Consider the following 66,604-nt stretch of genomic DNA (forward strand, 5'->3'; position numbering starts at 1 on the left):
ACATAATGACCTGTGTGACATCCATGTTAGTTTTACAGTTTCCAAATTGCCTTGCCTTGAGAAGAGATAGTGCTTTAGAGGTGAACCTCTGTTAGTTTGTAGTCTGTGTGTGTAATAAACACATTGGGAAATAAAGGCAAATGGAGTTTCTGGCTTGGCTTAAAGAGAACTTCTGGTCAATGTTGTCTCTGGTGGAATTACATTACCAACAACAATGAAGAGTTGCCAAAAATACATAAATATACCTATCTCAGGAGGGGAAACTATTAATGAGATTGTCCTTCCATGAGTAATCCTGTACCCAGACCACCTCCTATGAGATTACCCTTTGAAGAAACAAGCCCACTGAGAAGCCGTGCTGTGTTGGAGAGAGAGTTGTGCGGAGCAATTAACCACAGGAACTCACTGCTGATTGCAAGTGGCTGCTGATCTGCCAAGGAAAACCCTCGTGCCAAACCCAAGTGAAGGAGCAGGGCACTAGAGGGGTGTGCAGCACCATACCCTGCAACAAGCACATTGTGCCCTGAGTGGGCAGCACAGTGAGTTTCCAAAACCAGCTGGGTTCTAGTTTTGTTAAAAGATACTTTAGGTTTTTTAAACAGGTTGGATCTAGTTTTGCTAACTCATGCCTGAGTTAAGACAGAAATGAGGCAGAAATAAGTAAGCAAACTTGTTAGATTTCACACTGGTGTACTACAGGATATAAGGATAAATATAAAAATATAAAAATAAATAAGGGCAAGGCAATGTGTCTTTCAGCACAGCAGGCAGTTTCACCTCTGACAGCACAGGGGTGCTGTTGTGACTGTCCTGTGCTGTACATTTTATCCAGTACAAAACTTTTCTAACACATAACACTTTCTCATTATGGAGCTGGCACAAGATCCATGTGAAGCAAGCTGGCACACCTGTCTCTGTGTGTGCTAGGAATTGCAATTTTTTTCAAAGTTTTCATTCTGCTAATGGATTCCCATTCCAGCCAATTTCAAATTGTGATGGTTTAGCAGGAAGCAAAGCCAGTGTGGATCTCCCTTTGGCTGGCTGGAGGGAGAGGTAAGTATACAAGTAGACACATAAATGGGCAGGTAAATGTGAATTGTAAATGGAAATTTTAAGAATTCAAGAATTCTTAAGAATTCTTACAAAAAAGAATCATGAGCAAACAGCTTATTGTCCATCATGGGCTCACTGGAGAGCAAATGAATGAGTGAGAAGCAGCTGCACTCCAGGGCTGCAGATTGGTGACAAAGTGACACCAGAAACCAGCAGCAGTAAGGCAATAGCTCAGTACAAGAAAAGCTCCTGGGGCAGGGGTGGGACAGCCAAGTCACAAATAAATATTGGAGAATTTGGGAGCTGCTAAAATCCCAATAAATTAGAATCTTGCTGTTTCAAGCACACACCTCATTGTGTGAAGCATTAAAAAAAAAAAAAAAAACCAAAAGAAAGAAAAATAATAAATAATAAATAATAAATTTGAAACTAGGCAAAGGCTTTTGGGAACAACATAAGTACTTGAAACATACTGTAGTATCTTAGTGTCTATCCAGGCACGTTTAATTTATCCTGTTCACTGCAATGGTATTCGCAGTCAGATTTGATGTGGGTTTCTCTCTAAAGTGGAGGGAAGGTCTGCTTGTCCTCACTATAATTTTTAATTGAATTTATGTTCAGTCAGCATAACATGATTGCTCTAAAGATGGCTTCTGTCTGCCCATAATAAGATTAAGACTCAATTAGTAGTTGCAGCATCTGACAATGTTTCACCACTTGCCAGAAGGCTCAAGCAGCATCTGGCCAGCGTCAGGTACGAGTTCAGCACCCATTTCCCTCTGCAGGGGTGCTGGGCCACCCTTCCCGGGAGCAGGGAGCAGGGATGGGCTGTCCCGGGGGCTCCCTGTGCTGCTCCATCTGCTCCCTGCACTGAACACTGTAGCACAAACCCGGGCACGCATCATTCACATCCTCGCTCTGCAGTCCCCTGAAGGTGCACAGCTGCCAGGAAAACTGCTGAGATGATAATAAGGTTTTTGATGTATTTGTGTGAGGATTAAGGGTTTTTTCATCTTGAAGAAATTAATTTTACTCTAATCAACAATTGTATCCACCAGTAAGTCTCAAGAAAATCTGAGTGACCATTAGGTGACAAGACCCCAGATGAAGCCTGTGTTGTTCCTTCCTAAGGTTTTCCCTTTCTATTTCTCCCCACCTGACCCTGGTAAACTCATTTTTGCACTATATCCTTATCACAAAACAAATTATAGCTCTTTCTCTCTTCCTCCCTTTTAAGGTTTTCCCATCAATCTTCTCTTATTACTCATCCAGAAGGTTACCAAATGTTGGAATGCGTGTGGTGCCAATAGTTATCTGAAATACCAATTTTACCATATGTGTATAGGCATTTGATCTTAGTTGTAACTTGATTAAGAGCAGGTGAATAAAAAATGTCATTTCTGATTAATGAGAGAAAACGGACAGACGTGTAATTTGAAGGCAACCAGGAGAAAAGAAAACATGAAAGATGTAAATGAGAATTCCACCAGCAAAGGAACACTTGACATTGTAAGGTCTTGCATTTTGTACTTGGTCATATAAGTCAGATACTATAATTTCGTCAAGTTCTACTACATTCAGTCTACTTTATGCATAAAATTTGGAGAGCAAACGTGTGTGTCCTTGGGACACTTTGTACCTCCCTTGTCAAACTTCCCATCTTCTTCCCGTCCAACGTGTCCCGCCCAGGAGCGGTGCGAGCAGCTGCTCCATGGTTTCCTCAGGCTCGCTGTCCCTTGGCGGTGCTCTCGCCTCTACTGACCCGTTCGGTGAGAGCTGAGGGGCGGGAGCACCGCGCCGCGTCCCGCGGCACCGACCCGCAGCGGGGCCGCCACGGGGGCGTGGGGCGGGACGGGGCGTGTCCCGTGTCCCGGGGCGTGTTCCGTGTCCCGGGGCGTGTCCCGTGTCCCGGGGTGTGTTCCGTGTCCCCGGGTGTGTCCCGTGTCCCGGGGCGTGTCCCGTGTCCCGGGGCGTGTCCTGGGGCGTGCCCCATATCCCGCAGTATGTCCCATATCCCATGGTGTGTTCCGTGTCCCGGGGCGTCTCCTGGCGTGTGTCCTGGGCCGTGTCCCATATCCCGGGGTGTGTCCCGTGTCTATCCCGGGGTGTGTCCTGTATCCCGGGGTGTGTCCCGTGTCTATCCCGTGTCCCGTGTTTATCCCGGGGTGTGTCCCGTATCCCAGGCTGTGTCCAGTGTCTGTCCCGTGTCCCGTATCCCGTGGCCCATATCCCGGGTGTGTCCCGTATCCCTGGGTGTGTCCCGTATCCCGGGGTGTGTCCCGTGTCTCGGGCTGTGTTCCGCGTCTATCCCATATCCCTGGGTGTATTCCGTGTCCCATATCCCGGGGTGTGTCCCGTATCCCGGGGTGTGTCCCGTGTCCCGGGGTGTGTCCCGTGTCCCGGGGTGTGTCCCGTGTTCCGGGGTGTGTCCCGTATCCCGGGGTGTGTCCCGTGTCCCGGGGTGTATCCCGTATCCCGGGGTGTGTCCCGTGTCCCGGGGTGTATCCCGTATCCCGTATCCCGGGGTGTGTCCCGTGTCCCGTATCCCGGGGCGGTGGTGCCGGTGCAGCGCCCGCGGCCCCGCCCCGCCGTGACCTCAGCGCGCGCGCCTCCCGTGACGCAGGTGCGGCCCCCGCCCCGCCGCTCCCTCCCTGCCGTCCCTGCCGTCCCTCCGCGCTCCGCCGATGCGCTGGAGCCCCCGCGCCCCCGCAGGTCTGTGCGCGCCGGTGCGGGGCGGGGGGCGGCGGAGCCGGGCCGGGCCGGGCCGGGCCGCGCGGCAGGGCCCGTGCCCCGCGCAGGCCCCCGGCGCGGCGGGGCCTCTCCCCTGCGGCTGAGGGGCCGCGCCGCAGGCCGGGCCGGGCCCCGGGCGTGGGCCAGCGGAGCGGCTCGGCCCGGCTCGGTCCGGTGATGCCTCAGCCCTGCCGCAGCCCGGAGCGCCGTGCCAGCCGGGCAGCTCCGGCCCCGCTGCGCAGGGTGACCAGGACACCGCGTCCTGGCCTGCGGGGAGGGGCCGCAGCACAGACCCGACCCTCCCCGGGCTGCTGGTAGCCTGGAGTCTGTCATTCCTTTGGTGCCGTAGTGGTGCCGTCCCTCCGGTACCCGCTGAAGCGTTCTTTCAGGGTAGGGTAATAAATCCGTTAAGTTTCATTGCACCGAGACGCCTCCATTGCCCAGGACTCGTGCCGTGCACCTTGCTGGAAAACCTCCTTTCTGTGTGGAGAATTAGGGTTCTCTATACAGCACGGCATTTCTGTGCTGGGGGAAAAGAAACTTTTAGTGCATGGAGGTGTCCCTGAAGTAGCCTTATTTAATAAGATTATTCGCTGCATCTCTTATTTAAATTATCTATGATAATCTTTTGGAGAAACTTTATCATGTTCATCCATTTTTTTTCACTGTCAGCCTTGTTTTACCTGAATTACTCAGTCTTAAAAAGAACTTTAAGAGTGAGCTGTATAGAGAATATTGGGGGACATTACCATGATAGTGAATGAAGAACTATTTTTATCAATTATGGACCAGACTTTTTAACCACCACTTCTGCAGAGCGTAAAGAACATTGGTTAACATTGACAGCAGGACTTCATATATGTTAAGAAACTCAATAAAGGGTACTGGTAATACCAGGAGATTATTGATTCATATGTGCAGTGTATTTATACTGAAAGTGATCTTGAAAAGAGCTGGATAAAAACTTTGTTATCAGAAGTGTCTGCTGTCTGTTCTCCACATGCTTCTGTGACTCTCCAGAAACCTGGGTAGAATAATTCCCAGGACTATCCATGACATTAGGGCACTTATAGAGGTGGAAGTGCCAAGGTGAAAGCCAGGTTGTCGCTTGAGACAGAACAGCTGCAGGAATTTTGAGCTGCTTAGGGCTTTCATCTACTTCTACCATTTTGAGAGTGCTGTGGTGCATTAAATATCAGGTTATTCTTGTGGTTCACTGCTTCTTTCTTATTTTTGACCTCCGGTAGAGATTTAATTAATACCATTCTGTAGGTTGCTCTTAGCTCAGCTTGATCCCTTTCCAATCACTGTTTTCATTTCAGGGGTGGTTTAGGAAACACAGTGAAGTGGAACAGTTCTAGCTCTTCCCAACTCCTGTGTGCTGTCCTGGGTGCCGATTTCTGACTGACAGTCTCAAGGCTGAGTGGGCTGGGATGCTCCATGATCACTCTGGTGGTCTCTGGTTTGTTTAGCTGCTGGCAGCTGACATCTGTGCTGAAGAGTGATGTGTGCAGACGGAAAAACTAGGAAGGAGTCAGGGGTTTTGAGTCAGATTAATCTGTAACTGGATCTGGCTGGAATGACATAGCTCCTGTATGCTTTTATGGATTGCATATTCAGTAGTTACTGCTTGAAGTATGGCTCTGACCCCATTTTGAAATTTAAATGGAACCGGAGGGAAGTGACTGGTACCACTTACAAGCTCTTTGTTTCTGTTATATATTGTGTCATTTGCACTCATTTTCCAATCTCCCTGACAAATTTATCTTATTCTGTGTTCTTTACTAACTTCTAGAAGAAAGAGCTACACATTCTTCAGGCAGACATATTATAAAGACAAAATGTAAAATTACCCATGCTTAAGAAGCTTGCTGCAGCAGTATGATAAACTGAGAAGAGCATTCCTCTCTTTCCCTTCTCTCTCAAGTCTTTACAAAGCACTTTAAGTGAGAGTAGGTAATCCCTTAGAAACGACTGTATGTGTGCAAAGGTTTTGTGGCAGAGGGTGAGATTTGCATGCAGTAAGGTAGGTGCAACAGTGATTTCTATGAGAATGGGCACAGACATAAAGTTGTAAGTGCCATGGTGACCTCTGTTCTTACTATTATAACATGTTGAAGTCTCATCCAGTTTTGCAAAATGACATCATGCACACTTGCTGTTAAATCTTACAGAAAATTATGTATGCAGACAGTATATGAGCTCTGTCAGTGCTCTTACAGTCACTGAGCTCTTACAGGACTTAATCTGCTTCCAAAATGGTGTTTGTGTTTCTGATGGTGTTTGTGTTCCTCCAGTTACCTGGGAGCCCTGGTCAGAGATGGGTGTTGACACAGGTGTTGTAATAAGCTTTGAATCTGTGAAGTGGGAAGTGACAAGGGAATATAAGCTGGTAGGAAAGAACACTGATGAGAGGGGATTCAGCATACCAGTAGCCCAGCTGTTGTCAGTTTGCTGCACATGCCAGGTGGAGAGAGAAGAGTGTGTGGTTTTGAGGAGCTCAGAAGTTTAAATGAGGACTGGGTGCTGGTTTCAGTGACTCTGCCTTGGAAGAGTGATTTCCATATGTCTGGGCACGTGGAAAATATGGCCAAGTGCTTTTTAGCACATCCAGTAGGTGGATGATGGCTGCTGCTCTTAGGAGCTCCAGCTCAGGTCTGCTGGTGGGTGAGAGTGAAAAGGCTGCAGAATCTGTCTTGATAGAATAAACAATGGAATCTGGTATGATCAAAGACAGTTCACTGCTGGGATGATACAGTTAAAGGTAGTGACTAAGAAAAGGATCTAGTCATCAGCTTTTAAAATATATATGGAGCTAAAAATGTGATGCCAAAGAAGAACAAGATCTAATACTGTTTTATATAATAGGAGCCCTTTTTCTTTTTCTTTTTTTTTTTTTTTAAAGGATCAATATTAACTTTTAAATTTGATGATGAAAAATATAGTATTCCTATCCCTCAGAAAATTAGGCATTTTGTAACCATGTATTTTAGTTTTTGAAAGGAGGCTGTAAGAGGAGAAACAGTGAAAAAATAATTTATGGGATTTATATACAGAACATGTTTATGAAATTTTTATGGTATCTGTTTTTGAATTAGAGATAAAGAAATCTTAACATGTAATAGGCAACATTAAAATTTTTTTTCTATAACTCAAAATAACAGTATTGTTTTTAAAAAAAAACTTAAGAGTTCATTTGGCAGCTCAGTACTTTGGTTTTTAGCAATTATTCAGTCACACCAAGCAACAAAAGATCTTGGGTATTACCTTGGACCACATAAATTATTTCTCCAGATGAACAGCTAAACAAATGCGAGGCACTTTGGAGTTAAAGCTGAATTTTACTTCTTCAAAATTAATACCTTATACCTCATGTTATTGTAGCTTTCCAAATACTTTTTAAATGAAAACAAAATGAACAATTTATTTTCACATTATTGCTCTTTCTTTGCAGTTTTAGCAACTTCACCATTAAGATTATATTATTTCAGGACTAATTTTAAGATGCATTTGTTCTTTTTTATTTTCGAGGTAAGCTCTGATTCCCTTTGCTAGCACTGGAGCTGATGGTGTTCAGCATTCAGAAGATTCAGCCCTTATTGTAGGAAATTGAATTGGAAAATTGAATTTCTTAATTCAAAATTGCATGGAATCTACTATCCTTGTTACAAACCTCATAAGAGATCATTGGAAGCACAAGATAAATGTTGCCAGTTAGGAAAACAAATTAAAGTGAGCCTTTTCTCAGTGTTTCACTGTTTGGTTGAAGGCTAATGTCAATATAAACACTTGACTGACACTTCTAATTACTTAGTCAGCTCCATTAGTCGTGGCAGAAATTTGGGCTTTTTGTTTTCTGCAGGACCTATGTCTCAGTGTTTGCTGACCCCACCCCAGTGTGACTGGGCAAAAGGCCACAGCTTTCCACACAGAGAGGGTTGCCAGGAGCTCCAGAGTGGTCAATGATTAGCAGCCCCGTTTGTTCCAGGGGACTGGGCCCGGGGGCAGGAGGTGCAAGTGGTGATTGCCTCAGGGAGCAGGGTGCCTGCTGTGGGGATGGGCAGCAGCAGCCTCTCCACTTCTGTGGCTGTGACTGCAGGGAGCTTCCTGCCTAGGCCTGAGCTTTGTGCTAGAGCACTTGTAGCCAGAAACCTCGGTTTTTGCTGTGAGGCTGAAATGTGTCTGCAATTCATTGGCACTTTTTCTGATTAAGTTTGGTTTTATTTTATTAATAGACTTGGATCGTCTGGCTAATAAACAAACATGAGTCATCTGAAGTTGTTTGCAGCTGTACTGAAGAGTCATGGCTTTAAACTTCTGGAAAAACAGGATATAGCCAGAAGGGCATTTTTACATGGCCAACGGTATTTTTCATCAGGAACCTCAGAGCCGTTCCTGAGTGGGAGTAATTCCAATTATGTGGAGGAAATGTACTATGCATGGCTTGAAAACCCTAAAAGTGTACATAAGGTAAGTCTAAAACTTGACTGTAATGCTGGGTTAGGAGTGGAAAAGGTTTCTTTTGCTTTTTTGCTTGCTTTTTTAATAAAAAGTTCAGAAAAAGGTCTTGTGTGAAATGAAAAACGTGAAATTAATTTCCCACCTATTGACTGGTGTAAGATGTGATATTGCAGCTATAGAAGTACAGAGGAGGCACAGGCATGGTGAGTAGAGCAGAAAGAATGAGAAGTTCGGACCAGAAATAAAAAGCTGCTCTGAAACTTTATTCCTCCATTGAAATGCTGGTCTAGCGGTCAATTAAGTAATTAGTTACATTCAGAAGACCCAAGAATAAAATAATTTTTTGGTTCATGGTAAGGCTGTATCAGAGAATATGCTGTATTTAAATAATATGTGTTGATGTTGGTACTTCTAAACTGTGTAAAGAAGATGAATGTTCAGTTGCCTTTGGATTAAACTGTGGCAGTTGCAACCTTAAAACCAAATCTGAAATTGTTAGAATATTTTTCTGAAGCATCTTGAAAAGTATTTTGTTTTTTGTCTCTCCTTCTCTCTTCAGGCAGTAGACATTTGTTTGCTTTTCTAAAAACCCTATTACCCAAATCCTTTCTTGTGGGCAAAATACATAGACTTATTTTTTAACAAGCTTTCTGCTGACAAAGAGGGCTCTGTTATGGTGATACATGTATAGTAACTTAAGAAGTCAGTGAGAAGTCTGATCAATTCTAAGTCAGACAAGTCATTTTCCAGGAAGTAATGTGAATTGTGCCCCAAACCCAAATGTTTACCAAATTGGTTGTCTGTTCCCTTATTCTCGAGGCACGTTTATCAAAATGTCACTTAGAAGTTGTTGTTCTAAGTCTGATGATCTGTCTGGAGTGTGAGGAAGTGACGAATGCCGAGGGCAGAAACAAATAAGGAAACCAAAAAGGGTGGATTTGTAGCTGTTTTTTTTTTTCCTTTGGATATTGTGTATGAACTAAGCCTTTTTGACAGGTGACATTCACTGCCAACCCTGAGGACTGACTTATTCACATAGTAGGTTAATGCTAGGTCTTTTATGTTACACCTGAACTTGGGATAGAGAAATCTTCTCCAGGAGTGGCTCTTTCTCATCTGACTTTGAGCCCTTGTCCTGTAGCTGCCAGCTGAGCTCCACCAGTGTGGGGTGGGGTAGCACATTGTGTGGGTGCACTGAATTTCTGCAAAGCCCAAAGTGATGTGTCAAGGCTGTAGATCGATACCAGCCCTTTTACACCGAGAATACTGAAGGGATGAACTCATGCATAAGGAGTGTGTGCTGACATCAAGGTGACATCTTGTTTTTCATCGTATTCACATTATGTTGGCTTCTGGCTGACTTCTTTCCCTGCAGATGAATGAAGTTCCTGGTTCAGCCCCTGTCCAGTGGAATGCATTTTGCTGCTGGGAAGCCCTGCAGGCATCTCTGCGGATGGGAAGATCCGCTCGGTGCGGGCCGGGGAGCGCAGAGCCCGGCGCGGCCGGGAGCTGGCCAGGGTGCTGAACCGGGCGGCCAGGAGGCGCACACCTGCGCCTTAGGATTGCTGCTCGGGGCAGGCGGAAACGCTGAAAGTCCTGCCCAAAGCCCTCCAATTCATCTGGCAGTTCAGGCGCAGCCTGATAATGGATCCTTTTGAGGTGATACAGGTTGTGGGTTGAACAGCAAGCAGTAGATCAGCACCAGTGAGTTGACAGAGGAATGTAGGGTGTGGCCTAGGGAGTGGGTCCCTGGTGATCCAAGAAGCATTTTTGTCGTGATTTAATCCCATCTGGCAACCATGCAGCCACTTGTGCTTTCTCACATGCGTGAATGGGGGAAAGAATCAGCAGAATAGAAGTGGAAAAACTTGTGGATGGAGATAAAGACAGTTTAACAAGGAATGCAAAAGCTTCATGCACAAGCAAACCAAAACAAAACAAGGAATTAATTCACCAATTCCCCTGGGCAGGCAGGTGCTCAGCCATCCCCAGGACAGCAGGGCTCCAACACATGTAATGGTGACTTGGGAAGAGAAACACTGTCACTCCGAATGTCTCCCCTTCCTTCTTCTTTCCCCATGCTGAACACGATGTGGTTTGGAATATCCCTTAGGTCAGCTGGGGCCAGTTGTCCTGGCTGTGTCCCTCCCAACTCCATGTGTACCCCCAGCCTCCTCATTGGTGGGGTGAGGAGCAGAAAGGCCTTGACACTGTGTAAGCTCTGCTCAGCAATAGCAAAAAGTGTCTATGTTGCCAGCCCCAAACTAGTTACTGTGCAATTATATACCCTAGCCCAAAACAGCACAATTATAAAACTCTGTGAATTCTTTTCTAGGTTAACTGTGTTTAATAAACTTGCGACAGTAACAAACTGAAGTAAATTCACTGTGTCCCTGATTTATGAGGCTTGAAAGAATAACATGGATGAAAATAACAGATTACAGCTAGTCTTGACTAAATTATTAATTTTTCAGAGCCTGTGTAAAAAGGGGAGGAGGAGAAGAATGCCAATTAATTTTACTTTTTCATCAACAAAATTAATTTTTGGTTTCTTGAAAACCAACTCATTTCATTGGCCGAAAGCTGCAAATACCTTCCCAAGACGTTTGTTGCCAGAAATTGTTCTGTTTGAGTTTTCATATAACAAGTTTAAAATGTTAAGGGTTGAAATCACCCTGTTTTCTTAAAAATACAGAAAAATTTGTGCTGTGATTTTGACTGTAGAGTTGTGTGTTTGTCATTTGAGTATGGAAAGGAGAGGAAGTGTTGGAAAATTAACGTCAAGAGATGTTACCAAGTGGTGTTGACTATGATTTTGTTAATGATTTGGCTCTCTGCAGGCCACTCGTTTTTGCTGTTTTATTCAGTATGTCCAGCATGGTCTAGAGAACAAGGTTATGCATTTAGACATTGCATTCTCTTTCCTCATTTTCCTTTTTACACTCTTTTTCTCTTCATTGATAACTTCTCTTCATTTCTTCTTAGATAACCCTTTTTCATAGGGGATATGCCTCCTCATTGATTAGGTGGAAAAGCTTGATTATTCCTGGGCTTTAAAAGTCATACTCTATTCATTTGTACTTAAAAAGTCCAACTAATCAGGGCTCCTGAACTGATTTCCCTCTCAGAAGATTTGACTGGACATGCTTATTTACAGCTGTTTGAAATATGGCTGTCACATTCCAATGACCATATGCAGTGTTTCTAAGTATTTCTTCTTTCTGTGTATATCATGGTTGCATATCAGGGAATATGCATGTGTGTGTATATATATAAAAGAGTTTTTATTCTTTGTACAAATCCATTTTCCTTGCCTTTTGAATTTCCTATTGTCAGAGTAGCCGAAACAACAATCAGAATAAAATGACGTGGGCTCTGAAAAAGGCATCATTATTTCTCCTTGAAGCTTGGTGTCAGGGCCATAGATCATAAGAGAGAAGCTTGACAAGGCTCAGTTATTACTATCACAAGATTAATTACAAAACTGCATGGTTGGCTATGGAGTACATAATGCCTGCCATGTTATCCTGTGTGCAGCCGCTCTGCCGTGAGTGTGTTACCACCTCCTTGTTTATGGACTAGGAAAAGAATGTGAAGGTTTGTTTTACTTTGACTTTATTTTATTAATTTGCTTTTAAAAATAGTGTAGTGGTGCTCAGTGTATGTCTTCTAAGGTGTTAGTGTCATCACTGCAGTTGATGAATATTGTGATGGCACTAGGAAAAAAATCCCAAACCATCAAGATAAAGCATATGCTACTTGTTGTTCTAATTACAACACTGTTTATTATTTAACAGTGAAGTGTTGCCACTGAATCACTTGAGTTGCATTATATTACTTGAGAAATAATGGTTAACTACAATATAGATACACTGGCAGAAGGAAATAAAATGTATAATTTATGGCTATAGTAATTTTGTCTTTTTTTTTTGTGAATGTATTTTTGTCTTATAAATGTCCTCTGCCATTTTTTTTAAGAACTTTACTAATTTAGTTGAGAAACTGCAGGTTTTCTGTGAGAGGAAGTTGGTCTTCTATCTGTTTGGTCACATGGCAAATGCTGTTGCCAAAGACTGACATTGATACACAGAACTTGAAGACTATAATCTGGTATCAATCTTGAAAGACACTATAGAAATTTGTAAAGGCTTTGATGGATGTGTATCTAGTAAAAACTAATTTTCTGTAGCCAAATGATGTATTTTCCCTCCCCTCTGATTAAATGTCAAGCCTGTCCAACAAATCAATAAGTTCAAAAATGTGATAGGAAAAAATAGTCTGGGTCCATTCTGTCTCAGCTGGCTGCATCTTCAGATGGAAACATTTTCTTGATATTTGTGAGTTTGCATGAAGAAAGAGCCCTATACTGATTCTCCTTAAACAGATCACTTCTTGGGCAAGTCTGTTTGGAGTTTAACAACTCTCTCAGCAGAGCACTTGTCTAAAAACCCATTCAGTTGTTTGTGGGGCTCTGCTGTGATAATTTTTACATTTAAATGAAAGTTTTTACAATGGAATAGTTATCGTCATTGTATGTGTATCATGCAATTACAAAAAGGAAGAAACCTTAACATAAGCAAAGCAAATTCTTTATTAAAACTTCGAATGTGAGAGATGTCATGGATCCAAATGTGTGTTTGTAATTTCCTAATTTAATGTTCAATGAAAATTTATAACTCTGTATTACCCAAATAATTCCTCCAGTCTAAGTAACTTTAGTAGTTTTTAAAAGGGGTTATGATTGTTTTTCACTGTCAGGGGTCTCCAGACTCTCAGATTGGGTGCTGTGTAGGCATGGAATAACAATACTGTTCTTAAAACAGACCAAGAAGGTTTATAGAGAGAATCCCAGCTGAAATACAGTCACACTAATAGGCTCTTGTAGACCATTATAGGATGTAAATTCAGACTTCTAATTTCAGTTTGGCTGCCACGATGTCAAGGTAAGAAGAATATAGGAAACAGGCATAAATAAGAGAAGGAAGGAGGAATGAATTCTTCATCAATGTGTCTGGAACTGGCCACCACACATGATCTGTCTGTCTTAATTTGTCAGGGCAAATAAAAGTCAGGCTATGTTTAGATAAGCCTGTGTAAGAGCAGGATGATAAATTAAGTGTACTGTATTTGTACTGATGAAGCTTTGTATGAATAAAGAAGTAAGAGGGGTGCATTAATTAAAGCAATGTTTCTTGGCCTCATGCTAATGACGAGATTCTCACACACAGGTTCAGTGAATCCCCCCACTTCCACAACTTGAACTTGGAAGGTTGGGTGATGTTTAGCTCCTTTATGCTGCTCCTCTTGTGATGTTTCTGAACAGCTTAGAGCTTTTAGAAATTTCATATAACCAGAATAACCAGTATGAAGGCGTTTTGTTAATGAAAACAGAAAGGATTTTGTAAATTTTTCTTGTCATGCTATGCTTGTATTACTTTGATTGATATTATTTTGATTCTTTTGTGGGTTCTGTAATGCATTTATTAAGTAATCTTTTAAAAATAATTGCTTTAGACTACTTTTTCTTTTTTTCTAACCCTTGGTTCTTTGAAATGTAATGGAAATTTGTGAGGCTTGCAGCCTTGCAGAAATTTCTATTGCAGTTCTTCTATTCTGGTCACAAAGACACACAAGTTTTTAAATAGCTTCCTTTTTGTTTTCTTAGGTTAGCTGGCTGAAGGAAGTGTTTTACACAGACTTCCTTCTTTGCTGAGTAGAGGTGTCATGTGTTTTGTCACATTCTACTGCTCTCTGTTAGCATTCATGTATCTGATACTATTCTAACCTGGCACAGTGACCACACTATCAGAATGAAAACAGTTCAGGAAAATAAGATTCAGGCATGTGTGAGTGAAGTAGCTTGTGTAAAAGCACAGGAGGAAATAAAAGGATCGTTTGGTAGTTGTTATTCAGTTTCTGAGATAAGTACTTTTCTAAAATTATAACTTGCACCTGAAACCAGGCCCATAATTTCTTTCATGGTGAGGTAACCTAAGCTGGTGAGGAAGGCATCTTCGAACAAAGTCTCACTCAAAAAAGCTTTAATTGCTTTTAAAGTTTCTTCAAGGAAAGCTATTAAGGACTGATTCTGATTTAGCATCATCAGTGAGTGTCTTGAAGTACCATCAGTTCTATAAGTGTCATTAAAGGAAAGGATTAATTTAGTTTATTAAGGTTCTTTGTTTTATAGGCTTGGTAGCTTTTTACCAGCAGCATTTTACTGTACCCATTCTTGGCTGCCTGAATAAACAGCACAATTAAAAAAAGCTGCGTGAATGGAAAATATGTGAAGATGCTTTAGAGATCTGTGTGCTGGAGAGTTTTCTGCTGAGCAAGCTCAGTGTAAGAAATGAGAGGGAAAATATTCTGTGTAAATATAACACACAGTTGCTACTGAGACTGGGATTTAACAGTGCTCTCTTTTTTTGCTGTCTGTTAGTGATGTTTAACATTGTAATGCAGTGAGGTTCCATTTGCAGCTTGAAAGAGCTGCTTTGGATTAGACTTTTGTTTGAGGTAGTAAACATTTCTCATTCTTCTCTGTACATGTGTCCAGTCGTGGGATGTGTTTTTCCGAAGTGCTGGCCCAGCAGCCCATCTGCCAGCTCAGCAGGAAGGAAAGGCATCATTTCTGCAGAGCCATGGCCTGGCCCCCACACCAGGGAAGGCTGAAAAGCTTGTTGAAGACCACCTTGCTGTGCAGTCCTTGATAAGAGCATACCAAGTAAGTGTATTCTGGGGTAGGTGTGGGAAGGCCTCTTTTTTGCAAACAGCCTTCTTCCTTTTAATGTTCTTGTTTGTATTCCGGTCTTAACTGTTGTCTTGCTTCTGATCCAGAATGCCTTGAATAGACAGCTTTTCTTTCCAACACAGTGTCTAAACATGGAAGTGTTGGATTCAGGCTGGGGTGATCTTCTAATCTTTAACAAACTCATAATTCAGATTACCCACAGACCTGATGTTGGTCATCTGACTTAACCCGGAAGGACCTTATGGAGATGGTAGTTTGTGAAAGTCTGCCTTCATCTCTGGAAATGTTTGTACTGCAGTTCTAAATGTTACTGCCATTCTTTAAGAGAGAATGGAATATACTTAGCTTCTCATACATCTAAGCTGAATCTTGAGATTCCTGATTTGAGTGGGATTATAGGTAAAAAGAGAGAGGAGAAATGATGATTTAACCAGAAACTGCATTTTGGGAAGCTGACAGTACTGAATTTGGGTTAACTCTGATGGATTCTTTTAGAGAGCTGTTCATCAAAATTGATTTTGTTTCACACTCTGATTTTTAACCCTTTTATTAAATTAAGAAATTAAGTCTAATTTCATTATTTTTCCTCTAAAAGAAGGAATTAGGAAACAGGACAGTGGGTTTTGATAGATGTTTTCCAAATGAAAAACAAGTTTAAATATTTTTGCTTAGGCTTGTATTTGATATCTTAGTTTCAATAAAAGGCTTAAAAATGGTGTTAAACACCTCCCCCTCCTCCCCCCCCCCCCCCAAAATAACCAACCCATACAATTAGATCTGTGTTTAACAAAATATTTCACAGGTATTTTTTAAATTAGTAACTTTCCAAGAAGTTTCCTACAGTTTGATTTGAGCAGATCTGTTCCTACCTGCCCTAAATATTTTAAATCCTGTTTGGTGTTACAAGAGGAATAGAAGAGGACCTTCTTAAAAGACCTTTTTTTGCACACATTGCATTGTCACCATTGAGTTGGAAGGTTGTTGTAGAAGAGTAAAAATGTTTGTGAATATAAAGAATGGGTGAAATTTACTTAGAAATAGATAAATAGAAAATAACCAATTTTGCAGTAAAATTTTGGTGAAGAATTAGAGAAAAATGGAGAATGTTAGGCTGCTTTGACACCATTTACTTGAAAATAGTTCAGGGATTGCCATTTTGCTCCCTGTATTTTTCAAATGATGGAACAGAAATGTCTGTAGAAATGGCAGGCACCCATGTGTCTGCAACAAACAGCCACAGAGGATTGCCTAAGGCAACTGTCTGCTTTTAAAAGGTATTTAGTACCCTCTAAATTCAGTGTTGAAGGGGTATGATAATTTGTGACCTTCCTTTCCCTGATAATGAAATGAAATGGAGAAGGATACAGCATTTTCATTTCTCAAATCTGTCAGTGTTTTATGGTTTTTGTGGTAAACTGCTTTGTAGTGTGTTGAGCTGGACTTTGAGAAGGCAGTTAATCTATTGCTTGCTCTAACAGAGAGCACTGGGCACACTGAAAGAAGGATTTTCAGTGGAATGTGTGTGCTTAACAAAAGCGAGGCCAGAGAAATCAAGGTCTAGTTTCTGGTAGCCTGTACTTGCATTTTGTCATCTGGCAATCAGTGAAAATTTTCTGTATGTGTATTTTTACAAGGTTGATCTCAGATTTTTGCAGATGTTGCTATTTTCTGTTTTCAGTGAAAGTAGTAGAACTTATTTAAAAATGTCTTGATATTGTGGAAAACTGTCTTTTAAAGACTAAACTTTTCCTGGAATATTATGGCATAGCATATACTGATCTGATACTTTCTGGATTTTGGCATTCCTGCTGATCTTCTTCCTCTTCCTGGTAATACTGAAGAGCAGATGTAGCTTAGGGAGGTGAATTCTTTGCTGTTGATGATGTTTGAAATAGAATTGTTTGCTTTGTTCCAGTCAGATAAACTTAGTGCTGCTGTAAACTGTCAGATGGCACAGATGTTGCTGTGGGCATCATTTGGCCTGTCAGAGTTTCATTACTGGTGATTCATGAGATGCAAAAATCACAGAAGTCAGGCTGAATTTACAGGGCTGGTAGTTCCAAAGAAGATGCTGTATTTCTGCTTTGTTATGACTGGAAACCATTTTATTATAAACTCTCCAGCATAGAATAATTGAACTGTGTTTTTACAGGTCTCTTCTTGGTGAACCACACTGTAATTCTATTCTATTACTGTGTGATACACTTTACTGTTAATATTGCACTTTATAATTTTAGGTTTTTTTCCTAAAAAAAAAAAAAAAAAAAAAAGTATATTAGGATAATAGTAGTGTGAGTGAAATTCTACTGAAGGGATGCAAATTTGTTGTTAAAAAGAAAAATTATAAGGAGAAATCATTAATATACTAATCTATACAAAGCTTTTAATGAGTTAATTTGGTATATGAGAATCACACATAAGAGGCATATTAAAAATTGTTCTATATTTGTGGCTCTCTGGGATCAATTAGCTATTTCTTCTGTAGTGATGCTATATGATAATTTACTAGTTTATAGCAACTTGTAGTGTGCATTAACACCAGTCACAGTGATCATTGAAAGCTGGCTGAATTCCTCATTCAGTTTGTGTTCTTCAGTGTCTTGAATATCAATTCTATCAGATCAAATTTCTGAAATTTCATGAATGAAAACAGATGCTGTCAGATGCTATCTGATGTGGAGCAGAGCTCAGGAGGAGTGACCCCTTCACTGCCAGTATAAACTACTTCAGTACCAATCTGTTTTAAGTCACCAATTCTGTTTTTAATATTTTAGTATTTTAATATACTGCATGTGCAGAAAGGAGGATTCAGGCAAAAATACAAAATGGCTGAATTGACAAATTGTAAGATCTATAGGTTCATCATAGTTTCTTACTTTAAGCCAGAGACTGAGTGTACTCTTTAGTAGCCTTCTTCACTAAAACTTCAGTGAAATCTCAGTTTAATTGTGTGTCAGGCATGATAAAGATTATGTTGTAATGTATAATTTTTGATAGAGGTATATGTGTAATCAGTGATGTAATGCTTATTTTTGTTCTTATGGGAAAACTTGGGGAATATGTGACACTGTTATCACATTAGTGGTGTTTGCTTGTTCAGCTTAATGGCTAATATACAAACTATGGAGAGATATTGCTGACTTTTTCCCTTTATCTGACTTCTAGTGTAATTTCATTTTGCTCTTACTTTCTTCCTTTTTCAGATCCGTGGCCATCATGTGGCTCAGCTCGATCCTCTTGGAATTCTGGATGCAGATTTGGATTCATTTATTCCATCTGACCTTATTACCACAATTGACAAACTTGGTATGTAAGCTGTGTGCCTTCCTGTTTGCAATGCTTATTTTGTCACTGGACTGAGATGATTTAATAAGACATTGCACAGATTCATAGAAAGACTTGGGTTGGAAGAGACCTTAAAGATCACCTAGTTCCAACTCCCCTCTATGGACAGGGAGGCCACATTTCAGGGATGCTTCTACCTTTTCTGCTTGCTGATATCATGACATAGCATTTGAGCTAAAACTTCAGGATGATGGAATTTCTACTGTGAGATCACAGGTGAGGTTCCTGTGAATTCATCTTCTGAGGAATGATTGTCATAAATATTCTATAAACCCCCAAAATATTTTATTTTTGACCCACACCTGAAATTAATACTAGTTAATACATTCTGATAATCTAAATTTCTCTTACAGCATTTTAGTTCATACTTGTTTGAATCTGAAGGGCTAGTCAATAGAGAAACCAACCAGTAAAGAAAGCACTGGACAGAGAAACTTAGGGTAAATTTCCTACCAAATTTGGAATTTAATGTCTGATGCTTATTCCTTACGTATATCTTGAAGAAGTCTCTTTGAAGTTATCAGAAGAAAATGTGGAAAGCACAGAATTCTTTAGCTGTGGATATAATCCAGTGGTGGTTATATCTTCTATTATAAACTTCACTTTACTGCTGAAAGAGTGTAGTGCACTGGGGTCTGCTTTTGCAAAGGTTCTTCTCATTGTTAGGAGGGCTCGTCTCTGAGAGATTGGCACTGATCAATTTCTTTGCTTCTTTCTACTTCAATAAAAATACACCTGATTTATTTTTTTTTTTTCTTCTCTTCAATCTACCTGGTTTGTTTAAAATCTGGTTTTCTACTTGATGGAGACCCTGAATCAATTTTTCTTTGATGTGTAGGGAAGCTTTTTCGATCAGATGTAAAACATAGTGCAGGAAGTAAATAACACACTCTCTGCTTAATTTTACTGTAAGCATATCTACTGCCTCTTTGCTGCTCTCTTATCTATTTCTGCTGTAGGGAAAGAAGCAGTTCTGATCATATAAAGGTAGTGGGTGCCTTAGACTACATAGAGAGGTGCTTACACAAATTGGGTCATCTCTCTGAAGTTTTTCAGCTTTAATTAAAAGAGTACCTACTAGAAAACACATGAGACATATACTGAATAAGTAAATTAATTTGGGGCACGACTACTAGCATGTGAGTACACATTCCTTTAAACTCTACAGATAATTTAGTCCAGGGTGTTGTGACTGGTCAGAAGGCATCCACTGAAGCCCTCATGCCCAGGTGAAAAATATGCCAGACCTCTGAATGAAATGAGGGGATGTTTGAGAGTGTAATTGAGGAGATTTCAGTTTGTGAGGGTAAACAAAATTTCTAACCCAGTCTTGGCACTGCTAAAATAGAGGAAGATCTCAAATGCCTATCCTTGAATGTTCCAAGGAGGAAACTTACAAAAGGTCTTTGGCAGGACAGAAAGTATTTTAATGTTAGATTTTTTCTGTGCATTTTCTTTGTCCCATCTTCTGGTTTCTTTTTGAGAAACCTTGTGGTGGGAAATTTCTGAAGGTTGCTTTCAAAAAATGCAGGTAGTTACAGATGTAATTACCTTACTGTGACCTACTGCATGAGTCACAGTATAGAATTGCTTTCAGGATTTCAGTAGGGTTGTATCTCTTTAAACACAAGATGATGCTTCAGTAAATATGTGGTGCTGTGGTACAAAGCACAGATGTTCTGTGTGTGCCCAAATCACTCCTGTATGTGTTCTGGTTTATGCATGAGAGGATATCAAGAGCCTTTGAAGTCTGAGGGAAAGTCAGCAAAAGCGAAGAAATAAATGCACTGCTTTGTTTCAAGTAACTAAATGCCCTGTCATCCCTCGTGTCACTATCCCCTCCTGCTGGGAAAAAAACTGTTTTACCAAAAAGGAGAAGTAGTGGTACCTATGGTTTTTTTTTGGCCAGTCCAGGTTTGAAATTTTAATATATTATTAAAATTTTTAATAAAAGCAAAATTAGCATTTTAAAATGTATTATTTTTAAAGCAAAAAATGTGTTATTTACTGACAGTGCTGTATAGTAAAAGTGGTAGCAATGCAGTCCTATGGCCTGTCTTAAATGCTGTTACTATTTCATCCTTAATTTCCTGCTTTGCTTTTATCTTCAGAAAAGTCACTCAACATTTAAGCACCTTATTGATATAAGAGTTATGTGCATGCTGTTGTGTTAAAGTGGATGTCTGCAGCTTATCTGGAACCAAGATAAAGAGTTCAAAATCTAAAATGGGGAAACTATTTTTAATTTTCAAACATTTTTACATGAAGTTTTAGTGTATATATAAGGTTCTGTAACTGTGGGTAATGTGTATTATAGGTGTTATACCTTTGCTGTTTACAATTATAAGAAACTGTTTTTCCTTCCTTCATTTAACCAGTCTAAATATCTTGTATCATACAAGGCCTTTAACTTGCATTGATATCAGTCTTGCAGTGTTGTCTGTTATGTATTTGGCTTTTGAAACTGCATAATAGTTAACTTCAATATTTTTAAAAATAATATTCTCGGCCAGAACAAGTTTAGATATGTCCAAATCAAGATTTAGATGGTAGGGGTGTGGAAATCTGTGTATTTTGTAAGGAGTCACTGCCTGGGAACTAGAAATGTACAGGTCATTACATGGCTATTTTAAACTAATTTCCCTAAAAAGAGGAAGAGTGTGAATAGAAATACCTTGAAAATTCTTCAGAGTGCTTTTATAGCATTTTACTGAACCTGTTGTACATTCTCTTGGTCTATCTGTTAATGTAAAATTCTTCCAACCAACTGGTTCTGTCGGTGAGAAGGGATTCTTATTGTGTTTGTTGCTCATGATAGAGTCAGTTATTTTATTAAATAGTGAGCTGCAAGAAGAAGTGTGGAAAATGGATGACATATATCTTAATATGGTAAAATATAAAAAAGGCTTGATGATTCCAATTTCACTTATTTCATCTGAGCATTTAAAAAAGAATCAAATAATGACTATTTAATTCAAGCACTCTTTTTAAAATTCAGGTTAAAGTCCATTTTACTAATGGATACCTTCAAAATATTCACACTTTCAATTTCTAATCTGATACCTTCTTTCTTAATGGTGCTTTATTAAATATGATTGCCATGGCTTCAAAAACAATGCTGGTTTCCTTTTTGTTTCCTGTTCTACTTTGCAAATCAATAACATACCTTTTGTAGGGTTTTATGGTTTGCATGAATCAGATTTGGACAAAGTCTTTCAGCTGCCAACAACCACCTTCATAGGAGGAAATGAGAACAGTCTGTCTTTGCGAGAGATCATCAAACGCCTGGAGGTCAGTGGGACGTGTTTTCATTTGTGATTGTTTTCATTCACACCAAAGTGAACATTTCCAGGTGTCAGTCACAAAACCCCCTTATCTGCCACTTATTAACAGAGCATGTAAAGGATCCCAGCAGCACTGAAAATAACCTTTGTACTGTTTCTAGAGGTAGCAGCACCACTGGTGCAATTAGCTGGATGTTGGAAATATGTAGATTAAGGATGAGTATAAAAGAGGTGAAGATGGTAGAATATTAATGCCAGCTCTCATTGTGGAAGGAGCTAATATTGTTTAAAAGGAGTGTAAAGCCTTTGGAAATTGTCTTTTAAATGTTGTACCGCAGATAAAATACTGGTGCACACAGTGCTGAGGACATTCAGGGGTTGCTTTCAGGTTTCCAGCTGTAGTGAGACCTTTACTTGAAAGAAAATACGAAGGCTGGGTACCAAATTCATGAAAGATCAGCTGTAGCTTATAAACAGAAATGGTCCTTGTTTTCCATCCCCAGTCTTTTCTAGAGTTTCATTATCTGACAGGTGGCATAGTTTATGCCATAGGAAGTCATCAAAGGTAAAATAATTCAAAGAAAAACTAATTTGAAGGAATAAATATCATTAGAGGAGTACTCCAAATAGCAAAGCAAGTAGGAATGGTAATGAATTTGTAGACTGCCTAGTGAGTCATTGTTGGATATTCCCAGCTGCTTGACGTTTGTTGGATTAGCTGAGGCATAGTAAATTGTTAAACCCCATTATCTTTGTTGTGCATTTGAACTCTATATTTGGTTGGGTTTTTTTGGTTTGTTTTTGCACTTCTAGCTTATAGCAATAATCCTTAAAATTGTAATGTGAAAATAAAAGGACAAAATCGCAAAATCTGAAAGCCTTAAGGAACAGATTTATATTAACGATCGATAACCCTCTGCTTTCCTCTTCTCTAGAGCTTTGGATTTTTATTTATTTTTTTAATAGAAGTTACCATTCAAATCCTTAAAGGCAGTAGAGAGCACACACTATGTTGAGAATAGTTTGTCTCAAACTCACAGTAGGTCTTACTTCTGCTGACTTGTGTTTTGGACACATTTTTTCTAATGAAATACTCTTCTTAATGTAAGAAAAGGAAAACCTAAAAAATTAACAAGGAGATAAAATTTCTGCTGTGTGTTTGTATTTCTCCCTGTCCTTTTTCTGCTCTCAGCTGCTTGGATTTTTTTTTCATGTTTTCATGTTTCTGAAACTTCACAGTTATCAGATAATATGTATTAGACTTCATAGCTGTCTTCTCACTGTCTTTATTTCTTGGTTTAAGGTGACATTTAAAGATGTGATAAAAGATACAAATTTTGATAAATTACTTGAGATCTTTGCTGGTGCATCTAAAGAAGAGTGTACTATGCTTGTAAGAACAGCACTGAGTTAGGTGAAATGTGCCAGTCAGTGTGAGGCAGGTTTGTTGGCCTACTTTGAGTGTAGCACCAGGTGAGAATCTTACTGCTTAAAAATGTTGAAATTTTACTTTGTACAAAACTAGATACAGTAAAACAATTTACTCATTTATAGAATTGCTTTGTGGGAGATATTGTGGAAAAGGAAGACAAGGTAGCTTTCAGGAGAGTAACAGAGAATATAATTTAAAAAATATATTAGTTTCTTTGTGGCCCACTAGCTCCAAAAGCTTCTCTGTTGGTGTTTTCACTTGCTAGCATACATACTGCCAACACATTGGCCTGGAGTTCATGTTCATCAATGATGTGGAGCAGTGCCAGTGGATCCGCCAGAAGTTTGAGACGCCGGGAGTTATGAAGTTCTCGAACGAGGATAAAAGGACTTTGCTGGCAAGGCTGGTGCGCTCCATGAGGTGAGGTGGGCTGGGCTGGGACACTGCTCTGTGGCTGCTGCCTGGACTCTGGGGTCTGGGAGCTGCTGACATGGGGGGGACAGTCTCACTGAAATCTGGAGTACAGGTGGTGTGGTTAACCTGCTGCCATGGCAAAGGAAAGCTGTGCTGTGGGGAATCTGTCAGAGTCCCAAAAGGCCTTTAGTGGCATGCCTGGCAATGTTTTCATTGACTTGAGGAGGTAACCTAGGAAAAAGTTGTTTCAACACACTAGTAATATATATATTTCTGTTAAAAATGTGTAGCCTGTTTCAGACAATAAATGTCAGAACAATGTTGGTGTGTGATTTCATGTCCTGTTTCTGCCCTTTTCATTTTGAGATGGGCCAAGATGTGTTGTGCTGTTGCATGACCTGGCAGCAGTAGTTTTACTATGTACAATAAAAGACAGCACATTTGGAAACAGCTTATTGACTGCTCCCATTGTGGCTGTGTGGAAATACTGTAATCCCAGAGATCACATTATCCTTTTACCCCTGGAACAAGCTTCTCAGACACAAGTTTTATTTCAGTCCCTACAATCTGAAACAGTGTATACGTCCTTTGTTAAACACAAAGTCAGAGATTTGTAAAGGCACGCTTTTTGGTTAAGATTCTGTATTCAAAGACCTAAAAATTATGTGCTCATGGAGGTGTTAAAAGGTATTTTTGCCAGATGTTTTGTTTGCCAGTGTTATAATGTCTCATAAAAAGTTTCATTTAAACAGAAGCTAAAATTACACTTAATGGTCAAGGGACTATTGCACTTGAGTAAGTTTAACAGGCCCTCAGTACAAACCATCTCCATTTATCCTAAGACAAGAATTTGTTCTTTTATTCCTGCCTAAGCTTTGGAAAGATCTGGGGTTTCTAGTGGCATGAAGGAGCCTAATCTTCATCTTCTGCCAAATTAATTGTCTGCTGAAGGGGGAATAAAAGAAGTTTTACAAAATTTTCTATCCAGCTATTTTTTAAGTGCTTTTTATTTTATTGTTTGAAAATGACCTAGGAAAAAAGTCTAGTTGTGTGGAAAACTGATTGTCCTTTTGAGATTTGTGGCTTTGTAAAGCAGATTTTCATTGCTTTGCTCAAGACCATTTTAAAATACACTCATTTCAAGAACTACAGAGTTCAGGTACTTGAAACTGAATTTTAAAGGTGAATTTCTTATCCCTTGTGGTTTTCACTGATAGGTTATTGAACAGAGAGTAATTTTAAACTCCTCCTTATGTAAAATACTCACTGTATGTTTCTGAGCTACTTGGTAGTGCATTAGTAAACATGTTAGACCATGATGTGGAACCTGATCTGGTTAGGGTCCCTTCTGAGAGCAACCAGCTTCCACCAGATGTTTTCCTCACTGGTACTGAATGCATGCAGTGGCACAGGCTGGGGCTCTGTGACTCCCAGTGCCATGTGGGGGACTGGCAAGGTGGGGCTGAAATACTGCAGCTCTGCACACTTAATGGCAGCTTGCCTCAAGTAATGAGCTTGTCCAGCACTTGCTTGACTTGCTGCTGCAAAGAGGAAGAAATCAGCATGTGCTCTGCTTTCCTTCAGCCTGTGGAACCTGCTATTCACCTGGCACAGTGCTTTCCCTTTATGTAAAAACTGGCATAGCCCCACAGACTTCCCTGAGGAATTCTGGCACAATAGATCAGTTGAAGGTCTGACTTAGATGACTGGATTGTATGGTATTGATAGGTGAGCTAGGAGAGACTTTTGGCAACAATTCATATCAATGCCTTTAGAACTTCAGTCTAAAGAGGCAAATGTCAGGATTCTAAGTGAGGAATAAGCTGAGTATTAATGGATTATGGCAGTGTTATGAGGCAAGGCACTGCACAGATGATGTAACCAATATAGTTACTTTCATGAAGATTTATTTTCTTTGCCTTTCCTCTCTCCAAGCTTTACAATGTATAGTCCTTTCAATGTTTGTTAAAAGGTACTTTTTAACCACTCTCATTGCCTCTGGCCCAAATGCATTAAAGAATGAAAGAGCTTAGAGCTGTCAGGGATTGACATCATTCTGCTGCTGAAGCTGAGGCAAGGATACCGGTGTCCTGCTTCTTGGCCCGTTCTTAAGTGTTATATCACACAGTCTAAAGTGTCTTGTTGTTGAGACCTGTAGAATAGGTGTGTTTTCTACTCTGGGTTTTTTCACAAGTATTAGAAAATACAAGTTGCCTGTTGCATTTTCTTCAGTTCATAGAAGATTCTTTGCTGTCACTCTGCCTTCCCAGTGGTCAGATTTGTGTATGTGAGAACAGAGTTTAACTTGGGAAGTGAATTTTGCCTGAGGTGGGGACACTTTATTGTTTCCAAGTCCTTGTAAATAGTTTTCCGATAGGGGAGAAAGAAGACTGAATTCTCTCCTGTGTTTCCCTCCTCATGTGTGACTTACTTTCAGAGGCTTGAAACTTGTATTTACAGATGTTTTAAAAACGTTTAATGTAACTTCATTAGCTATAAGATGATAAAAAATAAGTATTTGCTACATTACCTTAGTAGAAATAATTTCTCTTGATTTTTTTGTTTGTTTGTTTTTGGCAAAGATTTGAAGACTTCCTTGCTCGCAAGTGGTCTTCCGAAAAGAGATTTGGTTTGGAAGGATGTGAAGTAATGATTCCTGCACTTAAGACCATTATTGACAAATCCAGTGAAATGGGAATTGAATATGTTATAATGGGAATGCCTCACAGGTAATGCCAATGGAAACACCCCAACAAATGGGCTTACTGTGTTGAGAAAAGTTTTGGGTTCTAGAATTTTATTTAAAAAGTTGATATTAGAGAAGCTGAGGTAGGAAGAGTCAGTCATAACAAGCAGTGGGAACATAGAACTGCAGCAAATGCCAGTCAGTAAGAGGCTACAGGCTTCAAAAGTAAATGGTGGAGAAACTCTCCTTGGTGTACTTTGAAGCTGCAAGCAAATGTGGCAGCAGCCATGGTTTTTCTGCCATTGCATAGAATCTCTAGAACTGGGAAAGCTTGGTGAGGTAGCTTTGAATTTACTTTTGCAGTCTGCCTTAACTAATTTATAATGTGATTATTTAAAGACTGCTAGGTAGCTACAAAATTCACTTGGATGAAAAGGTGTTCTAAAATGTCTGAGAAAATGCACTGGAGGAACTTTGTAATGGGAAGAAGGGTTGAATCAAGGGTTTCAGGCTCAAAAGTTTGAAGAGAACATTTGCAAATTTCTAACAGGGTGGTTTGCAGATTTTGTAAGTTTTATACTGTTGACTCTGCTAGTACCATTTTTGAGACAACTTTATTTGGAATTTTCTTAGAGGTCGGCTGAATGTATTGGCTAATGTAATCCGAAAAGAGCTGGAACAGATATTCTGTCAGTTTGATCCCAAACTTGAAGCAGCTGATGAGGTAAGATGCTTTTTTATTAGATCTGCAGAGAGAGGTCAACATTCAAGATAGTTTTCAGTTGTTTTGGTCATGGTTACTATGAAAACAGCATTATCAGCTGCAATGCCTCCTTTTCTAGTTTGAGGAACATGATTTGGTGAAATTTCTTAACAAATTTAAAAATTATATTATATTTCTATCATGAAGAAGGTCTCTCAGGAGTGACTGTAGGTAAATAAGTTCCATTTGATAGAGTTCATAACCTCTAAGCATCTCTTTTTTGTTTTATATGAATGAACAGAGTATTAATACGCTGTAAGTATTTGTCTAATGTTTGATGACAACAATAAGATAATAGAATAGGAACAGTGTCCCAGTTTGAAATTATGGTGTCAAACCCATAGTGCACACTGATGTTCAGGTAAGCAAATGCATTTTTTCAGGCTGAAGCACAAATTTTAGGCCTAGTGAATCAGATGGAGCAGGTCTGAATGACATTCCTGAATTGTGATTACATCTTTCTTGTTAGGGATCTGGGGATGTAAAATACCACCTGGGAATGTACCATGAAAGGATCAACCGAAAAACAAACAAGAAAATCACTCTGTCCCTGATGGCTAACCCTTCTCACTTGGAAGCAGTTGATCCTGTTGTGCAAGGCAAAACAAAAGCTGAACAGTTTTATCGAGGGGATACGGCAGGGAAAAAGGTAAAGATTGTTTAATATAGTAACTTTTAATGGTAGTTTTTTATGGTATTACCAGTAAAAATAGTTCAACAGTAGTTTCATATCACAGGATCTTCCTCTTTTCCTCCTTTGTGAAAGGGATTTATCACCTCTTGAACTAGGTGAGGTTTCTGACATGAGACCTCAAGGGTAACTTCAGGAAGTAGGCTTAAAGCTTAATTTCCTTTGCAAAGTGAGAAAAGGCAGCAGAATCCTGAGAAATTTATGGTTTATTATAAAATTAGTGTTTTATTTTATAAGCACTACAGAAATATGGAGCCAGAAAGTCCTGTTGAGAAGCTCATATTGCAGTTTTTCTTTCTAATATATGCTTGTATATGTGTGTACAATTCTCCCTCTTAGGTTATGTCCATATTATTACATGGAGATGCCGCCTTTGCAGGACAAGGAGTGGTTTATGAGACATTTCATCTTAGTGACCTCCCATCCTACACCACCAATGGCACTATTCATGTGGTGGTGAACAACCAGGTAACAAGTACAGCCTTTTCCAATCAACTTCTCTGCTGAATATTTGCCCATCTATCTGTTTTTATTGTTTGTTATTAACTGAGTTCCTTGACCCCTTTGGCTATTAGAATGGTGGAGACGTTTCTGAAAATGATTCTTGTATCTAGCAACTCTTGAATAGATAATATTTTATCACTTATGTGTATTCCATTCAATTTGTAATACTTAATTGGATTAGGCTTGCTTTGGTTTTTAAGGAAGCAAAAAGAAGCGAGCTAGCCAAAATGAAAAGCTGATGCTGTTGCTGTGTGAATGGCTATTAAATGCAAACTTCAAAACAGAATAGAGGTGCTGAAACTATTTTAATAGAAGTCTCTAATTTTTAGATTGGCTTCACCACAGACCCCCGTATGGCCCGTTCATCTCCGTATCCCACGGATGTTGCTCGTGTGGTCAATGCTCCCATTTTCCATGTGAATGCTGATGACCCTGAAGCAGTGATGTACGTGTGCAACGTAGCTGCAGAGTGGCGGAACACTTTCAATAAGGATGTGGTTGTTGACTTGGTAAGTCTTGGTTTTATTAACTTTTCATTCCTTGCATTATGTACTACTCTTTTTTTTTTTTTTTTTTTTTTTTTTTTTTTTTTTTTTTTTGTGGCTTAGAAGGTCCAGTCAAGAAAAATATTTGATTTTAAAGGCCTTCAGTTTTTTTATTTAAAAAAGCAAGCAACTAATGGGCCCACAAGAAGCCATGAATGTTTTTTTTAATATAATAAACCTCTTAAAGTCTCTGTAAAACTATGAAATTTTACATTTTTCACATTTTACATTTTTTACATTTTTTACATTTTACATTTTTCCTTATCAACAGAAGCAATCTTTCCCTCTGTAGGTTTGTTACCGTAGGAGAGGGCACAACGAAATGGATGAGCCCATGTTCACCCAGCCTCTGATGTACAAGCAGATCCATAAGCAGGTGCCAGTGCTGAAGAAGTACGCTGACAAACTGATTGCAGATGGGACTGTGACACTGCAGGAATTTGAGGTACATGCCAGCAGAGTTAGAGGGAATCTAAGGAGTTGTAAGGAGGAAGACCCAACTGTCACTGTATGCTGTCTGCTTGAAAACTTCTATACTGTGATAAGTCTTTACACATTGACAATTTGTGATTCAATTTGGCTTGGATTTTCATGTAAAATACTATTGTAACAAAAGGACTGGAAGTGCTCTGAAGTAATTAATATATACTGCATGTAAAAAATTGCTTCAGTTCTGAGGGAGAAGGTGATTAAATGAGAACATTGGAAAATAGAGGCATTTGTCAGCTGTTCTTCCTCTCTAGAGCTTTGATTCAGCAGCAAGACCGTATTTGAGCACTTCTGTTGATAGCTTCATACTGAGACCTTGGCAGGCTTGTGTCCAGCAGTGAAGAAATAGAAGCAATTTAATCTTTTCGTTTTCTTACATGAAGTCATCCAAGTTCAGAGATCATTTGAAGTATTCCAGACAGATGAAGTGTAGGGCTCCAATGCTTGCAGCTTGAGCTCTTGGTACACTCCTCTGTAACACCTGTCCAGTGAACTAAATGATTTATTTAGAGTAATGTAGAGCATGGTTCTAGAAGGCAGCTTTATCCTACATAAAATAAATTTTATTTATTTGTATTATTGTAACTACATTTTCTCATGGAGTTAAATAGCTGTTTTTATTGTGCTGAATGAGAGGTGTAATCTGTAAGATATGAGGGTGTTATGTTTATCCATTTTAAAACCTTTTTGTTCTGCAGGAAGAAATTGCAAAGTATGATAGAATATGTGAAGAAGCATATACTAGATCTAAGGATAAGAAGCTCCTTCATATCAAGCACTGGCTGGATTCACCTTGGCCTGGTAAGGAGTGTCCTTTCACTTAGTCTAGTGTCACCCAAATTTGCTTTTATTTTGAGTCCAAAATCTAGGATTTAAATAGATTTTATTAGACAGCATTCCTTTAAAATGGCATATTTTAAAGTGACCTTTGATTTGCCCTTGTTAATAGTAAATACAGCATTCTGCCAGTTCAACTTGAAATAAATGCTTTTGTTAAAAATAAGCTGTGACTTTGAAAAAGCCATTTTCCAGTTTAGCAGAGAAGTGGTTTTCCTGTACTGTTAACTGTCTGGGCTGTCAGGAATAAGTAGGTATGTCTCATGTTATTTATTCATTTATTTATTTTTATTTGAGTGATTGAGGTGACATATGCCTTTTATTGGCTGTCCTCTGTCCACATAGTTGGACTTCATAGGGAGTGAAGGCAGAAACAAATATAGAGCATTGTGTGCCTGTAAGATCAGCTTCTGTTGTCATGCACACAATCAAAATTATTGTTTCCCAGCAAAAGGGGAAGAACTAGGCTTAGTCTGCTGCTTGAGTTGTTGAATAAATTGTAGGTGATATACATATCTCCTAAGCAGTCCTTGGACATCTCACCAAATCTTTTCCTTCCAGGCTTCTTTAATGCAGATGGAGAGCCCAAGAGCATGTCTTGTCCTCCGACGGGCATTTCAGAGGAGATGCTGACTCACATTGGCAATGTCGCTAGTTCAGTGCCTGTTGAAGACTTCAAAATACACTCAGGTCAGCTGAAGGCTTTGTGTCTTGCTCCACTTCTGTATTTCTGCACAGGAGTTATTCTTGGGCCATTTCTCAAAGAGGAAAATGCCTGTGACTTTTTTTACTTTGACTCTTCCAGTCTGTGGGTGAGGAGAATGTGACATTTAAGTTCCTGCTGTTTGTTCTCAGCATAATATTCTTTCAGTATTACACCGCTTCTGTTTCATATCTCATTAAAATGGATTTTCCTTTGAGGGAGGTAAAAGTCTCTTTGCAACCTTAAGTTAATAACTCCTTTCATACTTGGAGTCCTTGAAATTTTTTTCAAAAAGTCTTGGCTTTTGTTCTGAAAAGATTCAGGCCTCACTTTGGCACCTATTACAGTAAGTGCTGTCTCACTGGGGAGTCCCAACACTGTGTCAGAATTCTGAGATAGTTTTATTTCCTGGGCAGGTTGAAAGCTAGTAACTATTAGGAGCAATAACCCCATGGGGAATATAATTCCATGGGGAAACATGGAGAACCTTTGTTTAGGAATCTTTTTTCTTTTGTTGACTTGTAAAGTACATACCAAGGATAAGAAATAAAAAGCTTTTTTCTCTTTAAAATCTCCAGGGAGAGAAAGCTAATCCTCTGTAGAGTCATCCATCAAGGAATAAAGTTTGTCTTCTGTAAATATTCTATGTGTTTATGTTCCTTTGGGAAATGAAGCACAAGTAATGATGGTAGGGCATTCCCAGTTATTAATTGCAGGCTTATTGAGCAGATACAATTAATGGATAAATTTAACTCTTCTACACATTTGTGCACTTTGTTGTGACACTGATAAATTAAAAATTATAGTTTCCCCAATAAAATTTAGTATTAGACATTCTAATTAAAAAGGCAGATTGGTCTCTTGTTAGTAAGTTGATTAACCATTGACTCTAGAGAACACTTGCCAGTATATAAGGTAGATTTATGGTTCAAAACAATTATGGTGTTCTAGATTCTTTTATGCTGTTAAAAAGGCTGCAAGAGAGAATTTGTGGAGAAATAGAAGGGGAGAGAAATAGAAATTTGAAGTACTTTGTCCTTTCACTAGAACGAAACAGCTTAATATCCTAGTCTTACAGCCAACAATGGGAAGATAATTTTTTAACAATTGCTCAGTATATTCTAAAGGGAAAATTTTCAAGTTGTTGTTTTTTGGTTTTTTTTTTACTTAAAATGAGGCAATTTCAATGAGAGTTTTATGTGGAAGGAAAATGGGGTATTTTTCTGTAAAATTGTAGAAAGTAAGGAAAGGGATATATGGGAAAATAACATATGGGACAGCTTACCAAAATCATCAGTGCATATGTGAAAATAAGATGCTGTCAATTGTCAGTGAATACAGGTGGCTTCAAAGCTGGAAGCACCTATGTGCTGCTGTAAAGTTTTGTTCCCACTGGAAGTTACAGTGCTGTAACCTGTGTTTTGGCTCAGGAGGTTATAAAATCTTTACTGAAAAGCTATTGATTATCAACTGAAAATCCATTGGCAGCTAATCGTTTTTCTATTTATATGAAATTCATAGTATTGATCAATCCTGTTTCACTGTATAACATCTCCAGAAGTGCAATAAAACAAATGCCAAGAAAAAATGAGAAAAGGAAGGAAGATAAAAATTCAGAAACTAAATTGCTATTTTCAGTCTTATAAAACAGTACTTGATGTTAAAGATGTGAAAATAAATATTGAGGAAGAAGAATTTCACCATGGGTCTTTTCAATTGTGGTCAGTAGTTTCTGACACAGTCAACCTTACTTTCCTCTTGAAAAAACAAGGTATGAACATTACACTAATGTTTGCTCAGGAAGCAAGTTGTTTTATTTTGCCAGCAGTTCAGTTCTATAAAATCAGTTTGTAGACCTGATTTGGTATCTGTGTTTAGCTTCACCAAGGAGGAAAGAGAATGGTGGATGCAAACAAGGAGTTTCTCTGAAATAGATCCATTCATTTCTGATCTTCATTCCGATGTAGGACTCTCTCGGATTTTGAAAGCTCGCTCGGAAATGACCAAGGACAGGCTTGTTGACTGGGCCTTGGCAGAGTACATGGCTTTTGGCTCTGTTCTCAAAGAAGGGATCCATGTCCGACTAAGTGGGCAGGATGTGGAGAGAGGTACTTTCAGGTCAGTACTGAGATAACTGTTAAATGTTGTTAAAACTGTTTAAGTCCCACACTTAAAGAAACAACTTGGCATTTGTTTGGAAAATATGATCTTCTGCAGGGAGGGGGAAGTTGGGGCTCTTTCTTCAGCATTAATCTGAATGTTAGAGATTCTATCAGTCAATAAAAATCAAATTTCCTGTGTATATGTAAGCAGCATTTTAAAGTATATTATAAGTCAGAACAAACATTTTTAAACACTTTATACCTTCTCTTGCTGGCAAGCAGAAATGGTATCTTTTTCCCTGTTTTCTAATGAAATACAGTTGCATTCCATCTAATTGCTGGGAAGTAAGAGAGGATACTTGCTGCAGCAGATCCTGAGTCTTTTAAATGCCATTCCAGTGGTGGCTGCTTGGAACTTGTGTACCCTGTGAACAAGCATGTTGCCGGTTGGTGAGGCTTTTAAAGTGAAATAAGGTTCCTTTGTACTGAGACTTTTAATGCCTATGGGGCATGCTTGAAGGCAGGATCTCATCACTTGGTAAAATATATACAGTTTGCTGCCTTACCTGATTCTCCATAGAGTAAAATGTTAATGATGTAAATATTTGAAACCTTTGATGTGATGCCAGTTCCTGGGATGAATGCTGCACTGTGCTTCATTGTGAATGCTTGCAGAAGAGAGAAATAAATTTTGGTGTCTGTCTTCTCTGGTACAGTATTGGCTAGAATTTGGGAACAACTGAATGTACCGTGTTGTCATAATAAAACGACACAATTGGGTGTTTTCACTATTTTGGAGCTTCTAAAGAGATGTCTAGAAAATAGTTCTTTCTTTCAATATTCCATATGCTGGCTTCTTTTCTTCCTGTTTCAGTCCTCACCACTATCAACAGATAGATAAAGCGGCAGACAGAAGCACCAGACCTCTTCTCTTGGAGAAAAACTCTTGAGGATGGAGGGAAGTGGGGGCAGCCTTAATTCTGTACTGGTTTTATTCCAGTAAATCTGACAATTTAACATGTGCAAGTTGTATGTCTGTATATTTCTGGCAGGCCACCTATGCTCATCTCAGTTACCTTTTGCTAGGGAAAATACAAAACTTTGGACTTAAGAAGCTTAATGCCTAGCTAGGTCTTCTGTCATTTGCTTAATGACAAAATCAAAATTACAGTGGCAAAAACTATTTCTGCCAAACAACTGCCTGGTGTGTGAATTTTCCCCTTTCTTTCCACTTCCCTCCCTGTGCTGCTCTTCGAAAGTTCAGTCTTTTTCCGGCTTTACATTGCTGAGTTCTAGGTAAAGTAAATTTCAGAGCTCTTTTGGTAGCATTCATTTTAGCAAAGGGAAGTGCAAATAGATTCAGACTTTACTGTTGGTAGCTATACAATACACAGTATTGTTACCAGTACAATAACTGGTTGTAAAGCTGGACATGTTGTGATTCACTCAGTCTGCTCAGAGAGTTAATGGATTGCAGTAATTACTTCAGTCATCTCTGTTTTGGTGGTATTCCTTGGTGCACCATTCTAATGCTGATTAATGGTGTTCTAGGAACTGTAAATGGTGCATGTGAATGGAAATAGCAGGAAAGAGGATACAGCTCCTTCAAGTTTCAGTGCTGAAATTAGATTAGGTTACTTTTTTTTCCATTAAAGACAAACAACAGTTGTTTCAAGGAAAATTATAGAATTTGTGAGGAAGGCAGAACAAAATGTTTTTAATGAAAATTTTGTTCTTCTATATATCTTTAATAATTTTGTTTTATAGCAAGAGCTTCCCCATCCTTTTTCTTTTGTCCCACTTCTACTAGGATGAGATGATTTCAGTTTCTGTGAGTGCTTGAGAAGCATGGATAGTCAGTGAAAGCCCTTACAGTGCAGCAAGTATATTTAGACATGTGATTGTATTTCCCATGGTTTCAACCAGACCAGGGTGTTGTGTGTAGCAGAGATAACCATGATACTTTCTTGCTTTCCAGAACACAACTTTGATGCTTTAGCTTTGAAAATAGCTCTGTTAAAGCCCCAAATGATTCTAGGCTAATAAATCTCTTTAAACTACTCTTTGCAGCCATCGTCACCATGTGCTTCATGATCAAGAGGTTGACAAGAGAATTTGTGTTCCCATGAATCACCTCTGGGAGCAGCAGGCCCCCTACACCGTGTGCAACAGTTCCCTCTCCGAGTACGGGGTCCTAGGTATGTCTTGATCTGCCTTGGTTTGGTAGGGCTGCTAGACAAGGAGCAGAGCTCAGCAAGGAAAAGAATGTGGGGGAAAGAAAAGCTGTAAAGTGATCATATATGAAACAGGTGTCAGAGCTCTTCCTCCAGGTTCTGGTATCCCTTCAACAAGCATCCCCACATCTTACAATTTGGGATTCAGCTGAAAGCATCCATTGGCTATTGCTGATCTTGGCAGTGCTGGAATGTGCTCTTGATATCTCCTTAAAAGGGAAGGAACTGACAAGAAAATCAGAGACAGTTTGTCATAGAGATATAAAAAATCCATCCTGGCCTCATCTGAACTGCTATTCTGAATGTGCTATTTCAAGAAAACAAATTCCTTTTATTGATAGCATTAATCATTGTGAATTATTTTACCTTCAGCCACAGAGAATGGATAACCTTACTCTGACATGATGAGGGTGGCAAGAGGAATGTGGAGCATGAAACAAATATATCTAATAATTTATCAAAAGTGTTACTGATTCTATGGATAATAAAATATCATGTGAAGGAAAAACTTGAAACGTTATAGTAGATAAAGGTGGTAGTTAATAGCTGCTTGCTTCAAAGTTCCAGAAATATTTGGTTACTTAGTCATTTTTGCAATAGTACATATTACCTATTGCTAATAATACTAAAATTAAAGTGGTATAAAATTGTACAGTTGGAGCATGGGCTGAAGACCAGATTTTTTTAGATATTTTTGTTTGCTCTGTGGCAGAATTAGTGTGAACACAATCACATTTTTTGTATCATTAACATGTAAAGGTAAACTCTAAATAGGAGAGTGCAAGCAAGGATATGTATCAACAGGAGACAAATAATTGGCATAGATAAAAATCAAGAATTTGATTTCAGAGAATGATTGCTTTCAATTTCCTGTTGGTACTCACAGTGTGTTCTGGAATTTCTTAATTTGAACCTGTTTACAGTGTTGCTGCAAAACTTGTGGATAAGAGGATCGTAGGTTTCTGGATTTGGCTTTTTAACATTCCAAAAGAAGTGACAAATATCTGGATATAGTTGAAATCTGATTTTGTTTTAAAAACAACACCTCAATAGAAAGCCTAGTGTTGTTATGGCATGAAGGCAATTCTAACTGTCACAATTCCATTCTTTAAAAAACTAACCAAGTGGGCTCTCTCTCTTTCTTGATCTCATTCTGCTCACTACTGCCCTTCCACTTCACCTAGCAAAAGACAGGTGAAAGTTGATTTAATAAAATTCATTTAATACAAGCAATAGGGTAAAATAGGGTTTTGTTTTTATGCTGAAAACAAGAATACCATTTCTGTGCACTTATGCTTCAGCAGATGGAATGACAGGTTCTTCAAAACTAATAATATTGATACTTTTAATTTTCAAGGACTTTAAATCCCTTATGTCTGAGATGTTTTCTAATATTAAAGGAGATTAAATTGATACAAATAGTTGATAAGTTTTGTGTGTTTATTGGGTTGAGTTTTTTTAAACTAAAAATGCCATTTTCTGTGTTGAAATGATTTTATAATGAAGTTTTTGCTCTCTTGATGGCTTTTATATATTGACCTTTTCCAACATGTTTACTCTTGTGTATTGCCTCCATAGAGAGGCAGTTTTGGGATAAGCAGCAGTGTGTGAACATGTCTCTTCTAATTGAGGCTCTGAGTCAAAGAAGAGCTATCAGAATTGATATTTATTTGGCTGGTAACATCACTGGGTCTCCTTTTAAATACATGAAAGAATAAGTGAAGGCTTGCACTTCAGGGAGTTGGTTGTTCAGGAGAACCAAAACCCCTGAACACTTTATTTTCTCCAGCTGCTGTTTCTACTATCTAATTCTGTTAAAAGAAGCAGTTTAGAATTAGCACACTGAAGTGCTTGGTGGCTATAGGGAGAGTTGTGAGATAATATAAAGGGGAAATAATGGTGAAAGAATGTTAGGATATTATTCTATGACTCTGTTAACATGCGGCATCTCAGAAGCATTTTGGAAATTCCCTTAGTTTCTCTGAGGGAGAGCTAAGTAAAAATGGATTAAACAGCCCAGCATGATGTAACTACAGATTATTTCCTCAGCAGGTTCATAAACCAAGAGCTGGTATCTGTTCAGAGCTGTGAGCTTTGCACCAAGTTATAGTCGAGCTAGTTAGGAACACCTGGTGAGCCATTGCTCCATTAAAATGATCTCTGGCAAGATTGATTTCACTTAGAAAGAAAACAAAGGCAGTCTTGTTCAACTGTAGTTCAGACAACTGCTTATGTTTTGTCTACAGGAAGCTCTGGAGTGGCTGTAACATGGGCATTAAATCAGAGTACTTAACAATCTCTGATAATTTAGAGTATTTAACAACCTCTGATAATTTTGTTTGACATCCTATGTCTACTATCTTTAGTTACACCCAGATTATTATAATTTAGTTGTGTATCCAAGTGCTTTACCATAATTCTCCCCTTGTACTGAAACTGAATATCTGGAAGTATAAGTGATCCTGTGAGAAGTCATGTAAGCAAAGATGTTTGTCTGAATTTATTTGCTGATTAGGATAGAGGAGAAAAACAAAAGTAACTTACAGATGCTCCATTCTACCTCTTCAGTGTTTCTTAAATACTTGAAAGGATTTCCTTTCTTTCTTTATAGCCCTCAGAATAACTTGTGTAGTGTTGAGTCTCTATCCAAGAGGTGAGGTTATTTGTCAGATTCAGTATTGCCTTTGAGAGCTCTTGGGCTCAAGATATTTCAAGGAATATCAGGCAAGATAGACTTGAAACTACTGTGTATTTCAGGAAATTCCTGATCCATAAGACTTGGACTATAGTTTTTTCAAGGGGAAAAAGTCAAATTTAAAGCAAGAGATGAAAGGAACAAGACAGGTATAATGTAAAAATATTTTTTTTGCAATACACACCTAGGATGAAATGTGTAGTATTCATGCTTAGTCAGAGCAATGCATTCTTAATGTTGGGGGTAGCAAATACAAATATACAAATACCTGTCAGAAATTGTGTTAGGAATTGGGGCAGACTGTAGTAATCAATGGCATCTGTGTGGAGTTCTGAGAAGGCATCAGTCTTCCTGTTTAATAGTCAGCCTCCGGATGGGTATTAACTTCACTTTGTCCTTAGCTGTGTTTAGGTTTGTGAAAGGATGCATATCCCTCTGTAGTCCCTGTGCTTAGAATTTCTGTTAAAGATAGCAAAAATCTGTCTTTGTACCTTTCTTCATTCTGACAAAAAATCCTTGTACTGATAAGCCCTTTTAATCATTAGTTAACATTCATGCCCTAAGTCACTATAAAAACATGCTGAATTAAGTTATGGCTGTAGTCTTGCTTACATTAATGGAAAAACATCTATTCTTATGGCAATCATGAAAATGTTGTGGGGAAAACCACAGTACAGTGTGCTGTGTAAGCTGCCACTTTGCTTGACAACACTTCTTTTTGTGCCCGAGTGACAGAAGAACAGTGAGGGAGCACAGCAGGCACTGGACTAATAGAAACAAGCATTTCTGCTAGGTCTGTCATCCAGGGACCATAATGAACTCCAGCAATTGAAACATTAGTTTTGCAGCCTTAATCAAGTGATGTGTATTTTTCTTTCCTATGTTTCCTCAGTGTAGAAGTTTACCAAACTGCTGTGCTGGTTCCTAGTTCCCTGTGCCTTGGTGTGCTCTGAGCCCTGAGCAATTCCCTGCTATTTGGTTGGCTGGTTGCTCTCCAACACCCTTTGGGTGTGCAGATTCCTTACCTGACATTAAAAATTGTCCTGCTGCCTGGTTGCCTTGGATTTCCTCACAGCTTCAACCTGTTCTCTGTTTCTAGCTGTGTAAGAGTTTATCCTTTAAACCCACAAAATTTGCACAGAATTTTAAAGAAATGTTTAGTTCATCTGCAGACATAAACAATAAAGTTTGCAAGGTCTCTGCTGTAGTTTTTTTGTTGTTGTTGTTTTTTGTTTGTCTGTTTGTTTGTTTTTAATTCTTTTCTTCTGGTCTGAGTTTGAGCTCTCATAAGGGACCTGGTTAGGAACCTGCTCCCCTGAAGTTCACGTCCCATCTCTAGAACGATGGAAACTTTCCAGTTCAGGTCACCTTCTCTGACCTTGGCTCTGGTGCCCCAACAATTCCCTTGCAAGAGAACACCTCACCCTCTCCTGGGCTGTTTACCTTGCATCTGTCCAGATTTCTTTCCACCAGCATTTTTTTTTTTTATAATTTAGAAATTCAGATCTTGTTCTTTTTTTTCTCCCCATGAAGGTGGTAGTAGTAGTAGCAGTAATTCTTCACAGACTCTTTAGTCTGTCATGGGTTAAGGCTATTCCACTTCTACAGTCACAATTGGAGTAGTTTAATTTAGTAACTCTCATTGTCATTTCCCTGGTGGAAAATTGAGTTCTGGTATACCAAAGATCTGTATACTACAGACACGTGCCATGAAATAGGAGTCTCAGCAGCATTATTCTCAAAATAATAATCAGAATGTATTGATTACATTTGGATGTATTTTCCTGAACATTTTTATAGCTGTCAGAAAGCTTGCAAATGGTATCTGTGTTAAAAATCACACTTTTTGATGCAGTTTTACCTAGAACATTGTTACTCTATAGAGATTAGCGTGAAGTTGTCAACAAGATAGGAAATGAGAAATTATACTCCTTTTTCCATGTGAATTTTATGGGTAATCTTTTATCTATAAAAGTAGAATTATGTGTGTGCTGTGACCAAATTTCACATATGCACTGAGCTCTACACTCTTTGAAAAGCACTCTTTGATTATTGATAACTGAGTGGTCAAGACCTCAGTTTGTGCTTCTCTAAAAGCTACATTACCCCACCCTTACAGAGAGCAGCATATGCACAAATAAGCCTTGAACATATTGCATATTTTCTCAACCATGTCACCCAATCAGTAGAAATGGTCTCTTAATGCTTGTGTAAAATTAGAATGGGATTCAAGCCTATCTAGGGAAATCTATTTTTCAGGTACCTTTGGGAATATGATTGAAGGAGTTGTGTAAATTTTTCTGCAGTTTTCATTGTGTTAACAATGGAATTACCCAAATGAGGAGGCCAGAGATGGAAGAAAGACTGAAGGAAAGGCTTTTCAGGCAGCCAGGCCAAAGGCAAGGCCAGCAAAAGTCATTCTCTCTGGTAATGACCTGTCATGGGGACTCACAGACGAAGGGCTGTCTGTCTGACTTCACAGTCTTCTTCTGGCCTCTAATGTATCACTTGCCTTTTGATGGGAACATCTGCTGGAGTCATGGATGGACTGCTCAGAGATCAGTGGTCCAAAAGCCAAGTGACTCAAAGATTTCTTGCCATGGGGATGGTAAGCAAAACCTGGGTTGGAATGTTGAAAATTCACAGTAGACTGTGAAGGTCCAAAAGTTAGTTGATCTGGTGGGGTAAGCTTCAATGAGAGTATTCCCATATTGAAGTTCTGTGTTTGAAACCAGATCATTATATTCTGTGTAGAGTTTCAACATGAAATGTATCTATCAATTAGATATTTATTCTCTGTGTGTATTGGATCAGTTTTGCCTCAGTCAGAACCTCTATACCCAGAGCAGTGCTATAAAGCTCTGCTTTTTACTGAGAGCTTCAACCATTTTGGTTGTAATCACTCCAAACTATAGGTGGATAATTGGAGTACAGGTATTCATTCAGAACTCTAGGCTCTGCTATATCAGAGGGTCAAAGGAAAATATGAACAGAGGTCAAATACTTTAACACTGAAGCAGAAACCTAAAGGTCCTTAGCCCTGCCTAAGAAAGGATTGTTTATCCAAGTCCCAGATGGGTTTCCCATGCAGCTGTTATATTCAAGTTTTTTGGAAGATCTGAGGACTGGGATCATGTCTATAGACCGAAGATGTATGTCAATAGTAATTTTCTTCATCATCTGCATATGAGAGGGGGAAAGAAAGATGATGTTGTGTAGGGCTGCGGATATATTAAAATAATAAAAAAACTCTTGAACTGGGCTGTAAGTGCATTTTTACAGGAGAAGATAGTAGTGAGCTCTTAGGGAAGCATACTAAAGTTGGAGTGGATGGAGGGGGTTTAATTTGTTTAAAAACTCCTATGATATTGAAGTGTTTGAGGAAAAGTGTGAAGGATTGAAGTCAAGCTTGGAAACGGTACTATTGAAAACTGCATGATTTATAATGGGGCTCCAAAAATCCAGTTCATGCTCTAATTTGGGATTTGCTTTATTTAAAATTTGTAATGATGAATGAATAGAATGAACAGGAAATCCATTTACTGTCTAATTCTCCAATTTGTTTGCCTGTCAGGTTTTGAACTTGGCTTTGCTATGGCAAGTCCCAACGCCCTGGTGTGCTGGGAAGCCCAGTTTGGGGACTTCCACAACACAGCTCAGTGCATAATAGACCAGTTCATCAGCTGCGGCCAGGCCAAGTGGGTCCGGCACAACGGGATCGTCCTGCTCCTGCCCCACGGCATGGAAGGAATGGTGAGTGCTGCTGCCTGGCACGAGCAGGAGGGGACTGCTGCCTGCAGCGCCTTCTCTGCAGCTGGAAAAGCTGCTTGGGGGCACTGAGATACCCAAAGGTGGCTTGGGGATGCAGTGGTGGTGGGAGCCCAAGGGAGGAAGGCACTCTTAAGCATGTGGGGCTGCCTCTGTGTTACAGAGAAGAATGTAGGTAGATTGCCTGGTGAAAACAAAAAAAAAGCCTGGGAAATACTTCTGAGCTCTTAGCTTTGTGTCCTTCTTAGTGGCATGTATACCCTCCCCCCATTTTTCCCTTTTTTTCCTTCTCTTTTTTGATATCTTTTGCTAAGACACTGCCTTCTTTCCCTAGAAAGCTGCATTCTCAGTGTACAATAAGAAAGAAATCATGTCTAAGAGTGCTTGCTTGGTTTTATTTTGCATAAAGTATGTATGTATAAACTCTGCACTAAATTCTCTTGCCATGAAATGGTGTAAACAACTGTAAAACTCCTTCAAAAATCATTTACCTTGGTTAATTTTGATATAATAAGAAATCTCCCTCTTTCTGAAAAGGAAAATGTTTCTACTAGCTGTTGACTGTCTTTTCTTTGGTGGCTAGTAGGAGGAACTAGACAATGTCTTAGAGGGAATTGGCGTGGGCACACCCTATGTGTAAAGTTACATGAAGTTCATATCAGCAGTGGAATTGTTCTTCAAATATTTTCAATTATTTTTAAGACTATATGAATGTCATGTCAGGCAAGGTTAATTTTTTCCTTTTCAGATACATTAGCCTTCATGAATTGTTGCATGTGTGTTTCTAGTTTTCTATTTAAAAGAGCATAGCATGTGCCACAGTGGCAATCTCCATCTGTATAAATGCTTTAGACCTTTTCACCACAAACTGTGTCATTTCTATTCTCACAAACAATTTAGTTTATTTCCATTCAATTATGATCCTGTCCTGATACACTGGGGTACATTCATGTCTTATGAATGGCTTTCCACATCCATTGTGCTTAAAGAATAAAGGGTCTGATGCTGTTCACAAGGGTTTTGATAAATTAATTTTTTTAACTGTGTCCTGAGGGGACAGCCTGAATGAGCCCTCAGCAGGGGGTGTGGTCCTCTGCAGGGAGGCACTCGGCTTAAGGGGCTGGTTCTCTGCTGCTTACAAGACATTTAATCTTTCTTTTCCCATAGCCACTTGGCAGTGAAGATTTGCACAGGTCTTCTGAAACATGTTTATTTTGCTACTAGTGTCAGCTGTTTTTGGAATATTCAAGAATCCCACCAGGCTGTTGAAATCTTTTATCCTCCCAGAGGACCTTTTCATTACAGGAGGACTAATCTTTCTATAACTACAGTGTTGGGGACAAGATGATTTGGGGAAGGATTCTTAATGGGATATGGATCCCTTCACCTCTAGGTCATGCATTCACAGGCAAGTTGGCTGTGATTGAAAGACTCTGCAACCTAATGGCTCCTTGGGGACTCATCTGGAAGTGGCTAATGGATTCAGTATAGGTCTCACTGGATAGGTGGTCGCAGTAGAAATAAACCCTACCCCATCCCACGCAGGAGTTGCTGGCAGTCTGATTGGTGGTGTCAGCACAGAAACCGAAGATGGATGTGAACATTGAGGCTCTGGACTGGAGTTGTTGCTGGGTCAGTGTGTGAGTGATGGGGAAGCCTCATCTGCCTCTGCTGTAATTGTTTGCTGGTAACATCTCTGTTCCCAGTGTACTGACTGCAGTGTGCTTGTGAAGCACTGGGTTTGTGCTGTGTATGCCATGCTTAGTGCAGGATTTGATTTCCAGCAAACAGATGTGAACAGCAGAGGTGCTACAATAAACTGGGCTGCTATGGTGCACTAAAGTTCTGTGCAGCTTTGTTCTTTGCTCTCAAGTCCTTACCTGTCTGTGACCAGATTATTCAGCACTCAAAAGTGGAGGCAGAATTCAAAGGAGCAGTGATACAAGGCACAGTTCTAGGCTGTTTGTGTTACACATTTGTTGCCAGCAGAATTTTTTTTTCCTTTGAATTCCCTTAGTCCATGAAGCAAACTGAATCATGGAGTCATAGAATGGCTTTTGTAGGAAAGGACTGTACAGACCATCTAGTTTAAGCCCACTCACCATGGCAGGGAGCCTTTCACCAAGGGCTGGTCAAAGCCCCTTCCAGGCTGGCCTTGAACACTTCCAGGGACAGGGCATCTACACCTGCTCTGAGCAACCTGTGCCAATGCCTCACCACCCTCACAGAAAAGATTTTCTTCCTTGTGTTAAACCTATACTTGCTCTCTTGCTGCCTAAAGCCATTCCCTCTTGTCCTGTTGCTACTTGACCTTATAAAAAGTTGCTCTCCAGCTTTCTTGCAGGTCCCCTTAGGTACTGGAAGATGCTGTAAAATACTTCCCTGAAACCATCTCTTCCCCAGGCTGAACCATCCTGACTCTCTCAGCCTGTCTTCACAGGAGAGGTGCTCCAGTCCTCTTATCATCTTTGTGTCCCTTCTATGGATCTGGAATCCTGCACTTGGAATTAGGAAGGATGATGTGTTCAGTCAAGGTGGACTACTAGTTGTCAGAATAATGGCTGATTTTGGAGATCATGTATTAAGATTTCAACAGAGGAAGTTACAATGTGAGATATAAAGAAAAAAAATCTCTTTATGAACATTATTGGCTTAGGAGACATGGAGAGAGTTTAGAGGTGTAATATTTTTTCTTAGAAGTGTAATAGTTTGTCTTTGGGTTAAATACTTTACAGCTGTGTGCTAAATGAAAGTTCCTCCTTGGTCACTTGAACCAGCCAAGGCTGTCAGCAATAGCAATAGATAAATTAGCACATTGCATTCTCACACTCCTTATAGCTTTCTCTGATCCTTTATAAACAGGGACATGAAAAGGAAAAATAACAGATTCTGCTACATTCCTTATTCCTGATAATTTCTGTGGCCAGCATGCATGTTTTGCTGATGTAAAATGGAGCTTAGAGTGTTTGTGCAATTCAAGAAATTGCCATGGGTACTGCTAGTGAGACATTGGATGGGAGTGTTCAGTAATGACAGAACATAAAATGTCTCCCAAGGAGGCAGAGATTAATCATAGGTTAGTGTGGCAGATAATGTGTGTGTGTGTGTATTTTGATCCATTTTATCTAAAGCATTCATCTAGATACTTGGTCCTGTACTGAACAGTGAACAATAGTAGGAGACATCCTGTGCCATCCAGCAAAAGTAGGCAGCAGTTAACTTTGTGCTTCCTCCTGTTCAGCATGCATGAAGTGTGAGTCACTGCAGTATTCTGAGGCATCCAGTATCTCTTCCTGATATTCCTTGTGTTTGTGTTTGCTCCTGTATTAGCAACGTCATTGTTGTGCCCACATGGACCCACTGTCTTTCCACTGGTCTTCATTGTGCAGCTAGATTGAGGGTAGAAATCACTTCCAGCTGGTAGAAACATTAGAAATGCATGTTAAACCAAATCTCCTATGAAAAAAGAAGATGAAGAGTTCCTGTCCTGTGGTGTGTCCTCTCTCCCACTGCTGCTGTTGATGCCTTTGGCTGGGGGGCAGGTGTGCAGTTGGTGCAGAGGGAACAGGAGGTACTATGCAATGAGTGGCCTAGACTGATGTCTAACTGCTCATTTGGCTCTTTAACATTGTTTTAAATGATTCCTTTTTCAGGGTCCAGAGCATTCATCAGCCAGGCCTGAAAGGTTTCTGCAGATGAGCAATGATGATTCTGATGCCTATCCAGTAAGTAGTTTTGTCCTTTTCTTGCTTTTCACATCCCAGACATTTTTTGTTAGTAGCATCATTTTAACTAGGTATAGCAGGTTAGGATTTAGCTTCAAGTCTTGGTGTAACATTAACTTGATCCCAGTAAAAGTAATGGAAGTATGCAGCATTGCTGTTCATTGCAAAGCTGAGGTCACATACAATTAATTTCTGGCAGCATGATCTTTTATGGCTGTTCCTCAGGGCCAGTGATCCTGCTTGTTTATATTGCTGTGTGTACTGCAAATACGTGTCTCTAGCCAATTTCTAAAGGAGGTCAAGTGAGACTACCCTGGATCTTTGCAGTGGAGCTAAATTGTACTGCTAGGAGCATGAAAATAAGCAACTTCTAATTTTGAGCGGGCTAAGACTTTCATAGATTGGTTGTTCACTTCGACAGATAAAGTACATAGCTCTACAGGATGGGAGAGAGAGTGAAAGCTGACCCTACACTCAGAAATTGAATTATAGTTTAAAGTTCTTACAAAGTGGTTCTATTTTGATTTTTCGATCTACTGATGTCTAGTCCTCCTCAGTCTTCCTTCCTGGACTTCCCATCTTTCTGAATTAATGGAAACTTTTTGTGTCTATTTGTATAAATTTTTAGGAAGAAGTAGAAACAGAAATGAATGATTTGTATGGATGCTTCCCTAGCTAATAAAACAATCTTAGCTGAGAGCCACTAAATAAATTTTTTGAGGAAGGGAATTGCTGAGAATCAGAAATATGACAGTGGCTTTCAAGCCTTTTTTTCTGATCTTTTAGACATTTTTCTAATGCCTTTAAATGTTTCTCTCAGGAGTTCACTGAGCAGTTTGAAGTTTCCCAGCTGTATGAATGTAACTGGATTGTGGTGAATTGTTCAACTCCAGCCAATTACTTTCATGTCCTCCGAAGGCAGATCTTGCTGCCATTCAGAAAGCCGGTAAGGTTACTTTAAAGGGCTTGATTATTCCAGGTAAATTAGCCCTCAGCCAAGGAGTGGCCTTTGCATATGACACACTGCTGAAAAGAATAAGGATTGCTGGTGAAAAACCCTAACTGAACACAGGCTGAAGTTGCCACTTTGATGCAAAAAAGCTCAGCCCTAATTTACTATGGCTCTAAAACTTGATTTTTAGCTTTGCTTCCATCTGGCTGTGCAGATCTTCAGATGAGCTTGTCAAGATATTAGTGATGTAGCAAACACATTGCAGAACTGTCATCTGCATGTCTAATTGCTGGAACTTCAAAGACCCAAGATACAACTGTTGAATGTTTTACTGGTTCATATCTGTAATTTGATTTTGTTGTCAAAAAGAAACATCAGCATTGAGTTTTGAGAACCTGTAAAAGGAGTAGCTAGCTAAATCTTCTGAATAATTTTGGAACTTTCATGGCTTTCAAAACAGGAAAAATAATTTACTGTGTTTGCTATTCATATTAATTTATTCTATATCATATTCAGTTTATGGTTTTTATGTGCACACTGTTACAGATGTTGCATGTCTAATGGAGATAAAGCAGCTTCTGAGTGTTGGAAAAATTTCTGTCTTACAGCTGATTGTTTTGACACCCAAGTCATTGCTGAGGCATCCAGAAGCTAAATCCAGTTTTGATGAAATGGTGTCTGGTAGGTCACTTCAAAATATTGTAGGGAAATAATTAGCTATACCAAGTTGCATGTCAGACTGTGAAAAACAGAATCTGCTCTGCAGAGTTTGTCTTTTCTTTCGGCATAATTTCTGTGGAGCTGTCATAGTGAGATCTAGCAGGGACATTCGCTGAAAAATTTGCTTTCACATATAGATTCTTAATTTTAACAGGTTTATCTTGTAACCAGACATTAAACTTAATGGAAAATACATTTCCATCTCTGCAGGAAGTTTTCCCTCAAGAGGCCATCACGTCCCTCTGCTCTTTGTCTCTTAATGTAAAACTTTAGTTGTTCTTTGTACCTCCCGTGCCTCCTGACCCCAAGACTGAGGGATAGGTTGTAATTACACTGGCCCCATTTGGAAGAATAATGTGCCCAGTTCTTGTCACAGTGCTTGGTTTGGGGCTGCTGTGTCACACCAGTGATCTAAAGTGAGATCAGGGAGTTCAGAGCTTTTGTTGACATGCTATCAGCACCGAGAGATATACAGTGACTGCAGGGGGAATACCAAACACTGCAGTTTTGTCCTGCCTTGCACTGGTTAGATCCTGTTGGAGTGGCATCAGGAAATGCAGTGACATGTAATGAGTGAGGGATTAAAATGACTGTTCAGTGTGAGAATGTGGGCATAGGTGTGCTGATCTATCTCCAGTTCTAGTGAGGGTCTTGATTGCTGTCCAAATTGCTCAGTTTTTAAAAAGCAACTTACACTGTATAAGTGTGCTTAAATATTGTATTATCTTATTTTTGTGTGTAAACTTTGCTTCTCAAGAAAAGGCATTTACTATTTTTATTACTGTTTAAAAGCTTTGTGGAATGGGTCGGAAATTCTCTAGGCTTTGTGATTTGTCACTTTGTCTTGGGAGTCCTCCCTACTTCAGGCTAACCTTAGCACTGGCCAAACAACAAATTAACATTGAATTTTGGCATGCTTTTATGTTTCTGCTGAAGAGGGCAGCAATAAAGTAATAAAGTGTTTCTGACTCTCAGCTAACCCTTTTTGCTCTGCTTTTAATAGAAAGCTGAGACAGAGGAAGACTGACTCCAGCTGACCCAATGAAGCACAGATTCAGTCTTTTTTTAATGATGAATTCTGCTGTTCAGTGGGACAGGATAATTCTGACATAAATCAGTTGTGCTTTGATATGTTTGTGCTGTTGCTTTTCTTCCCCGAGATAAATGGTTCAAACAGGAGCTTATTCTCCTGGTAAGTGGGTGTGCTGATTCAGAATAGGAGGTCGAGCTGCTGTCTGCTACCTTGCAGTTGTTTAATGTGGAAATAGTTCTACTCAATCATATGTGAAAAGGATCTTTTAGACCATCAAGTCCCTTTTCCAGCTTCATGTATCCCAAGAAAATTTCACTCCTGGGAGGTGGTAGCAGTGAAGATATGCATCTGAAATTGTACCTGTACATTAGCATTTATACATATGGCTAAGCTCTGTGCTAATTCTTGCTTTGTCTATTGCTCTTTTATCTCTCAAATAGAGGTTTAAATCAAATATACAGCAGTAATGTGTGTGCTTGAGTAAATATTTCTGTAGTTGTTAGATTTAGTTGCTTTACAGATATGTGTTTTGTTTTTATAGAATATTTTGAAATTTGTAAAGCTGTATTAATGTTTTGTGGTTGAGATAATCTTGGAAAGAAGAAAATATTTCAGGTGGTTCGCTGAAAAAACCCCAAACTGGAAGCAAAGTTGAGCTGTCCAATCAGTTTAAAAGTAAAGATGCAGTACACAACACAAAGCTGAAAAACAGTCTACTGTTGATATGATTCTGCCTGTTAAGTGTGGTGAAAGACTGGGTTACTGACAATTTTCTAACTTCTTGAGAAGGAATTGCTGAAAGCCACTTTAGCCAAGTTACCAGTCTGAAAAGTAGGACCAGAGAGGCAGGAGAACCCTTTGATCACTGCAACCTACGGCTTGCTCAGTAAAGGACTAAAGGACTGTTTCTTGGGCTGCTTTATTGAAATGTCAGACCCACTGAGAGCACTTTCTCTAATTTGTGCTCCAACTAGGTACCACTTTCCAACGTGTGATCCCTGAGAATGGGCCAGCAGCTCAGGCACCACATGAGGTCAAGCGAGTGATTTTCTGCACAGGAAAAGTCTACTATGACCTTGTGAAAGAGAGAAAGAGCCAAGACCTGGAGAAACAAGTAGCTATAACCAGACTTGAACAGGTGAGCTCCCTGATCCTCAGAAGACAGGGCCATGGGGATTCCTATGCTTTTAAATAGACACCCCTCCTATGGATGGTGATTTTTTTCTAGCACTTAGCATCTTACAAGACATATTCTAATCCTTTGAGGTCTTGTGGAGAAGGAACACATCAATTGCATACTAGACAATGAGATCCAGAAAGCTTGATGACTTCCAGAACAGCATAACAAAGTGAAGATGACAATACAATAGCACCTTAAATTTGAATATGCAGTCTGCTAGGTTTAAATGTTATGAATAGTACACTTTGAAGCTGTATTGTCATTCACTCATTAAGGTCATGCTATAGCTACTTCACTAAAAAAACTGTAGCAGTGCAGAACCTACTTCTGTTCATACTAATGCAACTATAAAATATTTGTGTATTCATTTCTGACCATTAAATCAATTAGAGAAACATGAGTCACTCTCCATGGAAAAGTAATGACTCACCATGGGCTAATACCACATCGGAGAAAGCCTTGACAATTATTAACCTCTTTTTCCAGATCTCACCATTCCCCTTTGACTTGCTGAAAGAAGAAGTTGATAAGTATCCAACTGCTGATCTAGTCTGGTGTCAGGAGGAGCACAAAAACAGTGGATATTATGATTATGTCAAACCTCGTTTCCGCACTACCGTGAACCACACTCGACCCATCTGGTATGAGACTTTAAACAATTGCTCTGCCTCCTGGGCTGATTTATTTGCTTTTAAATTTGGTTGGGGCTGTTTTCAGGTATTCATGGATAAGTCAGGTTCTTCACAAATCAAAACGTCTGAGTCTGGCTTCCTGGGTGTAGGAGGGAAAAATCTAGACTACTATTTCTCAAATACAAGATGCACAAACTGCTCCTTCTTGTAGGTCTATAAGAAAAACAGTAGCAACTAGGCCTGTATTTATTGCTACTTAGCACAGCATTTAGCTCTCTGTTGCCTATGATTCTGTCATTTTAAGAATTTCATTCCAGATGCTAGGTTTCTGCAGGAAACAGCTGTTGTAAGAGCTCAGTCCAGGCACCTTTGCATTTATTTTAGATGCTTGACTCTCAGATCTACCCATGCAGCTGTCAAAGGAAAGAGAGTCTTCATTGCCAAAAGCAAATTATCTAATTATGAGACAGTGTACCTGGCTGCCCTGTGAGGGATGGGGAGAAGACACAGGTTAACAATGATGGAAGGGAAGAAAGAGAGGGAAGCTGACCAGAAGGTCTAACTTGGTACAACTTGGATTGATTTTTATTTAAGATAGATTGATGACTAAATATCCAAATCCTCCAAGCTGACTCAAATGTTCTGGTTTAGGGTAAATTTGGGAGAAAACTTTTGAATAGGTGTCACGGTGTGACTTGGGTTTGCCAATTTTAATGTATTTAGTTTCCTTTAGAGATAGGATTCAGGAGCAGAGGCAAGGCAGGCTTAAAACTTAAAAGGGTATAAGAAGAAATTTATTAATAACACAAAAAGAATTCAGAATAAGATTTCTAGATTATTCCCTCCTCCCCTTTCCTTCATTCCACATTTCTTAACAACAACATACAGAAAACACTTCAGTCAGTTATCTGCTTAAATAATAATTTCAGTTCACTCTAGAGAGAAAAGTTCCTTTTTTGGTTTAGGCTTCTTCACCTTCACAATCTACATCCGCCTGGGAAAATATTGCAGATTGACTCTCCTCCCATCTCCACAGTCTTTCCAGAGCTGTGCTATGGGTTATGTTACACATATGTTAACACTTTTAAAGGCAAGCTGCTGAAAGACAAAATTCTCTTCATCTCTTTTTCTATTACATGTCTCTGTCCATATTTCCAGTCCTAAAAGAGAGAACCCCATTTCCTCAAAGCAAAAAGGTCTTTTCAAGCACTTAAACCTGCCCAAGTATATTTCACAGTTTAAAGGAGTTTTAGTGTAGTCACAGTCCCCTTATAGCCCCACAAAAAGGTTTTCAGCTACTCATCAGTTGCATCTTTTCAATCTCTTCGCATCAGGAACTTTATCTTCATTCCACTGACTTCTGTAGACTCCATGCTTTATTTCTTCTCATTCAGGGGAGCTCAGGAGATTGAGAATCTTATCCAGGCATTAAAAGAGTTAAAATTGCATCCAGAACGTGAAGAAGCCACTTGGTCGGCTGGAGGCCTCTTCTCTCAGAACAGGGTGGGGGGAAGGGAGAGCCTTTGGTGGCTCCCTGATCCCCCTTGCTCAGCCACGCCACGTGGAGAGGGGAGCAGAGCCGAGCCGGGGGCCGCTGGGGCCGTGCTGGGGCCAAGCCCAGGGCCGGGGCTGGGACCATGTGGCCAGGCCCAGGGCCCAGCCAGAGCCACCTCACCTCCGCAGAGGCCGGAAGCCAAAAGAGAGCGGCCCGCCCCCACCAGTGTGATTTATGAAAATGAAACAACTCTCTCATTGACCACTGGGATGCCAGCCACCAGATCAGCCCTCCCACTGGTCCCAGCACCCCACAGGGGAAGCTCCCAGAGGGGGACAGCGCCTCCATTCCCCCCGGTGGCTCCACCCCACACCCTTCCACGTGCAACCAGCACAATGGGGTTCTTCTAGGAAATAGATTCAAGTAGTTTTTCTTTTAATTGGTTTGGGGAAATATTTTATTGGAGAGGAGCAGAAAAAAGCCTATTTATTTAACAGGTAAAACACTTTTTAGCACAAAAATGAACAATACTAAGCAACAAAACTTTTCGTTGTTCTGAAGAGATGACAAATTCAGAAGAGTTTCTTTTGTGGGTTTTAGTTTGGCTCACTCAGTTTATCAGTCCTTCTGGTGCTGGGAAATGCCATGGTTTAGGCCAGGCCCCAGTGGGCCACAGGTGTGAGCTCCTGGTGCTCCTCTGGGTTTTCAGTTTAGAGTAGGTTTGAACAATTTAAAGAAAAAGGAAAAAAAAAACCAAAAAACACCATAGACTAGGGAGCTTCTTTGCCTTTGTTAGCTGGAAACTAACCAAGAGCAAAGGAGAGCTCTGTCCTGCTGTCCACTCCAGACAGCACAGTCTGCGTGAAAAATGCAGGGGAGTAAGTGCAGTCTCTGATAACAAACTGCACCTCTTCTCTTCATCTTCACTCCTGGAACCAGTCTTTAGGCTGCAGAACTCAATATTCAACACCAACAAAACAGACAATTGGGGATACAAGCATCATAAAGTCACCCCAAGACAATGCCTTAAACAGCATGTTCTCATGTTTATTATTGTCAAAATAGAGTAACTTCTCACCTCATTTGTCTGCCTAATTCTTTTTCTCATGAAGGTATGCTGGCCGAGAGCCTGCTGCTGCTGCTGCTACAGGCAACAAGAACATGCATCTGGTGTCACTCAGGAGGTTCCTGGATACAGCTTTCAACCTGGAGGCCTTTGAGGGAAAGACATTCTAACTGCAGGGCCCTGACCTGTCTCTGGCTGGTAGTCTCTCAAAACACTGCATCCGAAAGGAAAGTGGGGAGAATACTGGATGAACAATGTGTTTTTGCTTTACCAAATAAAAGGATACAGCAGCTGGCTTCATTATTCTGTACCTCGCTCCCCAGTTTTAAGGATAAAACAATTCCAGCTTACCTTCTACCATTTTTTGTCACTTGTCTATTTAAATTGGGACCTCTTTGACACAAGAAGCTTCTCCTATCCCAGGGTGCAGTGTTGTGGCTCGATGAGGCTCATATCTCTCTTTGTGGACACTGGTTAAGTACTGTAAGTAAGTAGAGCAGGCATGGACAGCAGCATAGTTATGCACACAAGAGGTCTTACCATAAGGAAAAGAAATTACTTATTTCTGTCTATATATCAGAGAAGAGTAATGAAACTGAAAAGCAGAGTTGGTACATGACTTTGGTAGAGAAATGTACCGGCTGTGTTTGTTGGAAGGAGATGGTGAGGTAACCTGGAGATGTGGGGAGGAGGCTGGAAATAAGGAGTTACATTACAAATTTGTTCAACTGGGGAATAAGTAAGTAATGTGAACCACTTAGATATGAGCTCAAGAAGGGTAGAAGTAAAAGGGACCAAGAAAATGTTGTCTGGGGATACTTGAAGAGGGATGAAGTGTACATGGGACCATAGCTGACAGAGCAGTGGGTGATCACCAGGAGAATTCAGCATCAAATGACTTCAAAAGTAAGAGGTGCTCTCACTTCCTGGGCGGCCTGCTTTGATGCTGTGTGGTATTAGGGGGCTCTGGAGTCCTGTAAACATCCTTGTTTTGGATGAACAGTCTTCCTCTTTCCATAACTACTAAGATCTGCTTTTCTTTGACCATTACAGGACTGTGTTTGGATGAGAAATCTCTGTTTTTGCAACAGGCAGTGGGTGCTCTGCTTTGTCGAGTGTTCTTCCCTACCTCACATCTTGCTGATACTAATTCAGCTCTGAAATGGCTGTTCCTGATTTACTCACCCTTTTTTTTAGAGGAAGGTGGGCAAGCAGTAGCTGCTGATCTACCAAAGGCACATGCTGTGGTTTTGCACAAGTAGTAATTTATTTTTTTGATCCCTTACTGATCTGTCAATTAGGATCTCAGTGGCCATGTACTTTCAGTATGGACATAAAAGTGAACCACCTCAAGAGCTGCTCTGTGTCAGGGGGCTGGTGTCCAACAAGTGCTGGAGGGGAGAGAGCAGCAGGGGCTGTTTCTCTTGCTTGGCTTCTGGGGGGCACTGCATGCCAGGGTGGTCTCTGAACCATTGCTTGTGCTTCCTCCACAGTGCTAGAAGGCAGGTGAGCTCAGCTTTCCTCTCCCCTCTTGAGCTAGTATTGTCAGAAGTCCTGTTCCCTCTGCCCCAGAGAACTTGGCTCTGAGTGACTTCAGGTTTCTGCAGCACTAATCTCTGTAGTGGCAGGAGATTTTTGCCCTCTTTGAACTGGCTGGCGGAGGGAATGGTGAGGTGAGCAGTTCTAGTGGGGTGCACAGGGATGGCCATGCCTGTGCTGGGGCAGAGCTGGAGGCAGCTGCACAAAGGCCCTGGGCCCCAGCAGGGCCCTGAGGGTCAGGCTGGGTGTCCTGAGCAGCCACCTGGGGACAGCATAACTGGAAAGCACAGAGATGAAATCTCCACTTCCCTGTCCTGAGCATGCTCCTCAGACATGATTTTGCTCTGGGAGTGCGTTTTGCCCTGCTGCTGCTGTATGGACTGTGACAGAATGAAGCATGGCAGTTGATGTCTGATTCAAAGAGTCAGGTGATGCTGGAAAGCTTCTTGTCTCATCAAAATAAAAAGCTGTATTAAAAACTTTAGCTATGATCAGATCCTACATACACAGGCAAGTTTCCAAAAAGGCCTGTGTGCCTTGTATTGTCCTTTTATTTGGCTTGGATACATGGTGATGGTGAAGAAACAATCCTTCTGTCAGAGCATAGAATTGATGTGGTAAGGTACTTACCATGGTATCCAGAGCTGAACTTTGTCTAATGTTTGTGAAACTCTAGCATCCTTTTAAATCAGACTGGTTGCTCTGGGCTTTTTCTCTGATTGAAGCATTTAAGCTAATTCAGTCTTTGAAAACCTAATGAACTTGGAAAGTACTGCAGTTGACAGTCACAAGTATTGTCTCCTGTCCCTTTCTATAGCTCAATACATTAAGCTGATAGACAGTAACCATTACCCAAAGTATTTTAATGCTTTTATGAATGCTTGTTTCTGTAGCAAGAATTGAGTGCAGCTAAATATTGCTGGCTCTGTTTATTGTATTCTCAGTTTGCATAAGACAGTCAGTGCTGCATGAAATATGATAAATGCACTTTTGCCACAGTATATGCAGAGGTAGAAAAAAAATTAACATAGAAATATAAATGGTAAATGACAGATTTTCACTCTTATTGTGTATCATAGATTGTGGCATAATAGTTGCATAAAAATTCCATCAAAGATGTAAAAAAACCCAATAAAATAAAAGTACATAAGAAAATTCTCTGTTATGGCTGTTTTTTTTTTAATTTCTCCTTTGAGCACGGACATTTCATCCCATTTAGGGTGTTAGGACAGCTAATTTTTCTATTTTCTGTTTGTTTCCTCAATGGTGGCTTATTTAAATACAGAAGCAGTGAGAAAGACAGCATTTGGACTAGCAAAAGATAATTATTCAAAACCATTGAGTCAAAATTGACAATAACACTGAGGTTATATTAGAACATTTTGTTTTATTATTTGCTAATCTTTTAAATAACATATGAATGCATTTTTATTTCAAAGAGAGTTTTTAAAATACTGGAATTAGACTGGAATTAACATCTCTAATTTCTAAACATTGTGTAAATAATTTCTCTAAACATGTGTCTTCAGCTTTGAGATGGTAGATGATAAAAGATTTTTGTATAATGTTTGACAAGGAACTGAAGTATTATATAGACCTCTTGTGAAAAAGTGGCGCTGAAATTCAAATGCCAGCTTTGCAATTTGGAAAAGACAGCAAATGTGAGAGTGAGTTGACTTCATCTACTTGGGGGCACACCATGCTGTGCATGCCTGCAGCAGCAAGAATTGCTAAGACAATCAGCTGACAGCAGGATTGTGCTTGATAGAAATCTTTGCTCTGCCCATGGCACTCAGTCTGTGCTAGAGCAGAGGAGTAACCTGCTCTCCAGAAAAGAAACCATTCTGTTTGTTCCAGGAGTAAAAATTATTGTATGAGACTAGACAAAAACCAGGGATGTGTGTGCCCTGTTTGAACTGAGTAGATGAAAGTGTGTGCCTTGAGGGGTGTTGTCTGTTTCTTTTCTTTGTTTTAAGTATCCCTTGCTAGAGTCTCTGGCTGCTGTTCCAAGAGCTCTGGGTAGCTCTTACCTGTGTGCACAACCAGCAGATGTGCTGCCTCTGATAACAGAGCTGGGAATACCCACTGCTGCTAAGAATAACAACAGAATGAAAGCTTGGGAACCCCTACTCTATGCTTTCACACTTGCATATATATATTGTGTGTATGTGTGTATATATATATATATATCTTCTTTTAATTGCTGTTGGCATAGATAACACTGAAGATTGTTTAAAACATGAGATAGAGGCACACTCAATACTCACATAAAGCCAGAATGGCTGTAAAAGCAGATAGAATAGATTTGTAATGTTAACAAGTCTGGTCAAAGATGGAAGAAAACAGCCCACTGTTGACTTTTATATTGGTTCAGTGAATTCAGAATGTTTTGATTTTCCAGGCAGCTCCTCTGGCTGGTGCTGGGCTCTGGGATGCAATGAGGGGCATTGTGGGAATTTTAGATACAGGGAATTTTGAATTTTATTTGTTGTTAGGTATTAACTTCCAGAAGAGTACTGCTTTTGACTTGAGGCTTTGGAGAAGACTTCCAAAATTGAATGATAGAACTAGAATCACTAGTATGTAGTTTAAATAGGAGTGTGTAATATCACATGGTGAAGGGTTTGGAATTTGGGGTTTTAGAATATAGTAATAGGTATGGGACAAGATGGAAGTTTTAGGATGGAGGTTTTCTTCTTGTCTCTCTTCTCTTGGGTTTAGGCAGTACTTTTTAATTGGATAGGCAATACTACACTGTGGGTCACAGGTGTTTGGTCATTGGGTCAAAAGTAAAAATAATTTGAGTGTTAGTTTTTAATTGGAAAATTAAACCTTAAAACACCTTGTAATGAGCAAGATACATTGCTATTTCTTCATTTCTAGCCTGTTAGCTAGAGGTGCTGTAGCACTCACTGTGCCATAGATAAGAATTAATAAAACAACTAAGTCCAAACACAAAATTCCTGCTCTTGTGCCTTTAATCCCAACTCTGACTGAAGAGAAAAAAGAAAATAAAAAGTAATAGGGTGTCAGGGCCCCTGCCAGGCTAACAAGCAGCCCAGTGCAGGTGGGAATAACTAATGATGGCTGATGGGACTGGCCTGGGTGCTGTGGGGGTTAAACCCCAGGCTGTGGTCACAGCTGGCCCATCCCTCTCTAATTTACTGTTCTTGTTGAAAGAAAACAAAAAACCCTAACAGAGCAAACACTTTAAAAAATTAATTCTCCTTTCCTGGGGAGAGATATAGAATAAACTGGATTTTTCCAGGGTGCAGCTATCATCCAGGTAAGACTAATCCTCTGCTTCTCCCTCTTTCCATGTCCTGTGCAGGTCTTGGAGATTTTGTCAGTACCTGTCATAAAACCTTTCTGTGCTGATGAAAACACATAATTTAAGATACAAAAAAAATCCTTACAGATGTGTGTAATTTTGCATATATCTTTCTGCCTTTGTTCCTGAATAGTAAAGGTTACTGAGTAGAATAACTGCAATATGGCATTCAAGATTTCTATTAGATCTGATAAAAAAATTTTGTGGGTTTTTTTTTTTCTTTGTTCTTTTTTGGCTGTTGAGTAGTTCAGCAAAGTCCAATTGTGTAGCAATAGGAGTCTTGATTTCATGGGCTCTACTGATTAAAAAGATAATTGAAAGTTTTTCTTCACATTTATTCAGAACAAGGACAGAGATTAAGTGAGTATATTTTCTTAATCATTGGTGTAAGATATCAGGGGATAGCATGCAGTCTGAAATAGAAATTCAACATACTTGCTGGAAGGGAACAGAAGAATATTTTTTCTTTTCTAATTCATGCTTTTTAACATTGAAACCACATCTGGTTTTAGATACCTCTTAACTGTTGCTTCAGGTTTTTTAAATGCCTTTATTTAAAATGTCACCTATTACCCAACAGGAATAAAAGAACAAAAGGAGTAATTATTCAGGAAAAATAATATTTTAGAGAATTAGTAGCTTTGATTGAAAATGTTTCATGGATTTCCTCAAAGTTTTCAATTATTAATAAGTGCACCAGGCAGTTCCTTTGTGATACTTAAGTGATTCAGCCATTAATGGCAAATGGAAATTTAATTTGTTTAGAGGGGAAAATTGTTGTAGTCACTACTAAAGATGCTGCATGAAACCCTGAATTATAATTTCAGAAATCTTTACTTCCTGTTCAGTAGCCCATAAATTCACTGATACTTGTAAAAAAGCACACAGACACTTTCTGCCCATGTCATACACAGGCAATGTGAAATTCTCCACTTCAGGAGAGGGTGCATTCAGCCTGCCACAAGAGGAGGGGGTCTGTGTGAGAGCAGCTTGGCTCTCCATTATTGTCCTTGGGTGGCTATTAGATTATCCCTGTGGATAATGGCTTTGTTTTAGTACTGATTTAAGTGACTGCATCTCACTTAGAATTCCACCTGCAGTGGAATAACAGCTATCTGCACACAGACCTGGTTGAAGGGCAGTGATTTAGTGCTCTCACAGAATTTCCCATCCACCTGTGATGCTACCTGGGCTGAAGGGAAAGGTGCAGATCAGTGCTGGGAGCTGCCTGAAAACACAGCCCTGGCGCCCTGGGGCTTGGCTGTGCCACAGAGGAGACCTGGTTCTTCTGTCTGCTGTGACCTTGCCCAGGCTGTGGGGTCACTTCTGCAGTGGTGCCCTGGGTACTTGTGCTGGGACTCCCACTCAAGCTCCCCTGTCTGGAGTGAGGCAGTTCCACAGGAGAGGCTGGGAAGTACATGTGAGCAGCCACTGTGTGCTGGCCAGCACTTCTCAAGGGTAAAGGTAATTAGTAAAAGCCAAAAGACATATGAAGGAAGAGCATGTTTCATGCACATTGGAGGAACTATTATATTTCCCCAAATTAATGCACCTGCTGCTGGGGGTAAAATAAAGAGGATAAAAAAATTGTTTAATATAGATCATGACCGTAGATAATTCCCCATGACTAGAAATAAATGTTAAACAAACTGCTCCCGGTAGACTTGTTAAAGATGAAATATTTATTACTATATGTTAATTACAGGGTTTAAGCAGTACTTAAGTAATTTAAGGGGATTGGCTTCATCTTGCTTTCAGTAATTTTATGTGATTAAATCCTCCTTCATCAGTTGTTCTTTTTGCTACAGCAGCTTGCCCAAACATATCCTTAATTAGGATATGTTTGCAATGTTGGTTATTTTCTATAGGATGAATTGTGGATAGTTTTCTTTGTGAGTTTCATGGCCCAAGCAAAATCAAATTCCATCATTGCTGATGTTTCTGTGTGTGGACTGAAACACAATAACTTGTCAAGTCTAGAAAAATCTTATTAGTATGGTAAAGTTGTATGCTACTCTCAGGATAACTGTCTCTGATGATACAAATCAGTTTTGAAGCAGTCCTTATATACTTTTTTAGGCTGTAGTATGTGAGACATATAGTTAGCATTAAAGTTTTCCTCTTTCCCCTGAACATGAAGTATCTGTAAATATTTTGCGCTTTTACATCTTAAAATACTGTTTTGTGCCAACTCATTTTGCACAAAATTACATTGAGTAAAATTTTTGGCTTATCCTGACTTCAAACTGGTGTTGACAAAACTGTCATTTTAGGGTTGATGAAGAGCTGAAGCTCTGTGCTGCTTAGGGACTCTTCATTGCAACGACCTACTGCCTGTTCAGAAGAAAGATAAACAGAAATAAAGCAACTTAATCTCCAGTGGTTCTAAACGGTTCCTAGTTACACTCTTAGATAATTAACTTCTCCTGTGATGTGCTCATTTAATAGATACCTGGTCATATGTGACCATGTTTATTTAATGTGCTCTGCAATATTTATACCACAATACACCCTTCTCATTATAAACCAGACAGTCTTTAATTTATTTACACACACATATTCTGGAGCTTTTGCTTAGACAAAACTCTACAGGCTTCAGGAAAATATATCTGAGTGTGAATGTCAGTTTATGACTGCTCATAAATAGCTTCTGAAGGGATTGCCAGGAAGAAAAAAACCCTAGATTTTTCCTTCTTTTCAACATTACTGTTCTGATATTTATGCACATTAAAAAATTAGGGACATGCTACATGAAGTGTGATTATTTTTGTTACTTCCATCTTTATTTCATTTTCATTTATCACAACCCTCATTAGACTCATCAGTGAAATAATATTTGTCATAGTGAGCATAATGTTGCACAGTTTAGGAGCTCAAAAGATTTATGCAGATTTCAACTTTGTGGTGCCTGTCTCTGTAACAAAGCCCAAAGGGAAGGCGACTCTGTAGCCAGGTTCTGTTCCCCAGAATTAATTGCAAAGCCTCCAACAAAGACCACTTGTTTGTGATGTTCCTGGCTATACTTCATACGACCTCGGTGGGTTATTCCTGGGCACATTTGCATATACACTATATGTGAGCAAATATTTATGTGCCTTAAAAGTGCCTGTGTGTTGGTGCAGAACAACCCTGTCTTTCCTTAAAACTGCCCTGCAAAACTGATCAAAACTGAAAGCTGTAGCGAGCAATGGCTGCATTTCAAATTAATTTAAAATTAATTTTAAATTAGTGATACACTTGTCTCTCACTTGAAGGAGCCTACACTGAGGATTGCCATTGTAATTTCATTCCCATGCACCACTTCCACCTCCACAGAAGAGCTCCCAGACCTTTGCAGGACTTTTTTCTGCTTGGTCAAACTGGTAACCATGGAAGTCTGTATGTCTTGCAGCAATAACTGTGCCACTTTTGCATTGAGCTTCTGAAAATTAGCTGCTAGGATATTAAGTATATGATAATACACGGGATAAACTCCTGCAGAGCTCCCCTGGTAAAGGGAACTGTCCTGTTGCAGTGTATGGCTTGTGCAGCCACTGGGAGTGATGGCCAAGAGCAAAGCCCTCCTGTTTGCTGAGAATGAAGAGAGCCCATCACTGGTGAAGTGGATAATGCAAGTTTGATCCTTTTTAAATGTGCTCCTTATATGAGGAAGAAGCTTCATCTTTCTTAATATTGTTTCAAACCAAACACCAATGAAGTGAGATCTGAACTGAGTTGTGGAGGTGCCTCTCTCCATCACTTACAGAGGTAGCCAGGGCAAGCCAGCTCCTAAACTAGGGTTTACTGAAGTGCCTGCAAATAACTGAGCCCAAGCCAGTCCTTGGAGGTGTGCTCTGCAAGGGGGAGTGGACTGGGTGCCACACAACCATGCTGCCATGCAGCCCATGCTTGCTGCAGTAGTTTTCATTTTTTAAAAATGTATCAAATGTTTTTAATGTGCTCCTTGATAGCTAATGAATTTTATATATATATCTTCCCTCCCCTTTTGAAGAAATTACTGGAAAAATTGTCAGATTTTTTTGAGCCATTTGCAAAACACAAGGAAACGCACATGATGGAGCTTAATCACGTTACAAGAGATTGTTACTGTGAAAGGCATAACTATTTTAGTTATATTGGGTTATTGTGCCATTAGTACCCTTTGGCTGCCAACTGTGCAGCAGTGGGGCTCCAATCAACAGGAGCCTGTGAGCCTTTCCCTTTGCAGGGAGTGCCAAGGACAGGAGGGAGAGAGGCTCTTAGTGGTACCGTTTTTTCAGTGATTAATAATACTTGAGATCCATTTCAGTGATCAGAAATGTGCCTTAATGAGACAATTAGTCAAACCATAAAAGCTGCACAGCAATTTAGTTGGTGTTACTACTGGAATAATTTGCTGCGGCTGCTTTCTTCTTCCTGATTTGACTTTATCACAGTAGTCTGGCTGAAAGTTACTGTAGAGAGGCTTGGAGGCTAAATTCAGTTTTGAATGGCCATGATTATCCATAGGGCAGATAATCCCCTTAAAAATGAGGAAAAAAAGTGGGAGGAAAAAGTGGGTATTTAATTATAAAAAAATGACATGCCCTTATCCACGTGGCTACTGTAGTGCCTTTCAATATCCAGCTGCCTGCTAGTGCTGTGGCACCAACTGCAGGGAGTGTTTGGGGGCAGGTATCAGACTGAAAGGGCTACTGAAAATTTGTGTTTATTTCTTCCTTCTGTGACAAAAACACAGTAATGGGGCCTGAGTTCTCTGTGTGGAGCTATGAGATCTCCTTTAGATGCACCTGTTTTTTGTCTCACTCTCACAATTTGGTCAACATATAAAGCAAAGTCAGAGCAGTTGTCCTCAACCCATGCTTGTATCAAAAGTTTGCAGTTTCAAACCTGCAGCTTTGTGTTCCTCAAAGCTTGTTTGAATTTACTCCAGCTAAACATGTTGGTTTATTAAGGCATAATATCTCCCCACAAAACTGCTGTTATTCTGACTTGGAGTTATGTCAGAAATGTCCTCAGAGTGATGTTAGAGTGGACACCAAATACAGCAAAATTAACCCATCCAACAAACAAAATAACAAACCAAAAAACATCTACCCCAAGACTAGTCACACTAGTGAGCTCATCTGCTTGCAGTGATGTTCACAGCTTTCCATGCTCATGAGATCTGGGGAGTTTATTCTGCTGTTTTTGGGAGTAAATCCTGCCCAGAACTAGCATTATTTAAACTAATTTAGCCTAATTAATTTGCATGTACCTAAGAGGCCAAAGACCAATTTACTGGCAGAGCAGGAAGCCATTTGTTGGTGTCCCAGTGATGAATGGTAGGTGTGTTTAGAAAGCCCTGCCCTGCTGGGAGCTGCACTGGAGCTGGTTTATGGGCAGGACAATCTGCCTAGTTTGGCAGGGAGGGTCAGGGTGACAGCAAGGTGGAACAAACCCCCTCTGTCCAGGGCAGGTGCTGAAAACCCAGTTTGCTGTCTGTTGAGTCTTCCTGCAAAAAGTGCCCCTGGCCAGCTGTGCCGAGCTTAGCTGTACTGAACTTCTCACACTTTGTGTGGGATTCAGAGCTAATTGTGGCCCAAACTGAATATTGCTCAGGGTACCAGCACTCTGGTATATGATTACTCTCAAACTGCTGAATTTACCTAAGTGTAAATTGTTTTTAAGATAAAATTGAAGTTGAATGTATGTTGACAAATAAGGAGCAAAAAAGGAGCTTCATACTCTAGTTACTTTTGGGGTACATAGAATATCAGCTGTGATAACATCCAGTCAGTTTTAATCCTGTCCTTTGGCTATGCCAGCTTCTTTCTCTCTACTTTTGGGCTCCCTAGGAATGCACAAATGTTCTCTGAGGTATTTGTGGCCAAGAACTGTAAACTGGTATAACTGTAAACATAAGTATTATTAGCTATGAATGACTTTGAAAGAATCTTTGACATAAGAAGCTTTTTAATTTGAAAGAATGAAAGATATCCAGAATTTCAGTCTTCTTTTAGTTTAATTCAAATTATTAAAATGCCATACAAGTAATTTCTACCCTAATTTGCAATATTCAGGGTAGTAACATACAACTGGTTCTGGAAAAGGTGCTCTATTCTTGTTTGATTGATGTGAGGATGTAACGAGGTTATCCTCTTCATTAAGAGACCTAGAAGTGTAAAGAACCAATTGGTAATATCTTTGGGATGGAAGTAAACTGCCTGACAGAAGCCCAAGCCTAAAGGGAAAGTGTCCCTGAAAAGTGTTAAGTATTTAACACTTTTTCTGGCTTCTTCACAAAGTGGATCTAACTTGCCATCACCTCCTAAAGGAGAAAACTACAACTTACAAAATATATGCAAGTGGATGTATTTACCTTTTACATTTCTACTTATTACCCCAACACTTACTGTCCTTTGTGCTCTCCTTCACTTGGACCCAGTTTGGCCCTGCTGTGATTAATTCTGTAATCTGAGATGGGTTCAGCTCGAACAAAAAATAAAAATTGCTATTTTGAAAGCAGAGGGAAGCCCTAATACCTCTGTGGAGCAAAACCTAGCAGGTTTTCTTGTGGCTGTGTGCTGGTGCATATGGGATGGCCCCAGACAGTGCTCTCCCAAGCATGGCCTTAACTCCCAAGCCATTCTCTGTCCTGTGCCTTTCAAACTGCCTTGAATATAAAGCAGTACAGAGCTTAAAAGTGTAAATGTTGATAGAACCTGGACTGTTTATGCCTTAGGAAGTGCTCATTTCAAAATACAGGTGCTTTTGGAGAAACTGCAAATAATAAAATTCAGGAGTTATCAAAATCCAGGTCATAGATGTTGCAATGAAACACAATTTCCCTGTTGACCACCAGGTCTAAGGCATTCCAGTCTGTTACCACTTCCAGAAGAAGGTGATGTCCATCTGCCTCCAGGCCAGCTGGAAAAGGGCAAAGAAGCAGTACTGCATTTGCTTGGTTCCCAGTGAATTTTGAGTATATCTAAGTTTTAGCACTGAGGAGAAGAAAAACCCAGTGTTAATGTAGTTAAGTGCTGTACAAAACTCCCCACAAAGCCTATCAGCTTTAATCTCCATCTTCACTATTATTACATTAATGGATCTCCTTAGAATGAAGCCTCCACCCTCTGTCATTTCTAGGTTTAGGAGTAAAAGGCAAGAAATTAATTTTGTGCTTGTATTTGCTATTAACTGGCAGAGCAGATGTAAGAAACACAATGCATTTATAAGTACTACAGAGTAAGACTAAATTCAAAAGAATTCTCCAATAAGCATTAAGATGGTGTTTTAGAACAGCTGGAACAACCTTGACAACCCAATTGTACATTGATGCATAATTCATCTTTCTTCTACTGAAAGAGTAATTTCTCAGGACATTAAAGACTTGAGATTTTTGTGAAGCTGAGAATTAAATCAGATTGGACAAAATAATCTCTTGATCCACATATTTTTTAGATCAATTAGGTGCTTTTCAGGTTTATTATGGCAGATTGTATAACGTTAAATTAATTAGAACTGGGGAAATAAGAAAACTGGCTGATAATGCAGTTCCAGCACAGAAATGCCAAGTACTTGCCTGGGCACTCACCAGATTTAAATTTATTTTATTTCATCACTTCCTATTGAGTTGTATTACAAGGCAGAAGCAGATTCCTGTATAGTCAAACATTCAGGGTCTCACCTTTCCAGGTTTCTGTCAGCTGTGTTAAGGCTGTACTGACACCTCAGTTATTCTGGTGAGTGGAGGTGCTTTCTCTGTCCCAGTTCCACTGTAGCTGTTCACTTGAAAGGGTCAGCATTCCTCAAACATTTAATCTAACTGTGTCCACCTGTGACAGCTGTTTGCAGCATTTTAATTCAACTTACTGGAAAAGCAGAAGTGGCTGAGGAAAGCCTGTTTCATAAATAGCAAGCTTTCAGCTTCTGCTGCTGTTCTGCCATTCTCATCAGATAGCTCTCACTGCTTTTCAGGAAGCTTTGATGGTAATCTCAGACAATTAATTCACACTTTTAAAATGAGTGATTGAGATGACACCTCTATACTGTGGGTTCTAAATTAAAAAGCCCAAAAGATTAGTTTCCTTAGGTTAGGGCCACGACAGGTACATTGCAATGATCTGCCAGCCCTAGTGAAAAACATTGGAGTGAGTTGCCAGCAGCCCCCTAATTGCATTGACTCATTGTAAATTTTCAGTGTCAAGCAAATAGGGATTTGTTTGATACTCAGTTTCTTTTATTTTTTTATTTTTCGGGGTGCCTCTGTGTTATCTAAAGCCTTTAAATTCACTAAGTTTTACTTATTTGAATACTTGTGATCACATGCATGCAATTTGATTTGTCCTGCAACCTTAGATTAATTTTGCTAGATAGAAAAATATTAGAAAAATAGAAAAACTATTACAGCTGGAGACCATTGGAGCAGAGAAAAACTTTGCCCATTCCCTCATAAACAGGAAATAGACTGCACCAGTCCTTAATGAGATGAACGAGAAAAAACCAGCCACAGCCCTTCTCTGTGGGCAATGCATCTTTGCAACTTTAGCTAGGGATAGTGAAGTTGTGCAGCCCCTGTAAGCTCTGTGAAGCCCCGAGGCGCTGCTCTTGTGCCGTGGAGCCGTTTCCAGCTCTGCAGCAGCGCCCCGAGCTGCACAGCTGGCTCGGTCCCTGCAGCACAGCTGGCTCGGTCCCTACAGCACAGCTGGCTCGGTCCCTCAGTGCACAGCTGGCTCGGTCCTCACCGCACAGCTGGCTCGGTCCCCACCGCACAGCTGGCTCGGTCCCCACCGCACAGCTGGCTCGGTCCCAACAGCACAGCTGGCTCGGTCCCTACAGCACAGCTGGCTCGGTCCCAACAGCACAGCTGGCTCGGTCCCTACAGCACAGCTGGCTCGGTCCCAACAGCACAGCTGGCTCGGTCCCTACAGCACAGCTGGCTCGGTCCCCACCGCACAGCTGGCTCGGTCCCTACAGCACAGCTGGCTCGGTCCCCACCGCACAGCTGGCTCGGTCCCTCACCGCACAGCTGGCTCGGTCCTCACCGCACAGCTGGCTCGGTCCCTCACTGCACAGCTGGCTCGGTCCCTCAGTGCACAGCTGGCTCGGTCCCTACAGCACAGCTGGCTCGGTCCCTCAGTGCACAGCTGGCTCGGTCCCTCAGTGCACAGCTGGCTCGGTCCCTACAGCACAGCTGGCTCGGTCCCTCACTGCACAGCTGGCTCGGTCCCCACCGCACAGCTGGCTCGGTCCCTACAGCACAGCTGGCTCGGTCCCTCACTGCACAGCTGGCTCGGTCCCTACAGCACAGCTGGCTCGGTCCCTCAGTGCACAGCTGGCTCGGTCCCTACAGCACAGCTGGCTCGGTCCCCACAGCACAGCTGGCTCGGTCCCTCACCGCACAGCTGGCTCGGTCCCTCAGTGCACAGCTGGCTCGGTCCCTACAGCACAGCTGGCTCGGTCCCCACAGCACAGCTGGCTCGG

The 66,604-nt window shown here is 40.1% G+C and overlaps 1 protein-coding gene across 1 annotated transcript; it reads left to right on the top strand.

Moving 5' to 3' along the window:
* The first annotated feature begins 3,645 nt into the window (after positions 1 to 3,645).
* OGDHL (oxoglutarate dehydrogenase L) lies at positions 3,646 to 54,953 on the top strand. The gene is made up of 23 exons (XM_056495312.1): positions 3,646 to 3,765; positions 8,019 to 8,253; positions 14,801 to 14,968; positions 18,199 to 18,301; positions 21,516 to 21,631; positions 23,322 to 23,476; positions 26,053 to 26,199; positions 26,790 to 26,880; positions 27,389 to 27,568; positions 27,950 to 28,078; positions 28,444 to 28,623; positions 28,952 to 29,104; positions 29,847 to 29,949; positions 30,547 to 30,675; positions 32,656 to 32,806; positions 34,861 to 34,988; positions 41,294 to 41,472; positions 45,141 to 45,212; positions 46,033 to 46,158; positions 46,773 to 46,845; positions 48,892 to 49,055; positions 49,584 to 49,738; positions 52,337 to 54,953. Exons 2-23 carry the CDS (start codon positions 8,047 to 8,049, stop codon positions 52,458 to 52,460), a joined length of 3,033 nt encoding a protein of 1,010 aa, XP_056351287.1. The 5' UTR covers positions 3,646 to 3,765; positions 8,019 to 8,046; the 3' UTR covers positions 52,461 to 54,953.
* Positions 54,954 to 66,604: the final 11,651 nt, after the last annotated feature.

The sequence above is a fragment of the Oenanthe melanoleuca genome, chromosome 6 (assembly GCF_029582105.1).
Source record: "Oenanthe melanoleuca isolate GR-GAL-2019-014 chromosome 6, OMel1.0, whole genome shotgun sequence".
Classification (NCBI taxonomy): domain Eukaryota; kingdom Metazoa; phylum Chordata; class Aves; order Passeriformes; family Muscicapidae; genus Oenanthe; species Oenanthe melanoleuca.

Coding starts and splice junctions, on each gene's coding strand:
- OGDHL (XM_056495312.1), top strand. CDS start 8,047: ATGAGTCATCTGAAGTTGTTTGCAGCTGTACTGAAGAGTCATGGCTTT. Junction 26,200..26,789: donor ATAATGGGAATGCCTCACAG/GTAATGCCAATG, acceptor GAATTTTCTTAG/AGGTCGGCTGAATGTATTGG. Junction 28,079..28,443: donor ATGTGGTGGTGAACAACCAG/GTAACAAGTACA, acceptor TCTAATTTTTAG/ATTGGCTTCACCACAGACCC.